This window comes from Lampetra fluviatilis, chromosome 3 (assembly GCF_964198595.1).
Source record: "Lampetra fluviatilis chromosome 3, kcLamFluv1.1, whole genome shotgun sequence".
Lineage (NCBI taxonomy): Eukaryota > Metazoa > Chordata > Hyperoartia > Petromyzontiformes > Petromyzontidae > Lampetra > Lampetra fluviatilis.
In genome coordinates this window covers 10628642-10700730 of record NC_136277.1, presented here as the reverse complement: position 1 = coordinate 10700730, position 72089 = coordinate 10628642, and the positions used below count along the sequence as shown (strand labels likewise).

The window sequence follows — 72089 nt, the reverse complement described above, 5'->3', positions numbered from 1 at the left end:
GATGGCTGTGGAGAACAGGGTAACTGATAAACGAATGTTTATTGTTGTAACTTGCTGATCCGTCCCTCCTGGGCATTTGTGAAAGGCATAGCTAATCGGATTCCTTCAGTGGAAATAAAGAATCTGCATCTAATGTACGGATGAGAGGAGTTATTCTTTGATCATTATAATCACAGTGGGTCACATTTACCTGTAGCATGGCATTCGAGAATGCATGCCTCATCGCAGATCAACTCAAATAATAATCGCAATTATAATAACATAGTTGCGATGAGGTGACTTTATCTGTATCATGTGGTGATGTGTGTGTAGAGTAGCATGAGCAACCATGAGGGGGAGAACAGAGGGAGGTGCGAGCGAGTTGACAGCCGAGGAAGACGTCATGTGACGGGTGCTGTAAGAGGGTACCTTCGGGAACAAAGGTGGGTCCGAGCTAGGAGGAGGAGCCGCCAAAGGGGTACTTAAGGGGGACCCCATGACGAAGGCGGGGTCGTTGTGGGGAGCCGGGGCAAGGATCGGCTGGAAGAAGTCTCTCCCTCCTGGTCGCCGGGCGGTGTTGGCTGAACCCCCGTCCCGGGCAGACGAGTGGGAGAGCCAGGCGGATAGCCGGGTGCAGGGCTCCGAGTATTCAGTCAGGATCGGCTGAGAGAGAGGGTTTCTCTCTCTTCATCTCCGGACGGTGTTGTATGAACCCCCACTCCAGCCAGACGAGTGAGAGAGCCCCAAGGGATAGCCGAGGGTAGGAGAATATAGTGTTCGGGGGTCCAGAGCAAGGACCAAGAATAGAGAGCAACTACCTCTGGTCTGAGATTAGAGTTTTGTGTGCAACAGTGTTAATCAACGGCAACAGCCCTTATAGTAAATCCCGTCTCCATGTGGTCTTACTGCACCACAACTGGTGCCAGAAGTGACCGGGAAAAAAAACTTTGTCGTCATGCAAAAGTCGGCTTCGAAGAGAAAGAACCCACCCGTCGTGCAGTCGGACAACGAAGATGAGACGGAGGAGGTATCCACAACGTCCCCGGAGTCCAGGACCCTGGAGATGCGCCCCACCAAACTTTCTGCAACCGATGCAGAAGATGGAGGCTGCCGCTTGCGGCCACTCACTGTCGCCGGAGGGCTGGCAGCTCCTCACCAGTCAGCTCGGCCAACTGCTGCAGTCAGCCGCGTGCCTCGTCTCCCGGATGTCGGAGGCGGGAGCCCAGCCGTGCGCGGAGGGGTGCTGGTGGTCGTCGGCCGGAGCAGCAGTGGCGAACGAGGGCTCCTCTCTCGCAGGGGCCGGCATCCACCACGTGCTTTCACTGTGGCCAGCCTGGCCACATCGCCAGGGGCTGCCGCAGCGTTCCTGACGCCTTCGGCGGAACCTTGTCTCCCTCCGCCTCCGCATCGTCATCAGGGCCCCAGGCAAATCGCGACGCATCAGCAACTCGGCCGCTACCTTCACCTCACACATCTTGCGGGGATAGGGTTCACGATCACCGGGGCACCGCTAAAGTTCTTCAGCCACACGATGTCTGTTCACCGTCGGCCATCTGGTGGCCAAGGCGGGTACATCAATGGGATGCACTCGCGCATCGGGTTGTGGCGGTCGTGGCAGGCTCCTCCGCGGTCGCTCATTATGTTCAAGGGGTAGAGTCTTTATTTTGGTGGATACGGGTGTGTCGGCCACCATTATATCAGAAATCATTTTCAGCTTGTTGCCACACAGCGTTGGTCAGTTGAGGCCTGTAAAGGGAGCTTGTGTTGCTGCAAACAGAGGTAGTTTGGGCATATTTGGACACATCGTTGCCTCTATTCGAATTAGTGACATTGAATTGGAAGGCCCCGTCTTGGTCTCAAAGACGTTGGCCATGCTATGCCTTTTGGGCACAAAATATTTAGCCAAAATTCCCCTTAAAATCTTAATCGTGTTAGACACAGATGCCAGTGACACAGGCATAGGGGGTCTGCTCTCCCAGGTGGTCGACGGTGCCAAGAGGGTTGTTGCATATGGCAGTCGCATGTTGTCCTTTGCTGAGCAACGCTATTGTGTGACCCGTAGGGAGCTGCTGGCCATTGTGTACTTTATACAACTGTACAGGCCCCATTTGTATGGCAGGCGGTTCAATGTTCAGATGGATCATGCCGCCTTGCAATACTCCCTGCGCATATGTAGTGGGATCCACGGAGACTGGAGACGTTGTCTTTAGAGGCAACACAATTTATTTGTAACTACAAACAGAACTCCCCTTAACTCTCACGATCTAGGGAGGTACAGCCCTCCGGCTATTTGTGCCCTAGGGGAGGCTAACTGACCCGACCTAGCCAAGGTACGGGTCCTGACCACTGGTCCGCGCTCAGCCCCGGCCCTTACAAGGACGTCGGGTCCCGGGGTCCCAGGGTCCTAGCTAGGCTGGTCTTCTGTTCTTCGTCTTCCGAGCACTGCCCCGAGCTGTCCCAGAGGTGCCCCTTTTATACACCTCTCGGGGGCTCACCGCCCTCAGTACTGCCCCCTTTCTGGAACCTTCAAGGGGGTTCTGGAAGAACCCCCCAACCCCTTACCTGGGATCTGGGGGGGGGGGGGAGAACCCGGCCCCTCAACGGTCTGGCTCTCTCTGTCCTTCTCCAGCTCAGGGCGGCACCCCCTATGGGCCTGTGCCCATAGGGGGACGCTACACATAGACCAACCCTCAGGTCAGCTGTCCCGCTGGCTTGAGGTGCTGCAGGAGTATGCATTTGACGTCATTCACAGGAAGGGGGCACAGCATGGGAATGCGGACGCGTTATCTAGATTCCCACAGGAGAGTAGGTGTGCATGCATGACTGGCTCGTGTCGTTGCAGGGCCCGAATTGACCCCGGGCCCCAATTTGTGGCAACAGCTGATGCAGCTCCTCTTCCGGGTGCGTCGCTGCCCGCGGATTTTGGCCTAAGTCTACCTCAGGATGAATGGTCTCGCTTACAGATGGAAGATACCTCTCGAGAAATTGATGCACCTTGAGACCCACAAGACCTTGTTGACCATCAAGCGGGATTATTACTGGCCGGGCATGGAAAGCGACGTGGCGCTAATTATTGTGCATGGCGGAAGCCTCCAGGTGTGCGTGTTCGGCCCCCGCTGCAGTCCATTCAGGTTTCTCATGTAAATGAACTTGTGGCCCTCGACATTTTAGGCCCATTTCCAACTTCCCAACGGGGCCACAAGTATCTTTTGGTTGGAGTCAAATACCTCACACGTTAGCCCATGGCGTGGCCCTTGCAAGATCAGTCGGCCTCGTCTATCACCAATGCCTTTTTGCATGGGCATGTTTTAGATAAGGGTGCCCCTGAGCAGCTTCTAACCGACCAGGGTCGGAATTTTTCTTCCCGAACTGCTCAAGGAGGTCTGTGACCTACTTGGCACGAATAAAATCCGTACCTCGCCCTACACCCTCAAACAGATGGGATGTTGGAGTGGTTAAATCGCACCCTCACATCCATGCTGTGCCACCAAGTGAACGTGTCCCAGTCGGACTGAGACCTGTTTTTTCCGGGCATCCTGGCCGCGTACAGGTTGGCCCCTCACTCCTCAATGGGTTTTTCACCCTTTTATCTGATGTACGGGAGAGAGCCAGAACCCCCAAGGCATGTGCAAATGGGCCTGAGCTCGTCTAAGATGGGATCCGCCATGCCCGCTTCGATGAGGGTCATGCTTGACAGGCTGCGTGAAGCACGGGAAGCTGCCGTGGATAATTCGGCCAACCGACAAGCAGCTAACGAGCGCTTACAAAAACACCAGGGATCCGGGCTTCCATGGAGGAAGGGGGACAAAGCATGGCTACATTGCCCCCAGGTGCCCATTGGGACGTCCCCGAAATTACATCGCCCTTGGCAGGGTCCCATTGAGGTTGTGGAGGTTCGCCGGCCACAGTGCGTGCGCATCCAGTTCGGTCGCCATTGCTGGATCGTGCATCCATCCAGGTTGAAAAGATGTTTTGCCTTATCCCGTAGATTCATCCCCAACTCCGGAACGGCCGGTGCCTGACGCGTCCGACGAACCAGGCCATCCTGGCCGGGACGGGGTGCAGTATAATTTCTGCTTGTCCACCCACAGAACCCCTCCGAGTAGTTCCCGTGGAGTGACCTGCTTCCCCGTCGGTGAGTGAACCCGACATCAGCGGACGCACCGCCCGCCCATGGATGCTGCCCGTGGGAGCGGACCGGCGGCACATACACGGTCCAGAGTAGCTTTTTTCCGTTGAGCACCTTCTTTTGGGCCCGTTGTTGTCGAACGCCAGCCATCGCCGACGTTGTGGTCGGCACCTTGGACTGAGAGATGAAGGCCTTCCTTGCACTTGCCGTTCTGCCTTAACACCCGTGTTGTCCCCCCTGCAGATGGCTGCCTTCACACCTCCATTGATATTGTTATTGTTGATATTGTTATGTTGTTGTTACAATTGTTCTTGTTGATGGTTTTCTGGCTGTTTGCCATCGGCCCCAATGCAGGTTGATTCCAGTATAGTTAGCAGCCGGGACGGCTGAAAATGTTTTATGGTGGGGGGGGGGGGGAGAGGAGTAGTGTGAGCAACCATGAAGGGGAGAACAGAGGTGCGAGCGAGTTGACAGCCGAGGATGACGTCATGTCACGGGTGCTATCACGAGCGCTATAAGGGGGTACCTTCGGGAACAAAGGCGGGTCTGAGCTAGGGGGAGGAGCCGCCAAAGGGGTACTGAAGGGGGACCCCGTGACGAAGGCAGGGTCGTTGTGGGGAGTCAGGGAAAGGATCGGCTGGAAGAAGTCTCTCCCTCCTCATCGCCGGGCGGTGTTGGCTGAACCCCTGTCCCGAGCAGATGAGTGGGAGAGCCAAGGGGACAGTCAAGAACATGGCTCCGAGTATTTAGTAAAGATCGGCTGAGAGGGTTTCTCTCTCCTTGTCGCAGGGCGGTGTTGGATGAACCCCCGCTTCAGCCAGACGAGAGAGTCCCAAGGGATAGCCGAGGATAGGACAATTTAGTGTTTGGGGGTCCAGGGCAAGGACCAAGAATAGAGAGCACCTACCTCTAGTGTGAGTTTAGAGTGTTGTGTGCTACAGTGTTAATACATGGCAACAACCCTTATAGTAAATCCCGTCTCCGCGTGGTCTTACTGCACAACATGTGTATAAGAAAATAAGACTTTAAAAACATTTGTATCTGGGTGACATGGCCTGTAATCTGCCAGCATTCCATTGTTTTAATGGAGAATAGTGGCTTAGTTGATGCTGCCATGGATCATATTGACTGTGTAATTGTGGACATTTTAGGTGAGTTATGAATAACCAGAACATATTAATCTAAACTCTAAAATAGGAAGTGCTAGAGCTTACAGTGACGTCATCTGTGTATGATTTCTCTGTCAAGGTTCCTGTGCGTGTGTTCATCTTTTAATGGTTGAATTATAGCTTTTCGTATTATTTAAGAATTTTCCTGTTCTCAGACCATCCTACATTACCAACGTATGATACATTTCCACTTTGTGCATGTGCCTTTTCAATTGATGCAACTTCCAGAGCCAATTGGTGTAAAACTCGACAGGCCACCTTGTCGTCATGCTGGCCCGCCGTGCAACCGGGGAGTGCCAGCTGCAATTGCCTGTGCGATCATCAGTCCTCTTCATTCAAGCAGCTCAATATCTTGACAGCCATTATGTTTTTAACTATTTAAGATGGAGAACCTTTCTCTTTAATTTCATGATATGTAGCAACAAGGTGGCCACCACCCTGCTCAAGTTGAGGTAAAAGATCAGCTCCAGGATTAGAGCCCACAGCCTCTTATGAAGTAAAGCGAGTCCCACTTGGAGTGCTGACTCCATGAAATAACCTGAGATTGTTTTTGCTCAGCCCACCTTTCTCATGAATCGACCCTTGTCATCTATGGTCCATCCAAAGATGGAATCTTGGGTGCAGCCTATGGTTTCAACCAACCTCGGATTTCATAGACCTTAATATTCGTATTACAATGTTTTTCCACTACAATCCACTTTCTCACGAATTGCAAGGTGATTCAACACACTTTCTCATCGATTTAGTTCTGTTTTATTTAACATAGAGTGATTTATTAACCTTTGATGCATGCATCTCCACACTCGGATGACATCTATATACACAGAAAACCTACTTATGTGGAACTCTTACAGAGAATATTGCAGGTGCTGCACTTTTTGCATTGAGGATCACGGTTTGCAACGTCCATGTAGCTCTTCCCTGGCATGCAAGATGTGCAGAAAGATTGGCCGTCATCGGAAAAGCAGTCATCAAGCCACTTATTTCCTGTAAAATTGACAAGTTCAAGTAATTATGGGGTTAGAAAATAATGTTTGATTAAATATTACATCTCAATACCTTTTATTTCAAACACGTTCTTCAATCTGTATGCATTTCTAATTGATGATATTGTTTATACAAAGCATAATATTAATTACAAAATATGTATTTATAATGCCTTTTAATGTTACGCTATGGTCTGCTGTAATAAATGATGCCACAGAGTATTTAATTTGGGCAAAGAATAAAGGCATGTCAGATATTTGTATCTTTTTACTAGGTAAGGCCCACTGAGATATTTTTCAGAAGCGACCTGACCACAAATTATAGCTTGTTGTACGGAAATGTATAGCAGCCAAAAACTCTCTATGGGCATTAGCACATAGCTGAGTACTGAACAGCTGATTCAATATAACCTCGCCCATTGGTGATGGTGATCAACTTTGGCCTTCCCAGCTATATTTATGCTCTGTTGCAAGCATTGCCGTAATTTAAAGTGTGGTATTCTTTGCAAATACAATCATCAATCGCTTATATTGTCTACATGAAAAACACACACTCTACAAACTAACATTTGACCACATAGGGCAGTGGATGCATTATTAGTCACAATGTGTTACTGCTTTGCTTGGTTACCTGCAGGACAGAGGTAGCAGCAAAACCCCTTCACTGATCTGTATTGTCCTTTATCTTCACATTCATTATGCTCAACCTTAACATGAAATTAAAGTAGAACAAAAGTCAGGACACAGCTACGTGTATGCAACAATGACTCCTCAATAATACAGCTAACGATTCACTCTACTCCAAATCCCCTGCGATTCTACGTATTATTGTGATTCAATATCAATTCAATATATTTTTGTCTTGCCTGTTAAGCCTCGTCTCTACTGTTTAATATACTGTCTGCTTCGCACAGTGTATCGTTTGTACTGTCTGTTGTATGTGTACTGCCTTGCTTGTACTGTCTTGTCTGTACTGTATGCCTACATTTTCCAGTCTCATTTCGTTCTATTACCCTGAAGGAAAATGAATAAAATAATGTATTACTTAAATAATACAATTATTCGACTTGAAAAATAAATTTTAGACGTAAAAATTGAAAAAAGACGAATTATGAATACCTACTCTTGACCATCAAACCCATAATTATTTGGGCTCTATCCAGTTAACATTGATATCGCGAATACGAGCATTGTTTACATTTAGGAATGACATAATTCTCCTCTCCTGATGCCGATGGGAGATGGGTGAGGTTTGGGACTCTGAAACGTGCAGATGCGACTACTGTGCTGGATAGCCAGTCCAGATCGCCCTATATCAATGTTCTTCATTGCAAGGCCCGCCGGCCACTAGCAACCCCTGGTGGCCTTTAGTGCGTCCCCTGTCGTGCGGCCCCCGACATTACACAATTGTGAAAACACCTCCCACCATCGTTCTGTCAAACCCAATGGTTTCAAATATGTGACTGCCCTCACACTGATGATGTCTTATCGTCGAGAACACTGCCCAAGAAACTGGCTGATGGAGGTTCCAGTTAGCTAAGAGAAAGTGGCAGGCCCATTCTCACAGTATTCTAAACTTGAGAAATGAGACTAACCAAAACCTTTACTCAGAAATTGGCAAATCTATTAGATACAAAAGGATAAAAGATTGATTAAGGGTTTCTGGGGACAAACTGTTTACTGATCTCAACTATGCTGATGATGCAGATCCTTTTTACAGAATACCCAGCATCATGGCCCATGTCACTGACAAGTGTTGACCAGGCAAATATTACAATGGGCCTTCATACTTCCTGGATAAAAGCTTAACTTCAGATGATGAACTGTGGCTCTGCATAAAAAGGTTAATGCTGCAGATATGATGTTGATATTGATGTTCACGTTTATTTATTGATGTTGCTAACAATTATATATCATTTTATCATGCATTATGCAACGTGTTAATATTTTATATAGATCTAATTAAATGTAACACAAAATTATTTCTTTTTAAGGTAAGTAAATACAGTAATACCTCTGTTAACGACTCCTCTTGGAACGCAGATCTTTTATAACCAAGTCGGCTGGAGAGGGATGCTTCACCGCCCTATTTTGCAAAAGATTAATAAATATACAGTAGAACCTCGGAGATGGAACGCACCAGAATTCGAACAAATCGGTGTTCAAACAATATTTGCGAACATCTTTTGCCCCGGAAACCCAACGAAATTCGGAGGTTGAACGGGCAATCGCGACTTGAAAGAACCTGTACGGCTGAGACGCGTATGGCCAGCGTGCATGACGCTTTCCCAGACAAAGGTTTTACCGTGTAAGAGGCAGAAACAAACCTCTTTAGATACGTTTTTAGTCAGAAAGAGCTCAAGTGACTCACAGTGGCAGAAAAGAGGCACAAAAGAGAAAGAACCCCAGAAGGGCAGTTCCCCGACGTTATTATGGAAGGGGACTCCCCTTCCAAACAATAACATCACCACCACCTCCTCACTACCTTCCACTCAAGCCATCAACTCTCTTTACTACAGGGAAAGTGAAGTTCAATGTTCATTTATTTCATATATTTATTCATTTATTCCATTTACTTATTATTTCTAGTTTTTATTATGATTTTATGCATGTAATTACTGTAAACTTCGTGTAAAAATGCTTTATAATGAGAGATTTAGTGTGTCGAGAACCAATTAATGTAATTTACATTCATTCTTATGGGGAAAATTAATTCGGTGTTCGAACAAATCGGTGTTCGATGGTTGCAGAGCCCCAAAGGTTAGGATAACATCTTAAGATTATTCATATGTATATTTGAAAGAAAGGTGTAATGCAATTATACACAAGTGACGATATCAATATTTAGTTATTAAATAGTTAAAACATCTGAAACATTAACGGCAAGAAACAGGCTAGCCGAAACTGAAGGAGCAGCCAACGAGAATAAAACACCTCACATCGTGTTTTTTTTTTAGATATTGAGAGCAGCCCAAAATAAGTGTCAACCTCCCATTGTCTGATCGCCACTGAGAAGCAACGGAGAAAAATCACGGGCAGTTGAGAGAGAAAATACCATTTTGGCAGCAGAAGGGATATAGCGACACTTGCCATCGGCTTTATGTCAATGGTGATCGGAGGCTTGGGAAGATGATGGGAGGTAATGTTTGATAACGAAAGAGATTAGGAGCAGCTGAGTACAAATCGTCTGCTCGTAGTGGGTATATACTGTATTACACACTTACCATTGAGATGAACGTAAAAAAGATGATTCCAGAGATCAGCCCCATTGCTGCCACTTGTTTTGGCTGCATCGTTCAAACTTGGTGTCAAAATGGTACTACGGGAGCACAAACCTAACGATGAATAATTAATATCGCTGTTATGTAGCTTTACTTTAGAGATACTTCACTGTCAAATAATGCAAATACGCCTTGTGGCACTTGAACATTTCTACAGAAGAAACCCCAGCTGGATCACCAGTTGCTATGAGTGTAAAACACTTAATTATTAAACAGTTAATGTCTCTCAAAATACATGTAGATTAAGATGAATGTACCGTGCCAGTTTCTAGACTAACGACACCCAGCAATCTAGAAAACACGGCGACCGCAACTCCTTTACAAGTTCCTCATTCCGTGCTTTTCATTGTCGCTTCAGAGGAGTGGTCCAACTGGAAAAACTGCCGGGTGGTGGTCCAGATGTCGTGTGATCACCATTTCATTCTCCATTAAATCGTCATATTTTTGTCAGTAAGATGTATTTGAAGCAGAAATAAACATGCAAAGGAAACACATTGGAGGGGTCAATTAATTAGGGGTCACAAGACATCTGAACCACCAGTAGAGTACTGTATTTGAAGCAAGTACAGTTTCTTTAACAATGTGAGCTGCATACCTTGCAGGTCTTGCATGACTTCCCTTTAAAAAAAAAATCAAACAGTATACATACATAACAAAAAAACTCAACATGTGCATCAATAACACTGTGGTTTTCCATGAAAATACAGTGTCAACAACATAGTTGACGTTTAGGGTAATGAGCCTTCTTCAGAGCGGCCAGATAAATAGAGGGGGTGAAAGCTGGAGACTGACAAGTAATACAATTCTCTTTGATACATTATTTTTTTAACTTGGCATTTGAATACTATACAGGGGAACTCTTATCCACGGCGCTTTTACCCTCGACTCCGACTATTATCAATGCCCCTTTTCCTTTCGTTTATCCGCGATTTATGAGTCAATCTCATCCGCGGTTATCGGCAAACAGATTTTGTAGCAAAACATGCGCCGTGGTCATAGCAAATGCGCGGGCGACACTTAAATCATGAGATTCAGACGCACGCGAATACCCGCACGGAAACCAAGAAAAACACCGACACGAAGACACAAAACAAAGACAATGACACGGAGTCAGAGAGACACGGAGACAAAGATACACTTATAAAGTACTGTATAGCATTATTCCTGTATTGGGTCACTATACATCGTCTTTGTGACAACAAAATGACCAACACTGTTATAGAATAAGAGGGGCAAATATTAAATAGACGCAGTTCATTCCATCACATATTTTGTCTATTTAAGTCAGAATTTGTCACCTGCTTTTATTGGATTTTTAAATCTAGTCTTACTTTTTTACAGAGTTTGTTATATCAGTCATAGAGATTTTATTTCACTATAGATCGTGTTACCTGCCTTATAGGTACTGGACATCTGTGAAAAAGAGCTTCATAGCTCATCGAATTCCTCCAGTATAAATAAATATTCAGATTCTGTTATACCAAGATTTATGTTTAACTCTGCATTGTGATGGTTGCGGAGCCCCAAAGGTTAGGACGACATCTTAAGAGTATTCATATATATTATTATATCCTTGCGTATTCCGGAAAAGTCACGTAGATAGGTCCAAATAAAACAACAAAAAATAACAAAAATCCACGGTATCTCGATCGCAACACAAGCGGTCGTCCTGGGGACTCGATCGCAACACAAGCGGTCGTCCTGGGGACGACCGCTTTTGTTTTGATCGAGACGTCGTTGTTTTTTGTAATTTTTTGTTTTCTTCCGACCTATCTACGTGACTTTATCGAAAGACCCAAGAATATGAATTCCTGCAGTCACGAAAGTTTTAAGTCAAAATCATGCGAAGCGATTCAAAAGAATGACATTTCAAACGCGCCGCATGAACTCAACCGAGTGGGGTTCGATTACAATATCAGTAGCCAATCAGGAAAGAGTTTCGAGAGTCTCCCTCTCAAGCCCGCCACAGCTGGAGGTTCTCGTATTGATAAAATTGTATCGTTTTTTTTTGCAGTGTCAAAAATATTTGATTACCCCCACATTATGTTATACAAATGACCATCTAGCGCAGGGGTCGACAACCTGCGGCTCCGGGCTCGCATGCAGCTCTTTGGCTTCCCTCTTACAGCTCTTTGGCTGCCACCTTGCGGGCAGCTGTCTGTTGACAAAAGGCGAAATCTTAAACGTAACTTAATACGCAGATAATTAATTAGCAATGTATTAAATACGATTGTCTTGGTGACGACAAAATGTACAGTGTTGTTAAAAAATAACTAAGGGAGACAAGCACTAAATAGACGCAGTTTATTCCATCACATATTTAGTTTAAGTCAGAATTTGTCACCTGCTGTTTTTTTGTGTACAAGTAGCTCTGCGTGTGATGTGGCTCTCGAATTATTTTGGTCAAAGACAAAAACATAAAGAATGGCTCTTCTTATTTGAAAAGTTGTTGACCCCTGGTCGAATCCAAGTGGCCTTACTGGGCAAAAAGTACAGCGTAAATCCCTCCCTTTGGAAACGAAAATGCAGATCATAAAGAGGGTAGAGGCGGGAGAGATTACTTTGAAGTGGTGCGTTCATTATGGTTAGTGCAGTCCACCTTAAAGATAATTTTTAAACCAAGCAGACAAAGTAAAGACGACTGTGTTGGTCATGTTATCTTATTGTACCGCCTTCTCTGAAGTCTTGGAACGCATCCCAATGCCTCCTTTGTTATATCTACCTTTGATAACAAAGTTTCTCATAACGAAGTAACGTCATGGAACGCATTTTCTTCATTAACCGAGGTATTACTCTATCTTAATTATTATTTTACGTTTTCTAAGCCGCATTAGTTTCAACAAAGGGCTTCAGAGTACTGTACAGAAAAATATTTCTCTAGTTCATTTACCACATCATAGGGAATAAGTAGTTTTTACTACTCGGCGATCAGGTATAGAAGGTTTTCAGGCAGAGCATTCCAAATTTGAGGGCCGAGGACCAAAAAAAAGCCAAAACTAAAGTTTTTGCCAAAAGCGTGGCTGTGTGAGGAGGTCAAACTAAAATATTGAGGCAGTTCTTGAAAGAGTGCTTTGTGAATTAAGCACAATAATATTAATTTGAAGCTTTCGTGACTGCAGGAATTCATACTCCTTGGTTCTTTCGGTAAAGTCACATAGATAGAAAAATAAATAATAGATCACGATGGCAACACAAGAAATCGTCTTCAGGTGAGAGAGAGAAAAGCAGCTGTGACAAGGCATTATATAGACCTGAGAGGGGGGGGGGGCCGCCTCGGGCAAGAGGGTGGGGCTAGAGATTGTGAGAGATAAGCATGTCAATGTGTAGCGACGTTGTTAAGGCGCTAGTCAGCCTCCTACTACGTCAATAAGTCAACAGGGGGCGGAAAGGAGGCGTAGCAGGTTGAGTGGCAGTTAAACCAAGGTAACCCCCCCTGGGGTAAACTCGTGACCGGAGGTGTGGACCCCAGACCCCCAGGGGGTGGTGGCTGGGGGGGCTAACGGTTCACTCCAGACCCTTCCAGGATCCTTGGACGGTTCGAGAAGGGAGGAGTGACTAAGGGTGGAGTGAGCCCCAACTCGTGTATAAAAGCCGGTCCTCTCAACGGGACCGGCAGTTGTCGTCCACTCGAATAACCGAAGACACTTCAAACCTAGGACCGTGGACCCCTCAATCAAGGCTCTTGTCATAGCCGGGTTCGAGTGGGCCAGTAGTGAGACCCGGAGACCCTGGCAAGGTCGGGTCAGAATATCCTCCCCTCGGTCCCATAGCGGAGGACCCAATAGGGAGCGTAGTCCCGAGTTGAATAGGACACGCTAGCCCGGAGGCTATACCTCCCCCAGGATAGTGGGTGGAAGTCGCCGTACCCCTTCGTGTCAGGGACAACTGTTATTGTGGTTATTACTGAATAAACGTGTTACTGAATAAACGTGTTGCCTCCAAGAACACCTCTCCTGCGAGTTTGTATCCACTACAAATGTATGCGCTTAGTATGTAGAAGCCTCGGTGATGGAGCGAGTGGAGACTGAGTGAGCTTCAAATCAAGATTTAACCACCTCTACAGGGAGGATTTCCACACAACTCAGACAAAACTTCAAGCGAGAAGATGGATACAAATTTATCAATCATTAAAAGGACGTGATCAACCAGGTAAAGTGTTAACTGTTGTGTTAGCCGACTCTCTGAGTTGCATTGCATTTCTAAGTTTGCTAAGCTTGATGTCTCAGCTTTTTTCTCTCTCTCTTAAGACGATTGCTTGTGCAGCAATCGGAACACCTCTCTCTCTTCCGCACATTTCCCTCCCTCGACTCGGCACCCTTCTCTGGATGCTCCACTCGCTCAGTCTCCACCCGCTCAGTCACCGAGGCTTCTACATACTAAGCGCATACATTGACATCCTAATCTCTCACAATCTCTAGCCCCACCCTCTTGCCCGATGCGGCCCCCCCCCCCCTTTCAGGTCTTTAAATAAAACAGGTGTCCCACTGGAGCCCGGCCAGGACCAATTCCATCAGCCGCTGGAACGTTGCAGGGGCTGAGTGGAGACCCACTCTAACAAAGACTCTCAGAGCTCTCTCAACCAACGTTTACACGACCAGGGGTTAAGCAGGATGTACCTCTGCTGGAGCCAATCAGGGCACAGAGATCATTATATACAAGTCTATTTTCATATAAACAAAGCATCAACTTGCGTCAGGTAGCCCAGGACAGACAGACTAGGTACGTAAGAGGTATTTGTTTATGCCATGACAGCCTCTACTCCCCCTCCCTTCACGACATGTCAACATTATGAACCTTACGGCGGGACCCCGGGGTCCCATAAGCCCCCGGCTCTCGCATAAACTGCGTTGCGACGTCATTTTATGTATGTTGAAAGCGAACGATACGGCAATCTATTCCTCTCGACGAACTCTACACGATGCACTCATCAAAGTTTTGTTTATTCTACGCATTCGTCCTCGCTGCGCTTGGACATAACAGAATGATCCGCGCCAGGTGGGTCGCGGGGTTTATGTGCGCGGTGGGACGGAGTCGCCAAAAAAATTAATTCATTACGATTTTACTTCCGTTTATTTGGGACCCCGGGGTCTCGCCATAAGGTTCAATTATATATGGCGTATCACGTCATATCGTTATGCAGCTTGAAATATTACATTAAATATTTACTATAACAAAGTGTTACAGAACCGATGCATATGCATTATATTTTAGTTCAATTTGATTAGTTCACTTTCCTAAGAGCCAACCTGGTTATGACATCATGAGTACGTCTTTTAAGGCAATCAGAACATATAATCCTGAGTATCAAATAAGTAACCCCACTCAAAGATTAGATAAACTATCCCATTTTAGGGTCGTCATTTGATTCAGAAATGGAAGATATGTTGTCCTATTTGTACTGTCTCATTTGTGTTTACAGCCCTTTGTCAATCCACTGCTGGAAGAAGTCCCCCCCCCCCCCCATGTTCGGCATTCAAGAGAAATGACCATTGTTTGGTAAAAGGGATTTCCAGTGTCGGTTCTGATAACACGAGCCTACTGATGTTAGGTTTTAGCTGGGAAATTAACTCGGGTCTCTGGGTTCATAGCACAGTGCAAGAAACTATGTGCCTCTGCTGCCAACCCCCTCCATTTCAATATACATGGACTCTTTTTCGATTTAAAGCTTTCGTGACTGCAGGGATTCATCTTCTTGGTTCTTTCGGTAAAGTCACGTAGAATTGAAATAATAAAATAATACAAATAAAACATAATAAAATAATTCTCACGACGTTTCGGCCACAACGCAAGCAGCCGTCCTCAAGTGAAGACCAGGCCTGTCGGGGGAGACGCTGTCTCCACGACAGACCTGGTCTTCACCTGAGGATGGCTGCTTGCGTTGTGGCCGAAACGTCGTGAGAATTATTTTATTGTTTTATTTTTATTTTATTATTTCCATTCTACGTGACTTTACCGAAAGAACCAAGCAGATACATGAACTCCTCTACTTACGAATAAGTTAGGTTCCAAAGGTATGTTCGTAAGTCGATTTATTCGTAAATCCAAATTTACTGTCGATTCACTAAACACGGGCAATCGCTTTAAAAGTTGAATAATCTCCTGCAGATGCCACTGGTTCTACATGTTATGCGGATGTACACTTGTGAGATATGGGTAATGACACCAAACAACCACCGCCATGTATTGCTCGTTGGTTGAACTTACGACTCTCAGTGCGAACAGGCAACTGGACATTCGGAAAGGTTTGTTCGTATCTCTGAAAGTTTGTAAGTCGAAAGTTTGTAAGTAGAGGAGTCCTTGTAATTATCATGACATAATATATTCTTGCACACGGAATTTGATGCATTATACCATGAGATTTTAATCACTCAATCGTTACATACCTACTGGTACAGCTGCATACAACAAAGCCTGAGTAAAACTGGTCACGCAAAAACAACTCCCTGACATTAAGCATTCCGTCTCTTTATTGGCACTGAGATATTGGAGGCAGATAGATGCCAATTACCAAGCACCAAAAATACCTTGCAATATTGCAAATTTTTCAGTTTTTACGCAGAACTTTTTTTATACCGTTTTTGATCGCTTTTGAATATTTCCATTCACAGTGAAAATGTCATTCTATATTTAACGAAGATGACCATTCATTTTATATGTAGGTAAAATGTACATTTTCAGAGATAACAGGGGTCAACCTTTCAAAGAAGCCATTTTTTGTCTTCGACGAACGGATTTCGAGAGCCGCATCACACGCAGAGCTACTTGAACACATACATAGCAGGTATGCGGCAGATGGCAAACACATCCGACTTAAACAAAGTAGGTGATGGAATAAACAGTGTCCGTTTAGTTTTTCCCCCTCCAGAGTTATTCTTTAACAATATAATTTGACTATATTTTGTTGTTACCAAGACAGTAACATTGCGTCTATGGGAAAGTAGAATCCGATTTACGTGGTTTATAGGGACGCATTGTAATGTAATAGTGGGGACCGCCTGTCCTACACTGTATAGTGTAAAGAACCTAATACAGTGAATTCTAAGTAGAAAATAAGCTGCTGTCTGCAAAGGGGCAGCCAATGAGCCGCATGCTGCTCTAAAGTTGCAGGTTGCCGACACCTGGGCTATACTATCCGCCACCCGACAGAACCAATCTAATCAATGTATCACGTGGGAAAATATGCAAAAAAAATTGCAATTTTATAACGTTTCACTGGACATTACATTCAGCATTATCAGGTGGTAACAGCAGCTCTGCTCAACGCAAGAGCAGAACTTGCTAACACCTGATAATTCTGGACGTAATAACCAGTGAAAGGTCGTTTCCAATTGTCAAACTTTTGCTTGCCTTTCAACATTCCGGGTTGCTGAAAAAAATATTTGGCTTAATTTGCCTACGTGACAACTTGATTTGGTTGGTTGTTGGGTGGCGGATGGTATAGCTACAAATTTGATTATACTTACATGATCTACAGTAACTGAAAAGTAACTAATTATGAGATTACCACGTTTACATTTTAATATGGAAGCTATATTTTCCTTTTTGTGTAGCTTAATTTTCGGCATTACCTTGGTTAGTTTTCGTCTGTATTATTTTTACCAAGAAAATGTAACTTAATTAATAACGCACTTGCTAGAAAGTTCTGGGTTCACAATCGCAAGGTTGTGGGCAAAAATTCCAGTCAAGATCAACTCTTGTCTCATCACCATAATCATCAGCACCATCATCACCTCTACAAGACCGTAAAATCATCATCTTCATTGTCACCATCCTAATTCTCACCTCTCAAATATCAGTAGAATCAGCAGCACTTAATCAGTCTGCACCACTGGGCACAGGCAAAGGCAACATCAGCTTCGGTGTTAAGGAGAGATGGGACTGACTGTAACTTGGAACTTTTGAGTATGGATGTTATATCGTGGATGCTTTAAGAATGGACGGAGCCTGGCCAAAGCAATATGTAATCTTTGACTGGACCTCACCTGAACAATGTGCGACTATTACCACTCCGTGGGAAGTCACTTGTGGATCTTATTTTGCTACGCAAAGCCAGAGTCTTACAAAAGGAACATGCAATTTCCAGCACTGCCTCTGAACCATGAGTGAAGACAAGCAATGCCCATTGGTCAAACGAGGCACGAAATCCGACTACTGTCATGTTGTGAAAAAAACATGCCAAAGAAATCCAGTTGTCAGCTGTTATCTGGAAGTTACATATCAAGACTATATACTCGAGTCTGCCTGTCTTACATGAATTTCAACCTTTGTGAATGAAAAAATTGATTTGAAAATCAGTGACGCGACTTCCAGGCTTTGACATGCCTTTAGTGATATCACTGTGGCATAACTGTCACACCTTTTAATACATCCATGTCGCAATGCACGGTGCATTGTGGGAGCTGGCTCTACTGAATCAATGTAAGTTGGTATACTCTTTGGTTCTTTAGGTAAAGTCACGTAGGTAGAAAAAAATAATAGATCACGACGTTTCGATCGCAACACAAGCAATCGTCATCAGGTGGGACAACCACAGCAAGAAAAAACTGCTAAGTAGGCAAGAGCTCTAACGTGGCACGAGGTTATATAGGTCTCGGCAGTAGGGGGGGGAGAGAGGGGGCGGGGGAAGAGAGGGGGCGGGGGAAGAGAGGGGGCGGGGGGAGAGAGGGGGCGGGGGGAGAGAGGGGGCGGGGCAGAAAGTGGACCCCGCAGCAGCACCCGGGTCACTGGAGTAAAGTGGACCACCGCGGCAGCACTAGATCACGATCGAAACGTTGTCATCTATTATTTTTTCTACCTACGTGACTTTACCGAAAGAACCAAAGAGTAGGGATTCCTGCAGTCATGAAAGCTTCAAATCAAAATTTAAGTTGGTATATGCACGCGCCAGTAAACTTCAAACCCGCAATAGTGGCGCCCGACAATGTCAGGCGTTGAATTCACAGCTTTTTGCACACGGGGGCATGTCATTTAGATCACTGTATCACCGTGGGTCAATGTTATTTTGTCAACAGCATAAAGTAGCAACCAAGCACATGTTTAATTTGTTTTACTGCATCATTAATCACACGATCTGTGTTCAATAGGTCCATCGTGCTCGTGCTTCTTCTTCTGTCATGAATTCCTGCAGACGAGCAGACTTATTGTAGGGGAGCAGCAACTTGTCAAAGGTTCATGTCATAATTGTTTAGCCAATCCAGGGCCTCTGGGGTGAGGTTGTAGATGGCTTCTATAACTCCTCCATTTTGAGGGTCCTTTGTGTTCTCTGGAAAATGTGAGCACCAATGGCGTCCGCTGTGACTCCTGGGGTTTGGGAAGCTGTTGATTTTGCAGTACCAAGAGTGCGGAGCAGGTTCCAGGCCTTGCGGCTGGAATCTGTGAAGTCCAGGCCCTCTGCTGTACCATACCGCTGTTGGCGTCTCGCCTCATTTAATAAGTCAAGCAGAGCTTGATCATTGTTCTGCTCGTACTGCTTTAAAATTGGTACTTTCTTTGGTGCAACACGGAATGTAACACTTCCGGTAACCCCGTGGGATGTGTTGTTATGATGCGGTCTTGTACAGTTCATGGGTAGTGCTGGAATACGGCATACTGTCCATTTGGGCTTCCAGACAGCGGAATAACGGAAACCTGTATGCCAATTGCTGGCTCATTGGAAAGTGCTTAAGCACTCTACGTGTGGCACGCACTGGGAGTCCGTTATTGTCGAAACTCCCAAAGCAGAGGTCTAGAGTGTACGATCGCCGTACTGGCGCTGCGCCATCGTCTGCAGCGGCGGTGGCACCGTCGTTGGTAGCTGTTGCATCATGTATATGCGGTCGTGCGTACGCTGGTGCCTCTTCCAGCTGGAGCGGTGCGTGAATCCACGGCCGCACACATCGCATCGGTGCGGGCGCTCGCCGGTGTGGGTCCGACGGTGCACCTTGAGGTTCGAGTGCAGCGAAAAGGCACGGCCGCACACGTCACAGCCGTAGGGTCGTTCGCCCGTGTGCGTGCGCATGTGGAACACCAGCGCCTCGGAACGCGAGAAGCGCCGGCCACACTGCGCGCATTCGAAGCGCCGTCCCCCGCCCCTGCCGGCTCCGACACCGCCAATGCCAACGCCACCACCAACGCCGATAATTGCACCGCCGGGCTCACGGCTGCGTCGTCTAGTGGCTGCGGTGATGACGGCGGCGCGCCAGCTGGCGGGGAGCCGTGGGCTTGCGGTGGTGCTAGTTGCGGCACAATCGGTGTTAACCCGGTCTTCGCCCATCACCTGATGCTGCTGTTCCTGCTGCTGTTGTCGCCATTGCCGGTCTAATTGGTTGGGATGAGGCACAAGCGATTCTGCTGGTGTGTGTCTGTCATCCTTGACATAGCCTGGGGGGGTTTTGTCCAAAAGTTTACCTAGAGGAGAAGGTGACAGGGCCAGTGTTAATTATCCTGACTTTAAAGCCGTAAACTGAAAAGCACGAGCATAGACATGTTTATATGTTTACGCTACTCACAAGACATAGAACCATCGCTGAAAATAAATTACACCGATCATGATACAGTGATACCTGAAATATATACAAGTTACCTGTTTGGATTATAGGTTTTTATATTCTGCGTAGGAGGTTGTCATGCACATTCTGCCTTTTTATGGGCCACAGGAGAGTAAAGACAGGTTGAGTGCACGTAGAAACGATTCATTGATTTTCCTCCACCCATGTTGAGGACTCGGTCAGCATTAATTTGTTGAACCACTGTACTGCAGGTCAAATTTCTTCCCTCTTTGCTTCTTTCCTCACACTGCTCGATTTTGAAATTCCATCCCACCATCTCTATTACCAAGTTCTTCTAGCCTTGCTCAATTCAAGAACCATATTAACTCTAATCTTTTATACCTTCAATAGTGCTGTTTGTTGCTGGTCGTTTGTCATTTTGGACCTGTGATTATCAAACATGGTTTTAAAATAAACTCACAGAGACACACAGGCTCTGTTACGATGTGGCCACTGGCCCATTTGTACAAAGGTTATGAAAACATGTTGGCCCTGATATGGTTGTGGCTTTGCTGGATCGAGCGCAATCTTGAATTATATTTATAGATAAATCTGGCCCTTGCCTGCAAGCTGGGATCCCCTGTTTGCTGCTGTCCCTGCTGCCACTGAGTGGTGGGCCTCCGTCTCCTCCCAGCGCAGGCGGCCGCTCCCCTCACCTCCCAGTACTTCCCTCGACTCCTCCCCTGAGACGCGGGCAGAGACAACAACTGAGACAACGGCACCCGCTGTCCCCGAACTCCCACTCCCGACCTTTGACATCAACATCCCCGTTCACCACCAAGAATGTAAAGTTAAATAAAGTAAAGGGGCAGCCCTCCAAACTACTTGACCACTGCCAGCAGACAGCTCCTCCAGAAGGGATATTGACCTACTTTTCCACAATGGCCAAATGTCTTATGCTTTCGCCCACCATACACAACCTGCTGATCGACTGTTGTGTAACCATTTACACCACTGCATAGCTTTGGGTTGAAACTGATGAGCTCTGATTGCAAGTCAAGTGCAGAACACTACACAAGGGCAGAATGCACCAAGAATGCATGTTTGCTCAAACATACAGGGTGGTTCCCCTTTGGTGCTTGTTTGACCCAAATTTCTCTTCAAATGGTGAGAAGATATCTCGATGGACTCACATGTATATATGTATAAAAGCAGTTGTCAATATGCTGCAGCATGAGGACCTTTATCACAGGTAAGCTGGTGCCTTAGAGATCAGAGTATTGAGTTGGCACTGTCAAGATCCTGGATTCCAATTTGGGTTTCGGCCACCCATGATTAATCAGCCACACATTATCACACACACTTTAGTCACTTCTGTCAATGCATGAGGACATACAAGCGTGGTGACATTAGGAACAAAAGTTTTTCCAGGTTGAAAATAGTTTGTTCCAGAACCAAATTAGTGTGGCTAAGATGCTTATAGTGACAATCAATATTGTTTTTGGTTTATTTAAAAGTGTTAGGCCTTGGGCCGCATAAACTTAAGTTACGGGCTGGGTCGTAGGTTCCTCATCCCTTACTCAAATGAAGACTTAAGATAAACACCGAAACTCTGCACGCATGCTTGTTAACAAACACATATATAAAACAGTACCTTCAAACGTCTCCAGTTTGATGTTGTGAGCCACGCCATTGGGGCTGTTCCCGTCAACAGCTATGGTTGGGGTCTGCCGAGGTTCCTCTGCCAAAAATCACGACAGTGAAAACACACTTAGCCCATCGGGAATCCAGAGACCGATCAAAAAAAGAAAAGTTGATTCCTGGATTCTCATGAGTGGATGGCCTCAGCCTGGTCACCAATGAGAAAAAAACATCCCAGAACATTGGTTTACGAGGTGGCTCAGAGGTCAGAGTGCCAAGCTGGCATTGCTGACATCCTGGGTTCGAATTCAATTCTCAGACTGCTGTGATTAAACTGAGTTCTCGTGTTTAGTTAGTTGATGGTTCCAGCTGGGTTACCAATAACTGCACAATACACCCACAAAATTCAAATTTTTTTTTCATATTATTTGACTAAATTCTGGCTTTGAGAATTGAAATATCCTTTTGTGTATCATGCGATGAACGTTACTCTCTGCAGCAGGGCACGTGAGTGTTGAACACTAATACGTTGGCCAGAGGTCACTTGAAGGGATGATAGAGGTAGCTCTGTGATTTCCGCTTCTGTGGGCCATTCTCTAACAAGGGTTGTACTTCTCTGTGAGAATAAGGGAGAAATGTTCATAAAATGCCACGGAGTCAGACATACTCAGACGACCTAACGTTTTAATCCATGCTGGGATGGTGATGGTGAATTCAGTTTTGTATATGTGTCAAACTATTGGATTATTCCACAAGCATTTTGTTTCTTAACCTACAATTACCTTCCAAATTACACTATGTACAAATAGGAATGTACGAGTAGGATGATTACTAAATTATCACTGCGAAGTCTGCTACATGTGGTATTGCCCGTCTGGTCAAAATGTAAGAAAATGTACAAATATTCTGTTGCGCCATACCGGACAGGTGATTGTAGTAGTGTTCACCATAGTCTTCCATTTGTGTTGGCGAGCGGTGTTCAGCGTTGGCAAACACTGTGGTGGCATCTAAAGCAATAACACAAAATCCATTTGAACATTAGACGCGCAATGGATTCTGAAAACAGATTCTTATGCTCATGGGGTAAAGCGTGGGTTGTACTCCCACTTCTTCAAAGACATCCATTTGCCCAGCGGGTAACATAGACCAAACACCCCCAAGCAGGAATCTCTAGGAGTTCACTCTGGTGAAGGCCTGTCCACCAGCAATGGTCTGAGCAATCGCAGGCCAGCACCTTGAGTCCTTCACCTTATGCTCATGATATATCTATCCATCTGTGTGTAATAATTGACCATTTTAGATCCAGATATATTTATACAGTACTGTACCACGATACTGTACATTCTACTAATTTATACCAGTATGATACACACACTGAAAGTTGTGACTCTGAACTGTGACAACTGAGGGGTATCCAGGAAACAAAACCCACAAAATCTTGTTTTTCAGAAAATAGTTTTTTGTTGAGTTGGTAAATAAACTGGATGAACAAAAAATTTAAATTCATTCTCCAGCCATCTGTGGAAGGATTACACAATGAAAAGTGGATTGTAATGTGCTCCAACGAAGATAGGATGGGTTATATTTAATACATTTTCAAGAGGGTCACATGACACTTGATGGTATGTATCTGACACTCGTCAGATATTTACCACTCACCTCACACTCACTACTTATTTCTCGCCAATTCATACAATATAGTGGGAAACCTATTATGTATTTTCCCAGTGTCATTGACAAATGTGTTGAGTTTTTGGATATGAAAGAGGATAAATAATACACCAAGTAACGTTAACTAATGTACTAATTAAACTAAATAAGCATTTGTGATTCAACTGCTCGCCCACCTACTCCAATGGCACACACCTATGAATTTCATGATTTTAAAATCAGGTGTATGGGGGAATCATTGCAAATGGTAGAGTGGAAGAGAAGTGCTGGGGCCAATAAGCCAAATTTATCAGCCCAAAAGTCAAATCTTTTAATCATTTTTCATAAACTCCATATCATGACCTTTCATATGACACCTCATTCTGTGAAATTTGTGGAGTGGCCTTGGAGTTCTTAGAAAAAGATACATACAGATTATCCACTTAATTTCGAGGATATTGCTCACAGTGCACCAACCCGTATTCGATAATGGCCAATTGATTCAAATATTACAGGTCTGCCTCTGAGATCCCTTCAGGTGACCTCTTATCCACATTTTCCCACATTAACTGTTACAGTGAGAAAACTTGATGGAATGGCAGTATAACTAATACATTGGCATGTTTTTAAAGCAAAAGCCAACATTTTTTATTATTTGGTATAAACATTGGTGACGAGGCTCAGACCCATCAGCATGTGAAACTTGAGAATCCAGTTTTTCATTGCGTATGACTAAAATAAAAATTCGACACCAGGATCTCTGCAATGCCGGCTTGATTTTCAATGCTCAAAAGAGTGTTGGGTGATGCTCATCTGAAACGCACCTTGATCTAAAGTTTAGTCCGAATTAGGTAATCTTCATGAGAGTTAAAATGCCACTGCGTTCCAGACAGAAACAAGACAAAATCTAACGCCTGGTCTGTGTGGACACTGTTGGTGCTTACTCACCATAGCCCGAGTACTCATCCTTCACGCTTGCCGTGCCCTCCTCCTCATCGGCCACCCTGTTATCAGATGCGAGTCCCTCCGGGTCTGGCGGGGAGTCCCCAGAAAAGACCCGTCCATCTCCATTCCCACTGCCATCACCGCAGCCACCGCCACCATCACCACCACTACCACCTCCCAGCCTCCGCATGGACAGCAGCAGCTCCCGGCTCAAACCGCTGAGCAACGCGAGCAGCACTTCCACCAGCCCTCCCAGCGTCACGTCACCAGGGGAGGAGGCGGCCGCGTCGTCGTCCCAGCGTGGTGTCCCGGAGTCGTCGTGGGGCTCGGTGCCCTGCAGGGCCTTCACCACCTGCCGCAGCACGGCGTAGAAGCCGAAGGGCAGGCGGTCGCGCGCCGCGGCCAGGAGCTCGGCACGCACGAGGCCATCCCTGACACAGGCGCGCAGGACCCCGTAGTCCCGGATTCCCAGCTCGGAGTCCATGGCCCGGGCCACCTCTGCGTTCACGCCCTGCGTCTCCAGCCACGCCGGGAAGTCCCCGCTCGGCTCCAGGATGGAGGCGATGGCTGGGACGGATGCCACCGCGCACGCCATTCCTCACTGTGAGAACAGTATCAAATGGTTAATTTTAGGTGATGGGTGGTGGATGTTTTGAAATTTTCTCTCAAATGTGTTTGGGTTGTACCACGTGTACTTTGGCATATCTGATATTTCGCTCCACATTTTGGGAGCCTCTGCAGGAACTACATTTATCTGCTCAGCTCCCAGTGCTTGGAGCAAAACGTCGGACATTACGCTAAACAACATGCAATACAATTCGAAAATAACTGAGCTCTAGAGCTCAAATTTAACGAAACATTGTCAGACTTTGCTCTCTATTAACTTGACAGCTGATAGTTTGTTTGCCGACCTTTATATATCCACTGCTGGTTGAAGGCCTCCCTATGCCTTCGGTCTAGAGGATGGTTAACCATATTGTCACGATGGTCATTGCAACTCAGGACTGGGTCAGGTATGAATCACTGATGTTAGCCGTGGCCTGGAATCAAACTCAGGTTGTCAGGTTCATAATGCAGTGTGCTAAACCGCTGTGCCACAATTCAAACCCAAGTACACAAAGTATACTAATTCATATTTGGGATATTTCGCCCATTTCATATTTTAATGTGTTGTGTGTATTCGATGTTTCGTGTGGTAAGCAAGGGTTACAGCAATACAACAGAACACACCTCAAATATTGCTAATATTTCACTATAACCTGTATGAACACCTACATGCACAGCCCTTTTGTCAATTCATTGCTGGATGAAAACCTCCCCACTCAATGCAGGTCGTGCGGGTGATTTGACCATACTTCACCACCCTGGTTATTGCGGATTGAAGACTGGCAGCATAGTACAATGCAATGACGTGTTGGTGCACTGAACTCTGCAGTGTCGTCTATAGTACAATCTATAGCACAGTACAGTCTGTAGTAAAATATATAACACAGTGTACGCCAGTGTAATCTCAAGCACACGTGTAGTCAACAGTGTAATATACATCACAGAGGAGTCTATAGTGTAATCAATAGCACGGTATAGTCCATTGCACTCTGCAACGGAGTGTGGTCTGTCGTATAATCTATATCCCAGTGTAAAATGCACATTAACAACATGGTGAGGGATGCCCAAATATTATATATTTTAAAAAAACGCGGCGTAGGCAACAAGCTAACCGAGTGTATGTCGCGACCAGGCCTCTCTCTTCGGCTGTCAAAAGTCTTCCAGCCGCTCAACGAGGCGACGAGGAGACGGTGGTGGTGGTGAAGACGGACGAGTGAGGTAGGTGTAGGAGAGTGGAGAGGGGGGGAGGACGACGAGGAGGTGGACGAGACGAAGAGGGGAGAGCAGCAGCGAGGTGGAGACGGAGGGTCCGTCCGCGCTGTGTTGGCCCCCGTGCGAGTGACCCCCAAACCACCCCCCTCACCCTCTAAGGGACCGCGGCGATGTGACGCATCGTGGGCAGGCGGAGTTATTGTTGATTTGTTTTAAGTGGAGGGAATCCGATGAGCTAAAAAGTGCTTTTCCACACCGCCGCACACACGTGGTCAGAACGTGACGACGACAAACAATACAAAGCACGCAATGGGAGTGCTAAGTATGGGAAAGTTAAACGTAAAATGCATAGACAGTAGTTATACAACAGTTTCATTTACTGTATTTGATATAGCCCTGTGAGCCATTCGGCTCTTGAATCGGGTGCAACCGCAACAAACAAAACACAAAAACATGAACAAGAAAACATATTAAACTGACTGCGCAAACAGAAAATCCAGGAAAAAACAGCTAAAATCTTCCAGAAAAAGCGCTGTACACCAACGCTGTGTGCAAAAATCCCAGTGGGATGCAAGTCAAACAACAACAACCACTAGATTAAAGCCATCAGTCTAACTCCGTACTACAACAAACAGGCATGGCCAATCCAAAAAACTTTTCGAAATCACCAAAATAAAGCCATAAAAGCAATGTAACAGTGATCATAGGAACTGTGACCGAAATTTCACAATAAACGACATAAACAACATGTACCACCAAACCCTGTAGCCATAGCTGGCTGCATGAGTCACTCCACAACAGCAGAAGCATCACTAGGAGTATCAAAAATTTGCAATGCACCTTTAAAGATCAGCACACTAAAGCAAAACACAAGATCATACTTTGCACCGGTCATCCAGAGCGAAACATTTGATTTTAGGCCACTGAATAGCACTGGCAGCTAGGGGTGTACAACTCCTCTAGAGCAGTTTTGAGTAAAGATCTCACAGGTAGTGATTCAAGTTGCAGTTTATTGGCAATAGCATTCCAGACCCTGGGGACATCAATAGCAAAGGCCCTTCCTCCAGTATTTGTACGGCAATAAGGAATGTGAAGGAATGTGGTCAATGAGAGAAGACCTTAGGTCACATTTGTTCTTCGAAACAGAGAGGAGGTCCAGCAGGTAGTCTGCAGATTTTTTTGTAAGCACAACGTGAATAAATACGATCTGGTGCACAAGCCGTCGAACATTAAAAGATGTTAAGTTTGACCCAATGTAGAGATCACAGTGGTGAGTCCTATATGGGCAGTTCAATGCAAATCTTGAAGCCGAGTGATAAATTGAGTCAAACTTCTTCAGTACAGTGCTTGGGGCTGATTTGGATACGATATCACAGTAATCAAGTCGAATCTTAATTTTGGAGCTTTCGTGACTGCAGGAATTATTCTTTGTTTCTTTCGGTTAAGTCACGTCTAAAGATAAAATAATAAATTAAAATAATAGCATATTACTACGACGTTTCGATTGCAACACAAGCAATCATCATCAGGCATAAAAGAAATAGCAACAAAAATCTAACTAGAAAACTATAGACAGACATACAAGCAGACAGACATCACAACGGCACACAGAGAGAGGACACATATCGGCACAAAGAGAGGGGTCGTTTCTGTGACGGTCCCTTAAATATAGAGAGGGGGGGCGGGGACGGAGAGAGGGAGGGGGCAGAGAAAATTAGCATATCAATGAGTACGTTGCCGTACACTCATTGATATGCTAATTTTCTCTGCCCCCTCCCTCTCTCCGTCCCCGCCCCCCCTCTCTATATTTAAGGGACCGTCACAGAAACGACCCCTCTCTTTGTGCCGATATGTGTCCTCTCTCTGTGTGCCGTTGTGATGTCTGTCTGCTTGTATGTCTGTCTATAGTTTTCTAGTTAGATTTTTGTTGCTATTTCTTTTATGCCTGATGATGATTGCTTGTGTTGCAATCGAAACGTCGTAGTAATATGCTATTATTTTAATTTATTATTTTATCTTTAGACGTGACTTAACCGAAAGAAACAAAGAATAATCAAGTCGAGGCAGTATGGTGGCTTTCATCAATTCCAAACGGAAGTGCTTGTGTCGATACAGAAAACCAATTTTTATTTTAGTCTTTTTACCAATATAATCAATGTGATCCTCAAATTTCAATTTTGAATCCAAGATGACCCCAAGATACCTATAGATCTTGACTTGCTCTATTTGATAATTATTTAAGGAATTTCTAAATACGTGACTTTACCGAAAGAACCAATGAGTACTTATTATGGCTGATATAAATCTCCACATCACGATAAGCAACTTCGTTGAGCTGTCATTTGTGATAAGGGACCGTCCATAAATGACGTCACGCGATTTTTGACGATTTTTGACCCCCCCCCTCGTCACACGGCATCACAAATATGACGTCACAAAGCTCTGCCCACCCCCCCCAAAACCATATTTCCATTTTGAAAATTAAACATGCTTCAAATCGCTTTTAAATATTGTCATTGTAGTAAGTATTTAATGTGGCGCTGCACTCTGATGTTGTAGTGGAGTGTTGATATAACAATTCTATATTTATTTAAAGTTGCGCATTTTGATGTGACGTCACATTTCTCAATCCCCCCCCCCTCGTCACACATCGTCACAAATGTCTGACCCCCCCCCCCACGCGTGACCACGACGGAGGAACGCGTGCACGTGTTTCTCGCTGCACTGGCGTCACATCGCCGCGGTCCCTTGGGGGGTGAGGGGGTGAGGGGTCACTCGCACGGGGGCCAACACAGCGCGGACGGACCCTCCGTCTCCACCTCGCTGCTGCTCTCTCCTCTTCGTCTCGTCCACCTCCTCGTCCTCTTCCCCACCTCCACTCTCCTACACCTACCTCACTCGTCCGTCTTCACCACCACCACCGTCTCCTCGTCGCCTCGTTGAGCGGCTGGAAGACTTTTGACAGCCGAGGAGAGAGGCCTGGTCGCGACATACACTCGGTTAGTCTGTTGCCAACGCCGCGGGTTTTTAAAAAGATATATAATATCTGGGCATCCCTCACCACGTTGTTAATGTGCATGTTACACTGGGATATAGATTATACGACAGACCACACTCCGTTGCAGATTGCAATGGACTATACCCTGCTATTGATTACACTGTAGACTACACTGTTCTGTACATTATACTGTAACCTAGTGTTCAAGATTACACTGTAGACTCCACTGTGCTGTATATTACACTTGACGACACGTGCACAACTCATAGACAACGCACTATCAGAGGACAATGCATACATTATCAGTGTGTTTTTTGTTTGCATTCTTACCGCAGGTATTGTGGTTAATGTAAACATGATTCCTTGTATAAAGGTTTCAGTTTTGTTGCCAGAAAAAAAGGGAAAACACCTATTATTATATTTTGGTACTGGAAAAGGAGGCCTCGTGATGTAGATGCTTACCCCGAGCTCTCATTACCCTGATAGTGCGGTGTCTATGAGTTGTGCACCTTTTGGCGTCATCTGGTCGAACACCGTATGAGACTAGGCTCTAAGGAAAGCTGTCTGTGGTGTGGACCAATCAATTTCAAGGACAGTGCATACATTATCAGAGTTGTGTTTTGTTTGCATTCTGACCGCAGGTATTGTGGTTAATGTAAACATGATTCATTGTGAAAAGGTTTCAGTTTTGTTGCCATAAAAAGGGGGGGAAAAAACGTATTTTACTTCGTGCACAAGTACTTGAGTTTGTGGCACAGCGGTTTAGCACACTGCATTATGAACCTGACAACTTGAGTTTGATTTTAGGCCACGGCTAACATCAATGATTTATATCGGACCCAGTCCTGGGTACCACCCCCGTAACCGAGCCGCAATGACCAGCGTGACAATATGGTTAACCATCCTCTTGATCGAAGGCATTGGGAGGCCTTCAACCAGCAGTGGATAGATAAAGGTCGGCAAACAAACTATCAGCTGTCAAGTTAATAGAGAACAAAGTCTGACAATGTTTCGTTCAATTTGAGCTCTAGAGCTCAGTTATTTTCGAATTGTATTGCATGTTGTTTAGCGTAATGCCCGACGTTTTGCTCCAAGCACTGGGAGCTGAGCAGGTTTTGTTGCCAGATAGAAGGGTAAAAAACCAATTGTCAGGTAAATGTAGTTCCTGCAGAAGCTCCCAAAATGTGTAGCGAAATATAAGATATGCCAAAGTACACGTGGTACAACCCAAACATATTTGAGAGAACATTTCAAAACATCCACAACCCATCACCTAAAATTAACCATTTGATACTGTTCTCACAGAGTGAGGAATGGCGTGCGCGGTGGCATCCGTCCCAGCCATCGCCTCCATCCTGGAGCCGAGCGGGGACTTCCCGGCGTGGCTGGAGACGCAGGGCGTGAACGCGGAGGTGGCCCGGGCCATGGACTCCGAGCTGGGAATCCGGGACTACGGGGTCCTGCGCGCCTGTGTCAGGGATGGCCTCGTGCGTGCCGAGCTCCTGGCTGCGGCGCGCGACCGCCTGCCCTTCGGCTTCTACGCCGTGCTGCGGCAGGTGGTGAAGGCCCTGCAGGACACTGAGCCCCACGACGACGCCGGGACACCACGCTGGGACGACGATGCGGCCGCCTCCTCCCCTGGTGACATGACGCTGGGAGGGCTGGTGGAAGTGCTGCTCTCGTTGCTCAGCGGTTTGAGCCGGGAGCTGCTGCTGTCCATGCGGAGGCTGGGAGGTGGTAGTGGTGGTGATGGTGGCGGTGGCTGCGGTGATGGCAGTGGGAATGGAGGAGATGGTCGGGTTTTTTCTGGGGACTCCCTACCAGACCCGGAGGGACTCGCATCTGATTCAAGGGTGGCCGATGAGGAGGAGGGCACAGCAAGCGTGAAGCATGAGTACTCGTGCTATGGTGAGTGAGCACAAACAGTGTCCACACAGACCAGGCTATAGAATTTGTCTTGTTTCTGTCTGGAACGCAGTGGCATGTTAACTCTCATGAAGATTACGTAATGTGGAAAAATGATTAAAAGATTTCACCTTTGAGCTGATAAATTTGGCTTATTGGCCACAGCACTTCTTTTCCACTCTACCATTTGCAATGATTCCCCATACACCTGATTTATGAATCATAACATTCATAGCTGTTCTAGATTTGAAGTTTTTGTGACTGCAAGGATTCATACTCTTTGTTTTTTTTAGTAAAGTCACGTAGGTAAAAGATGGCTGTGACGAGGAATTATATAGTCGCGAGGGAGGGGCCATGGTGAGTGTGTGGGCGGGCTGTGGACTGGGAGGTAACGTTGTGAATCACGGGAGGGGGCGCTGGGAGGCAACACATGGAGTTCAAACTGAAGCTTTGTGATGCAGATGGCGGAAGTAGATAAGAAAGCTAAGATTAAGCACCCTTTTGTTATGCTGCTGGGGGGGTAAATTAAAAATGCACAGGCTAAAAAACAACGTGTGGCAATGGTGATGGTAGTGTGTGAAGCTGGGGGTAACAGACTGGGAATATGGATATGATTATGAAAATAAATATAAACTGGCTGTCTAGAAAGGCTTGCGCCTTTCTAATTTTCCAGATACACAAACATAGACATAACTTCAACCGAGATGATGGATTCAAATTGAGCAATCATTGGAAGGATGTAATTAACCAAGTTAAACTTTAGCTGCCGTGCTGTTTACTACTATACAGCCAGTTTATATTTATTTTCATAATATCCATATTCCCAGTTTGTTACCCCCAGCTTCCCACACTACCATCACCATTGCCACACGTTGTTTTTTAGCCTGCGCATTTCTAATTTACCCTCCTCGACAGCATAACAAAAGGCTGCTTAATCTTAGCTTTCTTATAAACTTCCGCCATCTGCATCACAAAGCTTCAGTTTGAACTCCATGCGTTGCCTCACAGCGCCCCCCCCCCCCCCCCGTAATTCACAACGTTACCTCCCAGTCCACAGCCCGCCCACACACTCACCATGGCCCCTCCCTCCATCCCCCAAGATGATGTAATTCTTCGTCACAGCCATCTCTTAGACACACTTAAGCGGTTGTGCTTTCGCTACGTTGTCCCCACCTGAAGAAGGATGCTTGTGTTGTGCCCGAAACGTCGTGATTTCCCACTATATTGTATAAATTGCCAAGGAATAAGTAGTGAGTGTTAGGTTAGTGGTAAATATCTGACAAGTGTCAGGTAAGTACCATCAAGTGTCAAGTCAACCCTTTTGAAAATGTATTAAATATTACCCATCCTATCTTCGTTGGAGCACCTTACAATCCACTTTTCATTGTGTAATACTTCCACAGATGGCCGGAGAATGAATTAAAACACTTTTGTTCATCCAGTTTATTTACCAACTTAACAAAAACCTATTTTCTGAAAAACAAGATTTTGTGGATTTTGTTTCCTGGGAAACCTCTCAGTTGTCACAGTTCAGAGTCACAACTTTCAGTGCGTGTATCATACTGGTATAAATTAGTAGAATGTACAGTATAGTAGTACAGTACTGCATAAATATATCTGTGTCTAAAATGGTCAGTTATTACACACAGATGGATAGATATATCATGAGCATAAGGTGAAGGACTCAGGATGCTAGCCTGCAATTGACCAGACCACTGCTAGTGGACAGGCCTTCACCAGAGTGAACTCCTAGAGATTCCTGCTTAGGGGTGTTTGGTCTGTTACCCGCTGGGCAAATGGACGTCTTGCAAGAAGTGGGAGTACTACCCACACTTTACCCCATGAGCATAAGAATCCGTTATAAGAATCCATTGCGTGTCCAATGTTCAAAATTGATTTTGTGTTATTGCTTTAGATGCCACCACAGTGTTTGCCAACGCTGAACACCGCTCGCCAACACAAATGGAAGACTACGATGAACACTACTACAATCACCTGTCCGGTATGGCGCAACAGAATAGTTTAACATTTTCTAACATTTTTACCAGACGGGCAATACCACATGTAGCAGACTTCGCAGTGATAATTTAGTAATCATCCTAATCGTACATTCCTATTTGTACGTAGTGTCATTTTGAAGATAATTGTAGGTTAAGAAAAAAAATGCTCGTGGAATAAGCCAATGGTTTCACACATATACAAAACTGAATTCGCCATCACCATCCCAGCATGGATTAAAAAGTTAGGTCGTCTGAGTATGTCTGACTCCGTGGCATTTTATGAACATTTCTCCCTTATTCTCACAGAGAAGTGCAACCTTTTTTAGAGAATGGCCCACAGAAGCAGAAATCACAGAGCTACCTCCATCATCCCTTCAAGTGACCTCTGGCCAACGTATTAGTGGGCAGCACTCACGTGCCCTGCTGCAGAGAGTAACGTTCATCGCATGACACACAAAAGGATACTTAAATTCTCAAAGCCGGAATTTAGGGGCTCTGGGTAGAGGTAGTACCTTTGTTTTCTGGTAACTGCACTCAATTTTTGAGTGGACGGAAACACTGGTCCTCATCCATCTCCTAAATCTCTCTGGCTCCTAGTGCCACACCCTGGTAAACCGCTTCAGCTGGCGGGCTAAACGACGTGAGGGGGTGATGTCAACACTGCATCACTGGGCGAATGAACTCCCACGACGGAGTCACCGGCCAGGGCGGAAGGGTCTCGTTAGGACCCAACAGCCAAGTGTTCGGGACTAAGGCGCGCCACTTCGTTACTGTGGACTGCGGCTGTGGCCTACCAGCTATGGTTTGAAATAGCAGGGAAGGTGGATCTCTTCAGCCTTGGAAGGCCGTCTACCTAGGAGAAGGAAACTCTGATGTAAAACCTACGGCGCGAGGACCTCGCTGTCACCTTCCCAGCTTGCTAGGCCATGGCAGACAAACCCCGGGTCTAGAGGGTGGGGTCAGTTCTGCGCACACTGCACTCCACTTGAAAGCTCCTTTGCGCAGGCAAGAAGGAAATCTTCATGTCTACTCCCCCCCCCGGTCTCATGATGAAGAAACAAATTGAATGTTGTGGGTGTATTGTGCAGTTATTGGTAATCAGGCTTAAACCATCAACTAACTAAACACGAGAATCCAGTTTAATCACAGCAGTCTGAGAATTGAATTCGAACCCAGGATCTCAGCAATGCCAGCTTGGCACTCTGACCTCTGAGCCACCCAGCCACCTCTTAAACCAATGTTCTGGGATGTTTTTTTTCTCATTGGTGACCAGGCTGAGATCATCCACTCATGAGAATCCAGGAATCAACTTTTCTTTTTTTGATCGGTCTCTGGATTCCCCATGGGCTAAGTGTGTTTTCACTGTCATGATTTTTGGCAGAGGAACCGCGACAGACCTCAACCACAGCTGTTGACGGGAACAGCCCCAATGACATGGCTCACAACATCAAACTAGAGATGTTTGAAGGTACTGTTTTATAAATGTGTTTGTTGACAAGCATGCGTGCAGAGTTTCGGTGTTTATTTTAAGTCTTCATTTGGCTAAGAGATGAGGAACCTACGACCCAGCCTGCAGCTTAAGTTTATATAAGGCCTAAAACTTTTAAATAACCCAAAATCAATATTGTCATCATAAGCATCTTAGCGACACTAATTTGGTTCTGGAACAAACTATTTTCAACCTTGAAAAACTGTTGTTCCTAATGTCACCACGATTGTACGTCCTCATGCATTTACAGAAGTGACTAAAGTGTGTGTGATAATGTGTGGCTGATTAATCATGGGCGGCCGAAATCCAAATTGAAATGCAGGATCTTGACAGTGCCAACTCAATACTCTGATCTCTAAGGCACCAGGTTACCTGTGATAAAGGCCTTCATGCTACAGTGTATTGACACATCATCTCGGTTGAAGTTATGTCTATGTTTGTATATCTTGAAAATTAGAAAGGCTTAAGCTAAACTTGCACACTCGAAAACAACGTGTGGTAATGGTGATGGTAGTGTGTAAAGCTGGGAAAATGGATATTTGAATAAATATAAACTGGTTGTCTAGAAGTAAACTGCACGGCAGCTAAAGTTTAGCTTGGTTAATTACATCCTTCCAATGATTGCTCAATCTGAATCCATCATCTCGGTTGAAGTTATGTCTATGTTTGTATATCTGGATGGCTTCATGGACAAATCAAGCTAAACTTTAGCTGCCGTGCAGTTTACTGCTAGACAGCCAGTTTATATGTATTCTTATATCCATTTTCCCAGCTTTAAACACTACCATCACCATTACGACACATTGTTTTCGAGCGTGCAAGTTTAGCTTAAGCTTTTCTAATTTCCCAGATATACAAACATAGACATAACTTCACCCGAGATGATGATTCAAATTGAGCAATCAGTGGAAGGATGTAATTAACCAGGTGTCTTGACAACTGCTTTTATACATATACATGTGAGTCCATCGAGATATCTTCTCACTATTTGAATAGAAATCTGGGTCAAACTAGCACCACAGTGGAACCACCCTGTATGTTCTAGCAAACATGCATTCTTGGTGCATTCTGCCCTTGTGTAGTGTTTCGCACTTGACTTTCAATCAGAGCTCATCAGTTTCAACCCAAAGCTACGCAGTGGTGTAAATGGTTATACAACAGTCTATCAGCAGGTTGTGTATGGTGGGCTAAAGCATAACACATTTGGCAATTGTGGAAGAGTAGGTCAATATCCCCTCTGGAGTAGCTGTCTGCTGGCAGTGGGCACGTAGTTGGGAGGGCTGCCCCTTTACCTTATTTAACTTTACATTCTTGGTGGTGAAGGGGGATGTTGATGTCAAAGGTCAGGAGTGGGAGTTCGGGGACAGCGGTTTCTGTTGTCTCAGTTGTTGCCTCTGCCCGCGTCTCAGGGGAGGAGTCGAGGGCAGTACTGGGAGGAGAGGGGAGCGGCCGCTTACGCTGGGAGGAGACGGAGGCCCACCACTCAGTGGCAGCAGGGACAGCAGCAAACAGCGGATCCCAGCTTGCAGGCAAGGGCCAGATTGATGTATAAATATAATTCAAGATTGGGCTTGATCCAGAAAAGCCACAACCATATCAGGGCCAACATGTTTTCATAACCTTTGTACAAATGGGCCTGTGACCTCATCGTAACATAGTCTGTGTGTATTTACACTATGAGGCCTCCTTTACCAGTGGCAAAATATAGTAATAGGTTTTTACCCTTTCAACTGGTACAAAAACTGACACCTTTATATAAGGCATCATGTTTGCAATAACCACAACACAAGCAGTCAAAATGCAAACAAAAAGAAACAACTCTGATAATGATAATGATATGCACTGTCCTTGAAGTTGATTGGTCCACACCCGAGACAGCTTTTCTTAGAGCCTAGTCTCCATTGGTGTTGGACCAGATGACGCCAAAAGGCGTACAACTAAAAAACAGCGCACTATCAGAGTATTGAGAGCTCGGGGTAAGCATTTACACTGAGACCTCCCAAAGCCATTTTTCTCCCTGTAACAGTGATTGTGGGAAAATGTGGAAAAGAGGTCACCTGAAGGAATCTCAGAGGCAGGCTTGTAATATTTGAATCAATTGGCCATTATCGAATACGGGTTGGTGCACTGCTCTGAGACAGTTCGGAAAGGATATTTTTGTTTCAGTGTGATGCCGATAGCACAATTAGAATAGAATTGGAGAACACACAGCCACATTTTATTTCTATTCATGCTATACAAAATAACTTTGTCCATGATTCAGTGAGCAGTATTCTGGAAATTAAGTGGATAATCTGTATGTATGTATCTTTTTCTAAGAACTCCTAGGCCACTCCACCGATTTCACAGAATGAGATGTCATATGAAATGTCATGATTGGAGTTAATGAAAAATGATTGAAATAGTTGACCTTTGAGCTGATAAATTTGGCTTATTGGCCCCAGCACTTCTTTTCGACTCTACCATTTGCAATGATTCCCCCATACACCTGATTTTAAAATCATAAAATTAATAGCTTTCTGCCATTGGGACAGGTGGGCGAGCAGTTGAATCACAAATGCTTAGTTGAATTAGTACATTAGTTCACGTTACTTGGTGTATTATTTCACCTCCTTCATATCCAAAAATTCAACATTTGTCAATGACACTGGAAAAATACATAATAGGTTTCCCACTATATTGTATGAATTGGCGAGAAGTAAGTAGTGAGTGTGAGGTGAGTGGTAAATATCTGACGAGTGTCAGGTAAGTACCATCAAGTGTCATGTCACCCTCTTGAAAATGTATTAAATATAACCCATCCTAAATTTCGATGTAAAGCTTTCGTGACTGCAGGGATTCATCTTATTGGTTCTTTCAGTAAAGTCACATAGAAGCGAAGATAACCCATCCTATCTTTATTGGAACACCTTACAATCCACTTTTCATCGTGTAATCCTTCCACAGATGGCCGGAGAATGAATTACGAATTTTTGTTCATCCAGTTCATTTACCAACTCAACTGAAAAATGTTTTCTGAAAAACAAGATTTTGTGGGTTTTGTTTTCTGGAAACCCCTCAGTTGTCAGTTCAGAGTCACAACTTTCAGTGTGTGTATCATACTGGTATAAATTAGTAGAATGTACAGTATAGTGGTACAGTACTGCATAAATATATCTGTGTCTAAAATGGTCAGTTATTACACACAGATGGATAGATATATCATGAGCATAAGGTGAAGGACTCAGGATGCTGGCCTGCAATTGACCAGACCACTGCTAGTGGACAGGCCTTCACCAGAGTGAACTCCTAGAGATTCCTGCTTGGGGTGTTTGGTCTATGTTACCACGCTGGGCAAATGGACGTCTTGGAAGAAGTGGGAGTACAACCCACACTTTACCCCATGAGCATAATAATCCGTTATAAGAATCCATTGCATGTCTAATGTTCAAATGGATTATGTGTTATTGCTTTAGATGCCACCACAGTGTTTTCCAACGCTGAACACCGCTCGCCAACACAAATGGAAGACTACGGTGAACACTACTACAATCACCTGTCCGGTATGGCGCAACAGAATATTTTTACATTTTCTAACATTTTAACCATACGGGCAATACCACAAGTAGCAGACTTCGCAGTGATAATTTAGTAATCATCCTAATCGTACATTCCTATTTGTACGTAGTGTCATTTTGAAGATAATTGTAGGTTAAGAAAAAAAATGCTCATGGAATAAGCCAATGGTTTCACACATATACAAAACTGAATTCACCATCACCATCCCAGCATGGATTAAAAAGTTAGGTCGTCTGAGTATGTCTGACTCCGTGGTATTTTATTAACATTTCTCCCTTATTCTCACAGAGAAGTACAACCCTTGTTAGAGAATGGCCCACAGAAGCGGAAATCACAGAGCTACCTCTATCATCCCTTCAAGTGACCTCTGGCCAACGTATTAGTGGGCAGCACTCACGTGCCCTGCCGCAGAGAGTAACGTTCATCGCATGACACACAAAAGGATATTTTTATTCTCAAAGCTGGAATTTATTCAAATAATATGAAGAAACAAATTGAATGTTGTGGGTGTATTGTGCAGTTGTTGGTAACCAGGCTGAAACCATCAACTAACTATACACAAGAACCCCGTTTAATCACAGCAGTCTGAGACTTGAATTTGAACCCAGGATCTCAGCAATGCCAGCTTGGCACTCTGACCTCTGAGCCAACCAGCCACCTCTTAAACCAATGTTCTGGGATTTATTCTTTGGTTCTTTCGGTTAAGTCACGTCTAAAGATAAAATAATAAATTAAAATAATAGCGACGTTTCGATTGCAACACAAGCAATCATCATCAGGCATAAGAGAAATAGCAACAAAAATCTAACTAGAAAACTATAGACAGACATACAAGCAGACAGACATCACAAGGACACACAGAGAGAGGACACATATCGGCACAGAGAGAGGGGTCGTTTCTGTGACGGTCCCTTAAATATAGGGAGGGGGGGGCGGGGACGGAGAGAGGGAGGGGGCAGATAAAATTAGCATATCAATGAGTGGACGGCAACGTGTTGCTGCTGCGCAAGTAAGATGACGACGTGGCACGGCACGCAAGCTTGAAAATTAGGAGAAAGACACACTAAAATTAAATAACCAAAAGAACCAAAGAATAATTCCTGCAGTCACGAAAGCTCCAAAAATTAAGATTGAACCACTTCTACGGGGAAGTTTTAAGCTTATCTTTTTTCTCTCTCTGGCTATTTGTTCTCTCTGCCTGTGTCCTCTCTTTGGAATTTTCACACTTAAATTCTAACTTAGCAATCTTTGAAATACGTAATCAACCAGGCTATGCGTTAATTGTGTGTTGACCGACTCTCTGTGTTGCATTACATCACATTTCGATATTTTGCGAGGTTATTTAATTTTAGTGTGTCTTTCTCCTAATTTTCAAGCTTGCGTGCCGTGCCACGTCGTCATCTTACTTGCGCAGCAGCAACACGTTGCCGTCCACTCATTGATATGCTAATTTTCTCTGCCCCCTCCCTCTCTCCGTCCCCGCCCCCCCCTCCCTATATTTAAGGGACCGTCACAGAAACGACCCCTCTCTCTGTGCCGATATGTGTCCTCTCTCTGTGTGTCCTTGTGATGTCTGTCTGCTTGTATGTCTGTCTATAGTTTTCTAGTTAGATTTTTGTTGCTATTTCTCTTATGCCTGATGATGATTGCTTGTGTTGCAATCGAAACGTCGCTATTATTTTAATTTATTATTTTATCTTTAGACGTGACTTAACCGAAAGAACCAAAGAATAATTCCTGCAGTCACGAAAGCTCCAAAAATTAAGATTGTTCTGGGATTTGTTTTTCTCATTGGTGACCATGCTGGGCTAAAGCAGTGAACTATTTGTCTTTTGTCAACGTGACACTTTTTTACTGATTGGCCGTGTCGGGTGGTGGAGAGTTACGACACATTTATGAATAACGCGATCTAAACCCAAAAACTTTGATTATGAATAATATTGGTCGCGAAAGCCTACGTGTTAAACAGGCTGAGGTCATCCACTCATGAAAATCCAGGAATCAACTTTTTATTTTTTGATCAGTCTCTGGATTCCCCATGGGCTATGTGTGTTTTCACTGTCGTGATTTTTGGCAGAGGAACCTCGGCAGAACCCAACCACAGCTGTTGACGGGAACAGCCCCAATGGCGTGGCTCACAACATCAAACTGGAGACGGTTGAAGGTACTATTTTATAAAGGTGTTTGTTGACAAGCATGCGTGCAGAGTTTCGGTGTTTATCTTACGTCTTCATTTGGGTAAGGGATGAGGAACCTACGACCCAGCCCGCACCTTAAGTTTATGCGGCCCAAGGCCATATAAGGCCTAAAACATTTAAATGACCCAAAAACAATATTGTCACCATCAGCATCTTAGCCACACTAATTTCGTTCTGGAGCAAACTATTTTCAACCTGGAAAAACTTTTGTTCCTTATGTCACCACCCTTTATGTCCTGACAGAAGTGACTAAAGTGTGTGTGATAATGTGTGGCTGATTAATCATGGGTGGCTGAAATCCAAATTGGAATGCAGGATCTTGACAGTGCCAACTCAATACTCTGGTCTCTAAGGCACCAGGTTAACTGTGATAAAGGCCCTCATGCTACAGCGTATTGACAACTGCTTTTATACATATACATGTGAGTCCATCGAGATATCTTCTCACCATTTGAAGAGAAATCTGGATCAAATTAGCACCAAAGTGGAATTACCCTGTATGTTCTAGCAAACATGCATTATTGGTGCATTTTGCCCTTGTGTAGTATTTTGCACTTGACTTGAAATCAGAGCTCATCAGTTTCAACCCAAAGCTATGCAGTCATGTAGATGGTTACACAACAGTCGATCAGCAGGTTGTGTATGGTGGGCTAAAGGATAACACATTTGTCCATTGTGGAAGAGTAGGTCAATATACCCTCTGGAGGAGCTGTCTGCTGGCAGTGGCCAAGTAGTTGGGAGGGCTGCCCCTTTAGCTTTAACTTTACATTCTTGGTGGTGAAGGGGGATGTTAATGTCAAAGGTCAGGAGTGGGAGTTCGGGGACAGCGGGTGCCGTTGTCTCAGTTGTTGCCTCTGCCCGCGTCTCAGGGGAGGAGTCGAGGGCAGTACTGGGAGGAGAGGGGAGCGGCCGCCTACGCTGGGAGGACACGGAGGCCCACCACTCAGTGGCAGCAGGGACAGCAGCAAACAGCGGATCCCAGCTTGCAGGCAAGGGCCAGATTGATGTATAAATATAATTCAAGATTGGGCGTGATCCAGCAAAGCCACAACCATATCAGGGCCAACATGTTTTCATAACTTTTGTAAAAATGGGCCTGTGACCTCATCGTAACAGAGCCTGTGTGTCTCTGTGAGTTTATTTTAAAACCATGGTTGATAATCACAGGTCCAAAATGCCAAACGACCAGCAACAAACAGCACTATTGATAAAAGGGTAAAAAACCAATTATCATAGTTTGCTACTGGCAAATGAGGTTCCAATGGTGTAAATGCTTCCCCGAGCTCTCATACTCTGATGGTGCATTGTCATTGAGTTGTGCGACTTTTGGCATCATCTGGTCCAACACCATGTGAGACTAGGCTCTAAAGAAAGCTGTCTCTGGTGTGGACCAATCAATTTCAAGGACAGTGCATACATGATCAGAGTTATGTTTTTTGTTTGCATTCTGACTGCAGGTATTGTGGTCTATGCAAACATGACTCGTAAAAAAGGTGTCAGTTTTGTTGCCAGATAAAAGGGTAAAAAACCAATTATCATAGTTTGCTACTGGCAAATGAGGTTCCAATGGTGAGCACTATTGACAAAAGCCGCTGCAAGCATGACCGAAGTTCGAATGATGGTTTATGCTCCTTGACAAGATCCGCAAGGTATTGTAGTTAATTTGTGGCAAGCACTTTGTGTGTAATGAGTGCGACCTCAGAATGTATTCGTTCAGCAACCGGATGCCAATGCAGCTCGGGGAGCACTGAATGGACATGGTCGGATCTTGAAGTTTAAATTAAACGGTTGTCATCAACTATGAATGTAAATATGTTACAATGCAGTATGGCCAACTAAAACCAATGTTTTAGTTGTGACAATATTTTTTTATTTTTGGACATTGATTATAAATTTAAATAAAGAAGCGGAATCACTTTTAATTTGAACTCTAGTAGCGACCAGCAGCATCCCGCCTTGTGATGCTACGCCATACAACGGCTTATTCCTCCTCGCGCGACGTAGTTCTGTTCGCCCAATCGCATGAAATCCAATTCGCATCCGCGTTATAAAAAATGTGTTCCCTAATACATTTATCGCATTAAATCCAATTCACGTCATGAAAACACACGTTATAGGATAACAGACTGTAGTTTAATAACTGATGACCCTGAGGAGACCCTCATCCACCAGTAGATTGGTAAAAGGGCTGTTTATACATAGGGCTTAAACCTCTGCCCCTCAAACCCACATTGCCTGTCTCATCAGCAGTTACGCCAACGATTCCATATTAGTAATATGTCTTAGTAAGAAAAGTGCAATACTTGATCTCATAATTCTAGTATCCAAAAATTATAATGATTGCAATGAATGTTGATGGGACAGCCAATGGAAGTTAAGGGGTGATGTTTATGCACATAAATAAAGCGTTTTTCACTGAGAATCCGAGATTGATGAAAGTGTGGTTGACACATTGATAGGAATTAACTTCTCCCAAGAATACATTTTCAGAGGGATGGTCATTCTTATAGTAACACCAAGTCCTATCCATGATGGTACAAACTGAAACGCTTAAAAAGCGGCAAAGCCATGTAGCTACACAATTCCCTGGATCGTTTATACGTGCACTCAACCTGTCTTCACTCTCCTGTGGCCCATAAAAAGGCAGAATGTGCATGACAACCTCCTACACAGAATATAAAAACCTATCATCCAAACAAGTAACTTGTATATATTTCAGGTATCACCATATCATGATCGGTGTAATTTATTTTCAGAGATGGTTCTGTGTCTTGTGAGTAGCGTAAAAATATAAACATATCCATGCTCGTGCTTCTCGGTTTAGGGCTCAAAAGTCAGGAAAATTAACACTGGCCCTGTCACCTTCTCCTCTAGGTAAACTGTTGGACAAAACCCCCCCAGGCTATGTCAAGGATGACAGACACACACCAGCAGAATCGCTTGTGCCTCATCCCAACCAATTCGACCGCCAATGGCGGCAACAGCAGCAGGAACCGCAGCATCAGGTGATGGGCGAAAACCGGGTTAACACCGATTGTGCCGCAACTAGCACCACCGCAAGCCCACGGCTCCCCGCCAGCTGGCGTGCAGCCGTCATCACCGCAGCCGCTAGACGACGCAGCCGGGAGCCCGGTGACGGAATTATCGGCGTTGGTGGTGGCGTTGGCATCGGCGGTGTCGGAGCCGGCAGGGGCGGGGAACGGCGCTTCGAATGCGCGCAGTGTGGCCGGCGCTTATCCCGTTACGAGGCGCTGGTGTTCCACATGCGCACGCACACGGGCGAACAACCCTTCAGCTGTGACGTGTGCGGCCGTGCCTTTTCGCTGCACTCGAACCTCAAGGTGCACCGGCGGACCCACACGGGCGAGCGCCCGCACCGATGCGACGTGTGCGGCCGTGGATTTGCCTACCGCTCCAGCTGGAAGAGGCACCAGCGTACGCACGACCACATATAAATCATGCAACAGCTACCAACGACGGTGCCACTGCCGTTGCAGACGATGGCGCAGCGCCAGCATGGCGATCGTACACTCTAGACCTCCGCTTCGCGAATTTCGACAATAACGGACTCCCAGTGCGTGCCACACGGACAGTATGCCGTATTTCCAATGAGCCAGCAATCGGCATACATGTTTCTGTTATACATTCCGTGTTGCACCAAAGAAAGTAAACATTTTAAAGCAATACGAGCAGAACAATGACCCTGTCATTGATCAAGCTCTGCTTGACTTATTAAATGAGGCTAGACGCCAAGAGCGGTGTGGTACAGCAGAGGGCCTCAACTTCACTGATTCCAGCCGCAAGGCCTGGAACCTGCTCCGCACTCTTGGTACTGCAAAATCAGCAGCCTCCCAAACCCCAGGAGTCACAGCAGACACCATTGGTGCTCACATTCTCCAGAGAACACAATGGACCCTCAAAATGGAGGAGGTATAGAAGCCATCCACAACCTCACCCCAGAGGCCCTGGATTGGATAAAGAATTATGACATGAACCTTTGACAACTTGCTGCTCCCCTACAATGTCTGCTCGTCTGCAGGAATTCATGTCAGAAGAAGAAGCACAAGCACAATTGACCTATTGAACACAGATCATGTGATTAATGATGCAGTAAAACAAATTAAACTTGTGCTTGGTTGCTAGTTTATGCTGTTGACAAAATAACATCGACCCACGGTGATACAGTGATCTAAATGACATGCCCCCGTGTGCAAAAAGCTGTGAATTCAACGCCTGACATTTTGTCTGGCGCCGCTATTGCTGGTTTGAAGTTTACTGAAGCGTGCATATACCAACTTACATTGGTTCAGTAGAGCCAGCTTCCACAATGCACTTATTCAAAGGTGTGGCAGTTATGCCACAGTGATATCACTAGAGGCATGTCAAAGCCTGGAAGTCGCGTCACTGATTTTCAATTCAATTTTTTCATTCACAAAGGTTGAAAGTCACGTAAGAAAGAGAGACTAGAGTATATAGTCTAGATATGTAACTTCCAGATAACAGCTGACAACTGGATTTCTTTGGCATGTTTTTTTCACAACAAGACAGTAGTCGGATTTCGTGGCTCGTTTGACCGATGGGCATTGCTTGTCTTCACTCGTGGTTCAGAGGCAGTGCTGGAAATTGCATGTTCCTTTTGTAAGACTCTGGCTTTGCGTAGCAAAATAAGATCCACAGGTGACTTCCCACAGAGTGATAAAAGTCGCGCATTGTTCAAGTGAGGTCCAGTCAAAAATTTACACATTACGTTGGCCAGGCTCCGTCCATTTTTAAAGCATCCACGATATAACATCCATACTGAAATTTCCAAGTTACAGTCAGTCCCATCTCTCCTTAACACCGAAGCTGATGTTGCCTTCGCCTGTGCCCAGTTTTGCAGACTGATTAACTGCTGCTGATTCTACTGATATTTGAGAGGTGAGAATAATGATGGTGACAATGAAGATGGTGATTTTACGGTCTTGGAGAGAGGTGATGATGGTGTTGATGATTATGGTGATGAGACGAGTTGATCTTGACTGGAATTTTTGCCCACAACCTTGCGATTGTGAATCCAGAACTTTCTAGCAAGTGCGTTATTAAGTTACATTTTCTTGGTAAATAAAAAATACAGACGAAAACTAACCAAGGTAACACCGAAAATTAAGCTACACAAAAAGGAAAATGTATCTTCCATATAAAACGTAAACATGGTAATCTCATAATTAGTTACTTTTGAGTTACTGTAGATCATGTAAGTATAATAAAATTTGTAGCTATACCATCCGCCATCCAACAGCCAACCAAATCAAGTTGTCGCAAATTAAGCCAAATATTGTTTTCAGCAACCCGGAATGTTGAAAAGCAAGCAAAAGTTTGACAATTGTGTAATGCCGGTTCATCCCGTCATTCGGGTAATCAGGGGAGTAAGCCTAGTGAAACTCCGGTATATCCCGTCATTAGGGTAGTTAAGGGAGCGAGCCTACTACGGAGTGCCAGAAGGAGGGCATAGCCAAAGGGCGGGGAAAGGCCCCGCTAGGGGGATAATAGGGCAGCGTGGATACGGTAAAGGGTTGTCATTGTGGGTAACACTCGGTGGGTCGGGTTGGGCTCTTCAATAGCCTTGTGTGTAAGGGGGTTACATAGTGTTATACAGTGTTACATAGGGGTAGTTACGTTTACACCAATTACAGAACCCGTCCCGTAAGGGAAGTGTTAATAAAAGACTCGCCTCAACTCACGTAGTGTGTATGTCTTTATTGAAGCACTACAAGTGGTGTCAGGAGTTACAATAGTTGGTGAGGGCGTAGGCTACCAATGTTAAGGAGGAAGCAATTTACAAGGTCGGACGAGGACAACCATGATGACGGTACTCCACCACCAGCGACCCGGGCTGCTCAAGACCCGGAAATGGAGCAGCACGCTGATACGCCGGCGACGCGGGGAGACGACCGACCTCCCATGGGAGACCTGGCCGCCGTCACTGCTTTGGCCGCCCTAATGCAGAGGGAGGACGACGAGGGGACACCCGTGCAGCGTCCCGGAACCTCAACCGCAGCCACTTCCCGTGCGTGGGAAACCGGAAGGACGCAAGCCGCGCAAGCGGCCGCCATTTGGAACAGCAGGCGGGAAACGGCTTCCGCCAATTTGCAAGACCCGCCGACGGCACTGAACACAGATATTGCACTCAAGAAGAGGCTGCCCTTCGTCAAAGAATTCACAGCTACTGGCGGCGATTTGGAAGCTTTTCGACGCCGTTTTACCGCCGCTTATAAGTTAGCTAATTGGACTGAGGAGGAGGCGCTACGTGTGCTACCGGCGGCGTTGGACGACGACGGTCTGGCGGCCTTCGACGCTATTCCTGGCACAAGCCCTTGCCCAGATGGCGCTCATCTATGCTCCTCAGTCCCACAAGTGCCACAAGTTCGCCACGCGCAGGCGAGGAGAGGCTGAGACGCCACTTGCCTTCCGCAGCACGCTTCTGGCACTGGCGAAGTCAGCCTACCCCGGAATGGACCAGGTCGGCAGGGACTCGCTGGTCCTAGAGAAGATGCTCCAGCTCGCCCAAGAACTACAGGTCCTGCTACCTGCGACCGACGATGACGTCCTCTCCTCGCTCAGGATCACGTGGTGCCTGGAGGCACACTTCAGCTCTGACTTGGCTGCTGGAATCCTAGCTGTCGGGGAAGACAGAACATCTCAAGGAGCCTAGACATCCTTCTCTGGGGGTAGGGGAAGGAGGGCCGACGATCATGGACGTCGTAGGGATCCTTCTCTTCGCCAGAGCGATGGGCCGGTGGTGTGCTTTAAATGCGGCCTGCCGGGACACGTCTCCATCGGCTGCCGCGCTCCACGACCAAGACCTCCTACGACGCCGCAGTTCTACAACCGGCCCTCCTCTCATTGGGACCCACAGGCAAGTCGTGGTGCACCCCACACACAGCCAAATCACCCACCTCATGCATGGGGGTCGCGGATCGTCGGGCCGTGTCGGGATGCGTCTCGTGTGGGCCGCGCTGTTACGGGTGCAGGGTGGCCACGGCGTCCCGCGCAATTACACGCCTTGAGTCGCCGCGTTATTGCCGCGGCAGCTGGGTCGTCCGCTGTCGTAGGAACAATTGAGGGGATTGAGGTACGCCTACTTGTGGACACAGGTGCATCTCGCGCCATTTCGCCTGTTAATATTCCGTGTTTCACCGCGAACGGTAAGTCATTAGGGATCATTGGTCAGTTAATGGCTACAGTGTGCGTCGGTGACATCAGCTGGATGGGTCCTGTGCTTGTTTCCACCTCCATCGCAGTAACTTGCCTGTTGGGGACGGATTTTTTAGCCAAATGCCGCTGAAGATCCTTATTGATCAAGGCTGCATAGAATTACCTTCGGCTCGCCGGATGGCATTTTTAACATCGCCAACCGTATTCCGCACGGCAAATACATCTGTTCCGACAATAGCCAGCCGTACCGTTAAAATCCCCCCCGGCGCACAAATGTTAATTCCCCTGCGATTAAAGAAACAACTTGACAGCAAAAATTCAAAGAAAGGGATGTTGTTGGTTCCTTCCAACAATGCGGCTCGGGGCAAAACCTTATTGTTTGCGCAGACCTTGGTGGCAAATAATCAAGACCCATTTATCCAGGTTTTAAATACCAGTTTGGTCGCATCAATCATACAAGAGGGTTCTGTTTTAGCTCATGCGTCGACCGCGTCTTGTGATTTTGAAATTGGCGGGAACGGAGCCATCGCAGCAGCTGCTGGGCAGACTGAGCAACATGATGTGGCACCTGAACAGAGGCTTGAATTGCGTGCGCTTCTGGAAGAGTTCGACGATGTTTTCAGTAAATTTAAATTTGACATTGGCTGCACACCTCTGTTACACCATCATATCGAGACAGGAGAATTCCGCACCAATTCGGCAAAATCTCTACAGATTAAGCCCTAGAAAGGAGGACTATGTGCGCTGTGCGGTTGACAAAATGTTGGCCGTCCAAATTATCTCCCCGTCAAACACCTCGTGGGGGCCCCCCATCGTGCTTGTTAAAAAGCAAGATGGGAGTCTATGCTTTTGTGTCGATTTCGGGTACGTTCTGGATAAAGGAGCCCCAGAACGCCTCACAGACCAGGGAAACATTTTATCTTCTAAATTACTCAAGAAATTGTGCTGCCTGTTGGGCACAAAAAAAGTCCGTACCTCACCTTATCACCCTTAGACCGATGGCATGGTGGAATGCTTACACAGGATGCTAACATCCATGCTGTGCCACCAGGTCACTGAAGATCAGTCTGAGACCTGCACATTCCTAGTGTCCTCGCTGCGTACAGATTGGCCTCGCACGCATGCACCAGCTTCTCGACATTTTTTCTCATGTATGGGAGGGAGTATGATCCACCCATCGAGGTTCAATTGAACCCTGACCTGGGAAAGAGTAAACTCGCCGACCCCATGCGCCTTACCCTCAAGCGCTTGTCAGAGGCTCAGGAGGCCTCTCGGGGAAATTCAGGCCGGAGGAAAGCCGCAAATGAACGCCTGGTTGCTCTCCGTGAATCTGGGACTAAATGGGAGCCGGGTGATAAGGCATGGCTACACTGCCCCGAGTTCCGGTGGGTACATCCCCAAAATTGTACAAGCCTTGGCAGGGTCCCGTAACAATCATTGAGGTAGCAAGCCCGCAGAGTGTACACATTCAGATCGGTCGCAGGCGCTGGTTCGGGCATGCGTCGCGACTCAAACCTTTTTATCCGCCCCACGGTGTCGCGTCATCTCCACTAACAGACGGCTGTATCTTCTTGGTTCTTTCGGTAAAGTCACGTAGAAGGGAAGTAATAAAATAATAAAAATAAAACATAATAAAACAATTCTCACGACGTTTCGGCCACAACGCAAGCAGCCATCCTCAGGCGAAGAATGAAACACCCCAAGCTTGGAGCGTATATTTAAGCTGGGTTAGAGGGGGGGGAGGTGGGAAGAAGAGCGCCTAAACAAAATAATTTGCATATCAAGAGGAATTCAGCATATGGAAAATGCGTAGGAGGTGGGCGGGGGGGGTTCCAAATCAATACTATGCCCGTGCATTATGCAGGATTAGCAGCATCAAAGGGGGGGGGGAAGGGGGGGAGCATTAACAAAGGAAAGGAATGTTAATAGTATGTAGCTGTAGTTACTAAACAACCACGTAAAAAACTACAGTATAAACTGCATGACAAACTAAAGTATAAACTACATAGCATCATCAGTAAACTTACTATACTCTACAATAAGCTGAGTTACTAACAGTAAGTAATACATGAAAAATTCTACGTTGTAAAAAATTATATAATATGCTTCCATCTAAACTTTATTCTCTTACATCACACGCGTCTATACCGTACTATATACTTCCATAGGCAAAACCAACATTAAATTACATACTGTATTGCTATAAACCACCCTATACCTTATACATTTTTAATATAACACTATGTATTATTCTACCCACCCTAATGTGTATCAAAATGGTTTATTACGTCCTTCCAGTGATTGCTAAGCCAGAATCCATCTTCTCGGTTAAAATTGTCTCTGTGTTTGTAAATGTGGATCGCCTCATGTACGAATCTCTCATGATAGCCAGATGGCTTGCAGAGAACCTCTGTCTTGGAGAAGTCAATGTCATGTGAGCCCACTGAGTTGTAACAGTGATCTGCCACGGCTGAGGTGTTTGTCCTACAGTGTTTCAGGTCAGCTTTATGTTCACGGATGCGGTCCGAGACATGTCGTTTGGTTTCCCCAATGTAACTGCTACCACAGAGGCAACTTAGTTTGTAGACACCAGGGTACTGTATGTCTGGAACCACATCTTTTACAGACGGTACCAGATCACGGATTTTATGTACTGTGTTGAATCGGACCTGGATCTTGTGTTTAATCAGGATTTTGGAGATCTTTTTTGTGACCCCAGCAATGTAGGGTAAGGTGATGGTCTTGAAAGGCTCCTCAACAGGATCTTTCTTGGTGGTTGGAGTGATGGCTTTGCGGATTGTGTAGTCGGAGTAACCATTAGCCTTAAGAGCTTGGCGTACGTGTTTGAGTTCACTGGAAATGTGTTCATGGTCGGAGATGCATTGGGCTCTATGATATAGAGTCTTGATGAGAGAATTCTTCTGGGATGGATGGTGGTGGGAATCCGGTTTTAGATAAGCATCCGTGTGGGTGGCTTTCCTGTAGACAGAGTGGCTCATTGAACCATCAGGTCTCCTTTTGATTAGGACATCCAAAAAGGGTAGCTTGCCATCATTTTCGACTTCCATGGTGAATCTGATGGCTGGGTGTATGGAATTGATATGGTCGAGAAATTGGTCTAGAGCAGGCCGGCCATGTGGCCAGATGACAAAAGTGTCGTCTACGTACCTCTTCCATAAGGTCGGGCGTAGAGTCGCAGTCTGGATGGCGTCCGTCTCAAATTTCTCCATGAAGATGTTGGCTACAACCGGAGATAAGGGGGAGCCCATTGGGGTGCCCTCAATTTGCTTGTAGAAGGTTCCATTCCAGGTGAAGTATGTATTGGTTAAGCAGTGTCTCACCAGGGGGGGTACCCCAGCATTCAGTCCTTGATGAACCAAGTCTTCAATGATTGCGATGGTGTCAGGCACAGGCACCTTGGTGAACAAAGAAACCACATCAAAACTGACAAGCAGGTCGTCTGGGGACAGGGCAATCCCCTTGATTGTTGATACCAGGTCAGTAGAGTTTAGTACTGCAGAGGTGGTTTTTCCAGTGAAAGGCCGTAGGATTTCGGACAAAAAACGAGCCAGTTTGTAAGTCGGGGAGTTGATAGTAGAGTAGTAAAGCTGACCTGAAACACTGTAGGACAAACACCTCAGCCGTGGCAGATCACTGTTACAACTCAGTGGGCTCACATGACATTGACTTCTCCAAGACAGAGGTTCTCTGCAAGCCATCTGGCTATCATGAGAGATTCGTACATGAGGCGATCCACATTTACAAACACAGAGACAATTTTAACCGAGAAGATGGATTCTGGCTTAGCAATCACTGGAAGGACGTAATAAACCATTTTGATACACATTAGGGTGGGTAGAATAATACATAGTGTTATATTAAAAATGTATAAGGTATAGGGTGGTTTATAGCAATACAGTATGTAATTTAATGTTGGTTTTGCCTATGGAAGTATATAGTATGGTATAGACGCGTGTGATGTAAGAGAATAAAGTTTAGATGGAAGCATATTATATAATTTTTTACAACGTAGAATTTTTCATGTATTACTTACTGTTAGTAACTCAGCTTATTGTAGAGTATAGTAAGTTTACTGATGATGCTATGTAGTTTATACTTTAGTTTGTCATGCAGTTTATACTGTAGTTTTTTACGTGGTTGTTTAGTAACTACAGCTACATACTATTAACATTCCTTTCCTTTGTTAATGCTCCCCCCCTTCCCCCCCCCCCTTTGATGCTGCTAATCCTGCATAATGCACGGGCATAGTATTGATTTGGAACCCCCCCCGCCCACCTCCTACGCATTTTCCATATGCTGAATTCCTCTTGATATGCAAATTATTTTGTTTAGGCGCTCTTCTTCCCACCTCCCCCCCCTCTAACCCAGCTTAAATATACGCTCCAAGCTTGGGGTGTTTCATTCTTCGCCTGAGGATGGCTGCTTGCGTTGTGGCCGAAACGTCGTGAGAATTGTTTTATTATGTTTTATTTTTATTATTTTATTACTTCCCTTCTACGTGACTTTACCGAAAGAACCAAGAAGATGAATCCCTGCAGTCACGAAAGCTTTAAATCGAAATTTAGACGGCTGTATGTCAGGTGCACCCGGCGAGCTGGGCCATGAACTAGGGGACGTTGTCCCTCAGGCGTCTGCGGACTCTCTGCCCACAGGATCCCAGTGCTTAAGGACCCCGGAGCGACCGGCTCCTCCTGCAAGAGGCGGATTGCCTCCGATGTCTCCTTATCCTTGCTGTCCTCCAGAGAAGACCAACCCATCAGGACCACTTCTACCTGTCCCTGGAGGACCAGCGACAAGGACACGCTCGAAAACCAGCCGTTTAAAGTGACTCTCATGTTCCCTGGAGCGACAAGTCCTACTACCACCGGATTACGTTCTGTACTTCTTGTTGTCATTGTAGGCTGGTTACAGCCAGGGTCGGCTGTCTTTTGTAAAGGGGGGGGGGGGGGGGTAGTGTGATGCCAGTTCATCCCGTCATTCGGGTAATTAAGGGAGCTTCTTTGAAAGGTTGACCCCTGTTATCTCTGAAAATTGACATTTTACCTACATTTCAAATGGTCATCGTCGTTAAATGGAGAATGGGTGCGACATCTGCCCCTTCCACTCCCTCCTCCACTCCCTCCTCCACCGCATTGCTCAGCTCCCGCCGGGCCCCCACCAATCGGGTAATCGCTTCTCCCGTGCTAGCGCCCTCTAGCGGAGAGTCATGACTAAAGCGCTGGCTCACCGCCGCACGGGGTTACTCCACGCACGCCCACGTACACCACATTGTACCATTGACCGTCGTGTGAAAGATACTAAGAGGAAGCAACGAAATATGTCAATGGGCGAGTAGTGTAGGAAACTTGCAGCGGAGCAAAGAATCCATTCCCTGTGGAGAACACAATGCCAGTGAGTGGAACGCGGTCTGAAAGTCACGTTTACGGTGACTTTCAGACCTTAATACAATGTACAAAGTAATATATAGTATCGTAATTGCATAGTCAATATACAGCAGTGTGATATACATTAGGGTGGGTAGAATAATACACAGTGTAATATTACAATGTATAAGGTTTAGGGTGGTTTATAGCAATACAGTATATAATTTAATGTTGGGTTTGTCTATAGCAGTATATAGTACGGTGTAGACTCGTGTGATGTAAGAGAATAAAGTTTAGATGGAAGCATATATATTTTTTACGACGTAGAATTGTAATGTATTACTTACTGTTAGTAACTCAGCTTATTGTAGAGTATATTTAGTATACTGATGATACTATGTAGTTTATACTTTAGTTGTTTACGTGGTGGTTTTAGTTACTGCAGCTACATACTATTAACACTCCTTCCCTTTATTAATGCTACCCCTATCCCCTCCTTTTGATGCTGCTAATCCTGCATAATGCACGGGCATAAGTAGTACTAATCACATACCTGCATTTCCCATATCCCTTCCCTTTGATGCTGCTAATCCTGCATAATGCACGGGCATAAGTAGTACTAATCACATACCTGCATTTCCCATAAATATGCTAAATTCCTCTTGATATGCATATTATTTTGTCAAGGCACCCTTTTTCCCCCCTTCCAACCCAGATTATATATATGCTCCAAGCACGTGTGCTGTTCCATTCAGACGCTGTCGCCTCGACAGACCTGGTTTTCACCTGAGGACGGCTGCTTGCGTTGTGGCCGAAACGTCGTGAGAATTGTTTTATTATGTTTTATTTTTATTATTTTATTACTTCCCTTCTACGTGACTTTACCGAAAGAACCAAGAAGATAATAACATCTTATATGTATATAGCACCATTATCCAAGGCGCTTTACAAGGGTTATGAGTGGTACAATGAGGCTATAGCAAAAGGTGATATGGTTAATAATAAATACAATTCAGGAAATGTGGTGACGCTGCGTTGGCAGTAGCACACAAGCACAATTAACACACAACAAAAAAACCTCCAACACATTACTCTTAAAAGGAACAATACCTTGACTTAAAGCTTTCGTGACTACAGGAATTCATATTCTTTGGGTCTTTTGGTAAAGTCGCTCAAAAAAAGTAACACAAAAATACGACGTTTCGATGACAATCGCTTGTGTTGTGATCGAAACGTATTTTTTTGTTATTTTCTTTGAACCATCTACAGTGGTACCTTGGTATACGTCGTTAATTCGTTCCAGAAGGTAGGACTTATACCGAAAATGACGTATACCAAACGAATTTTTCCCATAAGAAATAAAGGGAAAGGAAATAATCCGTTCCAGAGTATAAGAAATGATATTTTATATGGCATATAATACATTAATGGGGTTATATAAAATAATTTAGACACTATGTATTACTAAAATGCATACGTAAATTAAAATAAATAAATTGAAATAAATTTAAATAAAAATACAATTTTACGTAATTTTACCTTACTGAGAGGAGTTGAATGAATTCGCAAAAAAATTCACGTTCAAATGATAAAAAAACACGTGAAAATTCACGGAGAGTTATAGCAAGGGTTGTTCACTGAATGAGATCTACTGTACAGGCAGACTGAGGAGCGGCGCTTTGTTTCAGTCGTGAACGGGGTATACGTGGGTATGCGGTGACTCATCCCGACCCAGACAAGTTCGAGCAAGCACGTCGTATCCCAATAAATGTTTTCCTCATCAAAACACGACGTATACCAAATTCGACGTATTCCAAAGCGGTTGTACAGTGAGGGAAAAAAGTATTTGATCCCCTGCTGATTTTGTACGTTTGCCCACTGACAAAGAAATGATCAGTCTATAATTTTAATGGTAGGTTTATTTGAACAGTGAGAGACAGAATAACAACAAAAAAATCCATAAAAACGCATGTCAAAAATGTTATAAATTGATTTGCATTTTAATGAGGGAAATAAGTATTTGTCCCCCTCTCAATCAGAAAGATTTCTGGCTCCCAGGTGTCTTTTATACAGGTAACGAGCTGAGATTAGGAGCACACTCTTAAAGGGACTGTACGTCACTTTACCGAAAGACCCAAAGAATAGGAACAATAACTATTGAGGCGACGTTTCGTGCCAATGGCACCTCTTTATAGCACTACCTCTTGTACGGTCCTCATAAGCACAATCCTTTCACTGATTGGCTACGGTATAATCCAACAGCAGTACTCAAGGCGAGCCTACGGGCGGGACATCTTGGTAAGGGTATTTTAACAGAATTTCGCAACCAACAATATTCATATTAAAGGGTTTTCTGGGTTAGATTGCGTAAATATGAATGTGTCGTTCACCCACCACCTCCCAGTGTGTTCCAGTGTGTTGGAGAGTAAACCAAATTGGGTTTACAACACACCGGTGTGCTGAAGTAGTAATAGGCACTTTTTTTTTAAGTGACAAAATTTACGAATTGGTTGTGTGGGATGGTGGTGGGTTAACACATTTATATTTACGCGATCTAACCCAAGAAATAAACATAAATTGGTAATGGGACTCCTTACGGGGTGGGGGAGGTTATTGACATTATTTTCTTGCTATACATTTTCTCACGGTAAGCCACTTTGTTGAGCTATCATGTGGCCATGTCGCTTAAAAAATAATCATTTAAATTATGTATTTACCTTTCATATACTTTGCACTCCTATCGTATTATTGTATCGTTTGTTGTCGTAACGTGCCCCCCAACTTGGCATCTGTGAGGGGGGAAAAGAGCTTTATAGCTCATCGGATTCCTTAAATAAAAATAATTGATTCCGCTGGTACGGGTACCGTTTAAGGATGCCATCTGTGAAGGATGTCATTCCTGACATGCAATATCCTGGAGTCTACAAACTAAGTTGCACCTGTAGTGATTGTTACATTGGGGAAACGAAACGACATGTCTCGGACCGTGTTCGCGAACACAAGGCAGATCTGAAACACGGCAGAACTAATACATCCGCAGTGGCTGACCATTGCTATAATGCTGTGGGCTCTCATGAAATTATTTTTCCGAGACCAAGGTGCTCTGCAAACCTTCGGGCTACTATCAAAGGTTTCTTCATGAAGCCATCCAGATATATAAACATAGACATAACTTCAACCGAGAAGATGGATACAAATTGAGCAATCATTGGAAGGATGTTATTAACCAGGTAAAACCTCCCACAACCAGCCCCGCCCATTCCCCCCCCCCACCGATATGTTGTCGTTGCTCGCCCTTTAATCCCTTCTAGCTGCTCTTCACTCAGTAGCGCTCCACTCCCCCTACCCCCCTCTCTATCTCTCCTCCCTGGCTCCCCCCCCTCTCTTACCTATATAGCCTCTTGTTACAGCAGCCCTTTTGCCCACTTTACAAATTGTTTCTTGCTGTGGTTGTCCCACATGATGACGGACGCTTGTGTTGCGCCCGGAACGTCGTGGTTTATTTTGTTTTATTTTATACCCACGTGACTTTACCGAAAGAACCAAACAGTATGGGTACCTATTCTTGGGTTTTTTCGGTAAAGTCACGTAGGTAAAAAAATAATAAAAGTAAAATAAATAAATAAATCACGACGTTTCGGAGGCAACACAAGCCTCCGTCTTCAGGTGGAACCGTCACAGCACGCTCGCTGTATCAAGTAAATTTTTTACCTACGTGAATTTACCGAAAAAACCCAAGAATATGAATCCTTGCAGTCACGAAAGCTTCAAATCTAGAAATATGGGTACCCTGGATTCACGTGTCATGCAGCCCCCCCCCCCGTGCACACCCCGCCCCCCCGTGCACACCCCGCTCCCCTGTCCCCACCCCGCCCCCCGTTGAACTTACCCTGACCAACATGGCCTCCCTGTGCACACCCACCCCCCTGTCCCCACCCCGCCCCCCCTGCTCGCCCCGCCCCCCGTTGAACTCACCCTGACCAAGATGGCCGCCCCTTTACTCCGTTCTCTTCCCTCCCCACCGCCCCACGGCATCATCAGCCACGGCCAAAGCGCGGATCTCGCCTCCTGCCGTGGTTGTGTGTGTGTGGAGAGAGAGACATTATCATTATTATTGTTGTTGTTGTACGGTGAGGGGAAGAGAGAGAGAGTGGGAGGGAGTGGGTTCGTGGTCGCGCTATTTTGAACGCCGCTCGTTAAAAGTTCCCAACTTAATTCCCTAATTACCTCGCCCGAGGTAATTAGAGCCGAGCCGGGGCGGTCGGTAAGGACGGTGAGGGCGACGAGGACGACGTTTCGGGCCAGGCGAGCGGGGCCGGGACAAGGGAGGACGGTGAGGACGACGAGGACGACGTCGTCTCGGGGCCGGTCGCTTCACTTCCAAGACCCCGCGGCGACGCCGCCTCAGCCTCAGCCGCCCAACTCGGGGGACGAATCTCGCCCGTGCGTCGCCAGTAATCACAATTATTACGATACAATGCAGATAACGTAGCTCTCTACACACACAACTGACAGCACTACCACGCAACCACAACAACAGCAGCACCCACCCGACCGCCACACAACATCGTAGTCACACTCCGGCCTAACGCCACCACGAGTCAATATCACGCCACTCGCACGGATTTCAGACGCGTCGCCAGCGACAAATACGATAGTGAACAAAGCTATTTCACCCCTCACCGACATCAAAACTACCACAACACCCATCCAACTTCCAGTCAACCGTAGCTCTGTGTGGGTGCACATTCTCTTATGCTGGCATCGTAGTCTGTAACTACCCCCAAGTCATTCGTGCTGTTGACTCCCTGACCCTGTTCAAGCCCAAGCTCAAGAGCAGTGTTCACTAATATTAAGGGGTGGGTGGCACTTTCTCTCCTACAAGACATCATCAGTGTGTGAGGGCCGCCACACCGCCTACAAGGGTTCTAGATTTGAAGCTTTCGTGACTGCAAGGATTCATACTCTTAGGTTTTTTCGGTAAAGTCACGTAGGTAAAAATAAAAAGAAATAATAAAAATAATAGACATAATCATCGAAATAAAATAATTATTTTACCGAAAAAATCGAAGAGTACGCCTACAAGGGATTGTCTTCTTTATATAAAGTGTAAACATGCCCACTCTTTCTCTATAGCGTCTTGAGATGTGTAGAGTAAATGTAAATTCACATTTTATTGTACTTTATGTAGGTGTGTTTTCCATGCACATTTTTTTATGATTCCACATTGGCAGAGATGCACGTTTATGGGTTGTATATAGTTGTATGGATCCCTATGACTGACTGCCTTGTTCTCACTACAATATAAATATTCCAACTGTTTTTGGGCAATGCCTTTAAATACGTTAAAATTGTCATTGCATCTGAGTGGAACTCTATATACATCACTGAGGCCCTATATAATATTGTGTATCCATGACTGTCGACAAAATAATCATTCCAAACATTTCTAACAGTGTATTCAAATGGGGTCGCATGTAGATGCTACATAAATTAGATATACCAAAACATTGCGATAACATGGCCCAGCAAGTTGCGTGTTCACCTCTTGTTGTAAGGGGTTAGCAGTTAAAATCCATCGGGCCGCCATGTTAATACTGTGGGTGAATTAACCGTAAAATACCTGCTGCCTGCTGCGCACCAGACATTAAAGATCCCATGACATCACCCAAAAAGAATAGGCCCATAGTGCACCACGTCATGGTCAAAATTTGAACATTTAACTACAAAAGAGCTCGATTTGAATTCCACGTATATATAAACGTCTTTTGCACCATACGTAGCCAACCATGCTAATCGCCTTCTCTTGTAAAACAAAGCGCCTTTGGGATATCCTCGCAAAATACTAATGCTGGAAATACCAAATGTATTAATGCTTGGATTTGATCAATCCACATTGTAATTGTAAATTGTATCGTTCTTGCGCAGTGATGGCGTGCGTTGCGGTGGAGCTGCCGGATCCCCGGTCTGACTTCGCAGCGTGGTTGGGCGCACACGGAGTCAAGGCGCCCTGCTTTGCCGAAGCCGTGGAGCGAGAGTTCGGCATTGGGGACTATGATGACCTCATGGCATGTGCCGAGGACGAGCAGGTAACCCAGGGAGGAAGGCAATGCTGTGGTTATATCACAGGTGGCTTAAACCTGGATTGAAAAAGCCATGGCCTCGGCAATTAGTTGATCCTTTGTGTATTCAGTGGAGTGAACTAGTGGTGCAGTAGTGGTTAGAACATTGCTATGAACCTCTTAAGTTCAATTCCTGGCCATGACGAACTCTATAGCAGGGCATGTGAAAAGCGAATCAACAACTAATCTGGATTAGAGGCAATTGAAGAGACCTCAGAAGCAGATTTTTGATCTCTTTGTTAGAGTTGTCTGTGATTGGATATGATTAGTCAGGCCTAGCTTATTCTCTTAATTTCATATACATAAACAGTCCCTTGCCAATCTTGATGGCCTCCCTACGCCGTTTGGGTGCTAGGAGCTGTTTCACCATATTACACCACCCAGGATATGAGAATATATGTGCACGTTAGAGACATCATATTGGCTGTTTAGAAAAGTAAGTGGGCTTGCAAGGGACACGATGATGACCGGTGTTCTTCACTAACTATGGAGTGGTGACCAAAGAAGAGAACAGGCCTGACAGTATGTTCATCGTGGATATGGAGCGATTGAATCAGCTCGTGTTATGTTGCTGGGTGGGATTTTGCATCGCTGGATAATGGAAGATGGCATAATATACTTAGTACCTTAATTTCAGCTGATTTAGTCCAGGTCAACAAATATTTACATACCCAGCACACCACCTAATTTATTCTTAAATCTATGCCTTCTCCAGTTTACCTAGTCTTGCCTAGTGGGCACGGGCCCTCACCACAACGCTCACCCTGTTCACCGGCCCTGTTTTGTTTTTTTAAACAGTTGCTGAGCAACGCATCCAGCGGCTGGCAAAACAAACCATTGCAGTTGTAATCAATGAGTTAACGTGTTTCTTGAATTGAGAAAGGTTATTAAAAAAAGTTCATTCCTAGGTTTAGTAGTGCGAGGGTAGAAGCAGGAAGAGAAGTGTTTAGACATGTAGTATAGGGGTTAAATGCTGGATGAGATAATACGGTCTGGTAGATGGCATCATCAACATGGAAGAATCAATTGCACGAAAACATTGACCATGGTAGCAGCGTCAGAAGTGTGATAAGAACGCGAGTGACCACCAGTGAGTGAGTGACTGGGGTGAATGGGTGAGTGCTGGATCTTAAATAAACCTGACGGCTTTACGCTGAATTCTGTCAAATACAGTGAGCTAGGAAATAGGTGCTCCACTCCAGATGTGGTACCGCATTAACTCCCTAGCCTGGTATGCAGGAGGTCGTGGGTTCCATCCTGACCATGACGCCTGTATATTTGGCATTTGCGGTGTCCCTCTCCCCATGGTCGCCTGGATTTTTCTCTGGTCGTCCGGTTTTTCCCTCTACATTTATAATCAACATGCATTTAAATATTTGGTTTCTATAAATTTCCACGTGATAAGCCACTTCGTTGAGCTATAATTTGTGGCCAGGTCGCTTCTAAAAAGAGCTATATAACTCAATGGGCCTCACCTGGTAAGATAAAAAATAAAAATAGGTATGACAGCAGTCACACCGACCTGAACCCTAACCCCAACCTCCCCATCCCGCAGGTCACGCTGGAGCTGTTTGCGATGGCTCGGTGCCGGCTGCCCTTTGCACTCTATGCTGCACTGCGCCGCGTCATCAAGGCATGCGTGCCCGCTCTCCCGCAGGCCCGCGCCGAGCAAGAGGCCGGCGTGGGCCTGAGGGGGCTGCTTGCCATCATCGTGGCCACGCTCAGCAGCCTGAGCCAGGAGCTACTGCAGTCGGCACACAAGTTCAGTGCCCTGGACCCCACGCTAGGCCAACAGTGGAGCACTGGCGACGGATACAATGGAGACGCGGCCAGCCCAGGTGAGGGGAGGCACTCAATGTGGGGGGATTGGGTGCTGGAATAATGGGTGTGTGAGACTGGGATAAGAGCTAAGGTCCTCCATGTGTGTTGGCGTTGTGCCCTGACATTGTCTGCACTTGAAAGAGAGACCCATCCCCAGGACTTTAAACATGTATCCCAGAGTGGCTGGCTAATGGATTTGATGCAGGAATTATACACCTCTTGAACCTAGACTTCATAGATGGTTCTGCTGCTGTTGCCCCTCCAATTTTCATTATATATTGCTTGCTGCTGTCAAAGCTTCTGGTACTGTTCATGTTGTTGCTGCTGATTTTCCTGTTGCCACTGCTGCTTTCTATTTGTGCTTCTGTTGACGACACTTCTGCTGCTGTTGATGTTCATACTGTTGCCATTTCCGTCTCCATGTAGATAGTGATGGGGGTGTGAGGCTGGACGGTTTTGTGTCGCCCATACCTTACGAGGACAACGCCGTGAGGATCAAGACTGAGGACTGCAAAGGTGTGAGCCCACGGCCCACGATCGATTCTGGAGTTTAGCTCTGCAGCATCTAATACCTCAATTACATCACAACTCAGAGAAACAAGTGCCTGAACCAGGCTGGGATAGAACCAGAGTTCTATCCGTTCCCGCTGCGGCAGTCCACTTTATCAGTGGCCAAAAGATGTGCTCGGCATTTCTCATGTTGAAGCATGCTGGCATCGGCTGATCCTAAAACCAACTGGCTCATCCAAATTAAAACAAGGACGAAAGAAATATCATGCATATGCGTGGACTCTTTAATGGCTTTCCAACATCTGTTGGTCCTTGGAAGTACTTGGCAATAATAACTATAATAACTGTAATGATGAATCTGTGTGGACCTTTGAGTGTTATACATCATATGCACAGTGGAGTTTCTCTGGCTACTCCAGTGTCCTCCCTCATAAAAGCTCTGCTTAAATGCAAATGGGAGAGAAATATATTATTAAGACCCATTTAGGCTTTCCTGGATAAATAAAATACGTCATTAATCCTTTGCAACGAAGGTTGAAATAGTTGATGCGATAGTTATGTCTGTCTGTTCATAACTAGAGGCACTATAATTCTCATAATAGGGGTTGAATACAAGCAAAACTATAGTATAAAGTTCTGTTGATGTCAGTGACTTGCTGTATTGAAAATGACCAAGTTAAATGCTGTCTTTATCGCTCAGATGAAGCTGTGGAGGAGGAGGTGGTGGAGGAGGAGGAACTCCATGGGGAAGGGACATTTGCACCCGTGTGGGACCCAGCAGAATTTGGCGCCGTCATCAATGATGACTACACAGGTGATCCTGGAAGCAAGTGCTGCTTGTTAAGATGTTATGTCAATTGTTAGTCGGTGCGAGAAGCTCACGAACCTAGAAATGCGTTGCCTGCCAATATGTGTGCCGCTTGCTAAACAGTGGTGTTTTTGCAAATGTGTATACAGGAGATACTTAAATATCACGGGTTTATCGTTCGCAGTTTCGACCTATCGTGAGCAACCTCTTTGTATACCAATTTAGCTATTGCGGGGGTTAGTTGTGGCTTTTCACGTATATACTGTACCCGGAGGTACTTTGTCATTGGCTGATACCATGGTGTGAGTCGGACGAGGGACGCGACAAGTCAGTAGCACTTCAACCGTTGCCATACAAGCATCTTGCAGACAAGACTCGACTGAGGAGAGGCCCGGGACCAATTCAGATAATTGTCAATGGTGTTAGACAAGAGCGGGAATCGAACTCTGGTTGCTGGGTTCGTAGTGCAGTGCGCTAACCATAGCAGCACCACTCCCCACTCGCACACAAACACACCCGTTAAGTACAGTATCCAGTATTTATACCCCTATTTATTGTCTGTTAATATTTTTTGTACAGAGATTTTACGTATTTAAATTTAGTTTTTAATTTATTTGGCATACAGTACAATACTTATTTCATTTGAAATGTTGTCTATTTTTGGTTGCTGTGTACCTAACCTCCATTATTTAGGTGAGGCTTCGGTATTGAATATCGCAGTTGGCTTTCACGTACCTTCCAAGAACGCAACCCCCTCGATATTCAAGGGTCTCTTGTATAAATGTCTATCCTGCAACATGCATGAAAACATATGGCTCGCAGGCTGTATCTGCAACACAACTTAATATGCAATGGCCACCCGACCACATGAGGCTTGCCACTTTGAAACAATCCGCAAAGATCTTGGCCATTCCAATCAGACACGAGAGGGGCACATTTTTGACCTGGCAACCTTAAATGTAAATTTTAGTACACTCGGTCACATCTCTCACTGCACGAGCCTCTTGCAGTCACAGAAGTAACGAAGGTGTCTTAATACGTGTCTAGCAAAAGGTATTTTAAAGTTCGATTCAGCCCTCGATAAGGAAAAGGTATCTCTAACCATGGTTTAAATAAATAACTATGGCATACTATAATCGGTTTACGGGCTTCTCTCCCACACTCTGTGCGTCTCTCCCTAAACCCTGTAGTACGCGGGGATGAGGGCGTGGACACGATGTGCATCACCAAGGAGGATGGCCACGGCAGTGCTGACGATGCTGAAGGAGATGAAGCCTTGCTACTGAGGCCTCCTCCGCCCCTCTCAAGGTCTCCACTGCCCATGACTACACTGCCTGGGCCGTCGTCCTCTCTGCCACCGCTTCCACAGCCGCCCCTGACGCGGCCGCCCCTGTCAGGCCCGGAGGCCATGCATCAGCAGTACATGTACGTGATACAGCTCATGAAGAGCTCAGCTGCGGGAGGCGGACTGGACAGTGGCAGTGGTAGTGGTAGCGGAAGCAGTGGTGGCAGCATTCGGCCGTTCGCTCCGTCGGTCAAAGAGGCCTTCGCCAGCCGGTGGTCAGCTCCCGATGGCGGAGCAGCAGCAGGCGGAGGAGGAGAGGTGACGAGAGGGGGTGGCCACCTCCCACCAGAGAAGCTGACGTCACCACTGTTGCTGCCACCGCCACTCGGAGCGCCGGGCATTGTGATCCGCAAGCCCTTCGTGTGCCAGCTGTGCGGCGAGGGCTTCACGCACTCGAGTGGGCTGTCACGCCACAAGCGCATCCACACCGAGAAGCTTTACAAGTGCCACGAGTGTGGAAAGGAGTTCCTGCTGGCATACACGCTCAAGAGGCATCGGCGTGTGCACATGTGACAGTGGTAGATGGGGGTGAGGGGGGAATGGGATGGGGTGGCATTGGGTTAGATGTGAAAAGCCTTGATTATGATGGACTGTGTTTTAATTTTGCTGTAGGCATAGGAGGGAATGTGAGAGGAGAGACGAAAGTTGAGTGAAAGGATCTTACTGCGCAAAGAAGTAGTAGGTGGTGCTTAGCTCCACTGGTGGCATCTATACAGTGGTAAAAATTCTACATTCCTATGGATGGTGCATTTTGCTCCATAGGATGACCGCTGTTCTGGTCCCAGTTAGTAGTACTTGTTTTATTAGCCCTGGAGAGATGATGAGTTGAGTTGGCCCCCAATGGGTGATATGAACTCACAAAAAGAGTATTGTGAATTGAGCGGTGTAACTACAGTATCACCCAGTGGGGGTTTAGGGTTAAGACGGACAGTGAATCTAACGGTGCCCCCAAAAATAAACACAACCTTTGCTTGACACTAAGGTTGTGGATTGATTCCAAACCATACCATAATGTGGTGTAAGTCGATTTGAGATGCTGAGGCATTTAAGCACCCTATTAATACAAATGATTATTGATGCAAATCCTAATCCTTACCATAGCCTTTAACCTAACCTATTCCTGCATTCTAACTTCCACCCAAACCCTGGCCTTATGCCCAAAAGAATGACCGAGACCCTCTTTACTTTAACCACTTTGCATTGGTGCTCTATTTTAGGAATTGGTGCTCTGTGTAAAACTCAGAGCCAGTAGTGAAACTGCATTACTATGGTGAGAGTTTTAACTCTGGCATCAAACCTTTACTCTTATCCTGACTCAGACCCTTATCCTAACCTTTTACCTAGTATCCCAGTTATATCTTTGACCCTAACTCCAACCGTAACCCTAGCCCATCAGCTGTGCGCGATGTCAGTCATCTCGTCTTACGTGCCACAAGGATGCGATGGTAGCTGGCGTTGGTGCACACCTTTATTTGACTGTTCGGCAAATACAGGTTTTAGTTTAGTGTAATGCTCCCTGAATCTAGCGCAAACATTGAAAGTCTTGGTGCTGATGGTGACGATGTGCAAGGGATGTGATGCCCACCCGCTTATCACAGGTGGTGATGCCTTCATGGGCAGTGCAGTAAATAGTTTTCTGACCTAGTGAGGTACTGCCTGTATTAAGGCAGTACAGCAAGCAGTTTTTCACAGGCTTCCTTTACGATCGAGTCTTTAGAGTTTTCCTTTCACGCGCATTGGAGGTTTTCTCCTGGCATTCTGTTAAGACTAAAACTACATTTTATTGTTAGGAGACTGGATTGCCAGATTAGTATGTTTTTATACGCACTAGCGAATAGCAGCACAGCTCACACGCCCGTGTAATACGTTCAGCGATACGTTCATAGACTCATGCGTGTAAGATTATTTTTGAGAGGGTCCAGAGCATACAGAACAAATTAAATATACGGTCCAGACAAAACATTTAAAAAAGTTAAATAATAATAAATCTTGACCACGAATTGTGACAATTAATGAAATTATGATGAGAGTTAATCATTACTTGCCTAATAGGTTAGCTCTTGATGATTTGTAAGCAGATTACCCAGGTTACAGATCAACCATGCTCATTCTCACCCTTTATGTGTGCGCTGTGTTTAATTATTAACTGCTGCTCACTAGCCAAGGGTCCGTGGCTAAGTCCCTACGTGAATACAAGCATGTTGACAAGTGAACCGATTACTTTTTTATTTGTTTATGCAGGTAAGAAACATCAAGCTGTTTGACAAGAATGACCAAGACAATACCTTGTAGAAATTAAGGAATTTAGAGCATATAAATCATAACATTGTAGACTACTGAGTAACAAACACAATCTAGGATAACATGCAAGTAATGCACCACTCAAGGAACACTGGCAGATAACACAGAAATAAAACACCGAATCGTGTGCGGTTCGCTAACAGCGTGTGCAAGAAAATGGATCAATGTTAAATCTAAGAAGGAATGTTATAAGGCCAGGGAAGGGGAGGGATGTAAACCGAAACCGTGAAGCGAGTTAATTCCAAAAGTAAGTAATGATTTTTCACTGCAGCTAGATCTCAATCTGGGTATATTAAGGAGAGATAGAGAGGCGCTTCTAAGACAACGTGATGAGGACTGTGGTGAGAGGCGGTCACGGATTGTAATTAGCCTGAGTTTTTTGGAGTATTTTGAGGATGAATGATGCCCAATATCGCTGCCTCTGAGCATCAAGGGAAGTTGCGTTTTAAGTAACAGGTCGCAGTGGTGTGTTGTGTACGGGGCATCAAACGCAAAATGAAGAACTGAATGGTTTAGGGGGACCAAGAGTCTCTGAGGCAAGTTTGTAGATGGCATCACAGTAGTCAAAATTTTGGAGAATGGTAGCTTTGACAGTGTCCAATCTGAGATGGAGGAGAATACAATAGTTGTATCTGCAGAGGAAACCAATTTGTATTTGTCTTATTTTGTTTTCCCCCCGCACCTCCAATTAGCACGGTTAGCTACGTGTGGTGCAAGATACAAATATCTTCTATAAGAACCTGGAAAGAGATTTTGGGATCTAGGATAAGGCCTAGATTTTTTAAATTGTCAACGATTTCAATTTTCAGAGAGTTCATAGCCACGACTTGAAGTGGAGAAGGGGGGCAGGCTTGTGTTGATCCGAAACCAATATTAATATTGTTTCATTTGCATTGAGGACAAGTCTAATGGCAGGGAATAAAAATCCTTTTTAAGATTGGAGTAAAGACCGTTCAGAGATTTGTTCAAGACCATGAGAGCTGTCATCATCAAATTGGTGTTTTTATTTCTGAGTGGATTAGAGATTTTAACTAGGTTGTTAACAGTGAGAACAATATCGGACCGAATAGTGTTCAAAAATAGATATAAATCTCTTCCTCACCCTTATTCTGTATAAATAAGCCATGAATACATTTATTGCCTAATTGACATCCGTTTTGCATGCTGTGCGTTTGGCCTTTTTACCCAGACCACACCAGATAATCTAGGGTTGACTGTAACCGGCTTGGGCATTATAACTTGATTTTTTTGCAATTTTCCAAAATTTACAGCCAACACTGTTCACGTTTCAAATACTTCACCTCACCTGAAATGTATTTACTCTTGAGCAGTAATGTTCAGGAATTCATGGGGATAGAAAGCTACCTTTGGTCAGAATTGTTACAATACAGGCAGTTTCATATCCTATTGGTCACTGAGCCACTAAGAATGATTATTTATGAGCCAAACAAAACGAAAACCGGGCGAGGCTATCAATATGTCGTATAGAAGGCAGGACAGAAAGTAGATCGCCCACCATACTATAAATGTAAATTGAATTTTATGTTCTCGTGTGTGTGGCTCTTCTTCTTGTACTCTGCTCTTCGCCAACAGACGATTGCATGGTGATCCCTTTATAGATACCCCACTGATTTCTTTTGACCATCTTAAGTTCTTCTCAACAGGTGATTGCATATTATGAAAGCGATGGCTCAATATCATACACAGGCAAGTGTAAAGCATGTAATTAAATGATTTGAGATTGGTGGGAGACTTAAGATTTGAAATCAATGTTTGTTTGCTCTATTTTCCTATTGTTTTAGTGTAATATGTAGATATGCACACACAATTGTACATGTGAAATGGATCACCCTCTACTTGTTAAGGAATTGCCCAAAAAGGCCAAGCAGGGTATTTCTTGAAAAGGAGAAGTGAGCCTCGGGCTTTCCTGGACAAATATATTCAAAGAATATCTTTACGCAAATAATTAATTGGGCAGTCCTCTTGTCAGTTGGTGTTTCTTAGCCAATGGTGGAAATTCCACATTTCGATGCTGGGTGTGAGTCCTTTTTATTCTTTCCATTGATTTCACACAAGTGGAACTCGTATTATTAACCTCATGGCGACAGTGGGAATGGATACGGTGAAACTCACGATATTCTTATCGTAAGTTGAGTGCTCTGCCACTTAACCACCTGGCCAGATTGATGATTATGATAATTATAATAGTGTTAATGTATCAGGAATCAAACTGTTAGCTGGTCCAGTGGTGAAAACGTAATGTTAATGGGCAGCACGGCTCGTAGGTTTATGACCGAATTAGAGAAAGTTCCCATATTAGAGGTAAGAACACTTGTCAAATAAGCAAACCTTGGTGAATCTAAGAACGATTCTTTTTCTACAGCGTTTCAAGATGCGGTCACATTTAGACGCCATGTAAATACACTTTTGGGGTTTTTTTCATTCAACGGTGAACTTAATTTAAGGATGGGTGTGTTGATATTAAAGCACAGTTGCCTTGCAATACAAATGACCTCATCTTGCCAGTCCCAAAACGGGTAAAACGATTCCACAGAGCGCATTGCTTGGTGCAAGTATCGGGCTCAACAGATCCTCTTCCCATACGGATTTTCTCCCGGTTTTAAGTCTTCTCTTTTCCTGCGCATGCATGTTGTGCTGTCATTGAGAATTATCTTCATACGTGTGTGCTTTATCCAGGTACGCCTGTTTCCCTCAACATGCAATACATTAGTAATTAACTAATACAATATTATTTGCCCAAACATTTGAAACTGAACCCGAGCTAAAAAAATGAGCCTTGAAGTTGTGTTGAGGATTTCCTATACATAGATTAATGTTAATCTCTGTATTAAAGTGGCAGTAATTATAATACCAGAACATGCTTAGGTACGTTCGTTCTCCCCCCCCCCACCTCTATCCACCCAGCAGTATACGTGGATACATCGTGGTTAGTTGATCGGCAGGTAGTGTGCGGTGGGGTAAAGTATGGGTACTGCCTTCTTCCCAGACGATTGGCCAATGTGGCCGAGTAGGTCAAGTACCTCGTGGAAGGGCTTTCTGGGGCTCCCTCTGGTGGAAGCCCTTTCACCAGCAGAATGTATGTTGAACTTCTTGCCCACCCATCGTATGTAGCCAACTGTGCTGATAAGAGGAACGGGGAAAGGTTTAACAACAGCGCAGTGATGTTGAGCAAGCCATTTCAGGGCTACACGTTTTACTTGCTCAGTGCTTATGCAAAACAAAACACAATGTTCACATTGGATTGCATTCATAATTAAAAAAAAAATAGATCGCGTAAATATAAACGTGCCGTTAACCCACCACCAGACAATAGTAAGATTTGTCACGTAAATAAAACGTGGCAATGAGTTGCTGTATTCACCACACCGGTGTGTTGGAGAGTAAACCCACAACATTTACCATTTGAGTAGAACGTTTCACTGGTGATTTACAACTGGCTTCATGCCGATGAAACCAGTGTCTTCCTGTTCAAACGTGTGGAACAGAACTCGTATCTATTGGCAATCAGACAGTGTTGTGCATTTCACAATCACATGGCAGGAGCGAGTCTTTCACGGGACACTCATTGTAAAGTTACCAAAACGTGCTACTTGCTTTATTGATCCCAAAGGGATGAAGCTGGTTGTAATCACCAGTGAAACTTCGTGGAATTACTCTAACACACTGGTGTACTGAAGTAGTAACGAATTGGCACGTTTTGTTTACGTGACAAACCTTACAAATTGTCTGTCGGGAGGTGGTGGGTGAACGACACATGTATGCGATCTAACCCCAAAAAAACTTGTGTAATATGGGTCAGGAAAGCGACCCATATTGCTTTCCAAAGCCTATTTGCGTGGGTAGCCGTAGCTGGCTAGCTGTGCTCAGCATTCATGTTAGTGTTATATTGGCCACTGACCACTGAATGTAGTAGAAATTGGCATTTTTTTGCTGTGAAACTGTCCATACGGCACTCCCGATTTATTGTATAGTACATTTAAAGTCTTAAAACTGCTGCGTTATGCTCCCGAATGAAAGACAAAATCAAATAAGAATTGGACACATTGCATGGATTCAGAGCCGGCCCAGCCACTAAGCGACCCTTGCAATTGCAAAGGGCCCCGTGGCCAGCAGAGGGCCCCCTAGAGTCACTGCTAGCTAGTGGGTGAAAAAAATCATACATCAAAGGGGCCTCCAACCAAATTTTGCTTAGGGCCCCCAAAGGTCTAGGGCCGGTTCTGCATGGATTCCAAAAAGCTTCTCAACATACTCGCGTCAGATGCGCAAAGTAGCGACACGTTCATAGGCCACGATGAAAAAAACGTCTCGGATAGCGAGCTTTACCAGGATGGGCATGGTGACTCTTTAATCACTTTAACCGGTTTTCTGTAAGTGAAGTCCAAAATAGCAACAAAACTTAAACGTTTCCTTCATATTGGATCATCTGAGAGTTATCGTCCCCCACCCTGTGACAGACAGACGGATAGAGATGGACAAGCATACAGGGATAAGGAAGTAACACTCAACCTTAGTTGGCAAGTGTAAAAAATGCCACTGTCTTCCTGTTCAAACGTGTGGAACAGAGCTCGTATCTGTGGGCTCGAAGCGAGTGTTGTGCATTTCACATCATATGGCAGAGGCCAGTCTTTCCACAGGACACCCACTGTTAAGTTATCGCAACGTGCTACTTTATTGATACCAATGGGGTGATGGGTTGAGCCGAATCCACACCTGATGTTCAGTATGATTTGTGGAGTCATCTAATACAGGTAGGAACAACAGTTCCACACTGCCCACCAGGGATTATTTGTCTGTCGTGCATAGCCCCTCCCAAACATGTACGCTCCCGGATTGGTTGAAGTATGTCACGTGACCGCGAACTTTCTGTCGTGCACGAATGCGCTGTCCAACCAAGTTCCTACCTGCCCACTCCGAAGGAACGTGTTATTTAAACAAAGAGCATGAGAGTTCCTTTGCAAAAATAATAGATGAGCAGTGCTCATATTTCCACTGGGTTCTAATCATGTAGTGGATATTGTATGTAGTTATGGCAGGACCCGCAGTTTATTTCTCATGTAGCAGCCACCCATGACCACCTTGTGCCAAGTAGTGGAAATTCCATATTCCCCATGGAAAGTGCTTGTCTAGTTGATGACAACAACTGTTGATTCCCTGGTATTGAAGGCCCAATCCTTTATTTTTAAACATCAACAAGCACTCGGCATCCCAGCAGTACATTGTGAAAATTACACATTCCTATGATGGTGGAGTGTATGAATCGTCACAGCAATATTTGATTTATCTGCATGAAATGGCACAGACATTTGAGGTGGTGCTTATTTTACCCACCCCAGGGGAAGAGTTGTAATTGAGGTTGGGTTGACACTTTGGAAATGGGAAATCGTCAACCTTTAGATTGGGAGTGTTGCTGGCAGTATCGACTGAACAATCGACATTACAATGCATTCACGCGACTGCATTTTTTGGAAGTTGTACTGTTTAGCTCTCCAATGTCTTTTTGGTTTGTACCTTGTGTTATCCGACGTTTCATTTTATGTGCTGGGAGCTTCTTTGGGAACTGAATTGAAGGTATTCAGTTCCTCAATTGAATAAGCTCCCATCATGCAGATATAAATGCCAGATATGCCCAACAGCATGTGGTGCAACCTGATAACACATTGGAGAAGATTTCATTCATAGTCATTTGTTCCATAGTTGAAGGTCCAAATAAGTAAAATTTTGTTTGAAAACATGTTTGCTTCACAGTGTTTCCAGGCCATTACTTATTGACTTCATAATTTCAAATCCACTGCACCAGTGTTGCCTGTGTTAATGTTTTCCTTTGTTGCTGAGTTGCGACACGTAAAATTACTCATTTTGTTTGACCCTACATATATCCTTCATCGTAAAACTCGTATCTGTCATTCAGATGTCCAGCATGGCTGCCCCATAGAGGACAGGATCTGTCCAATCACATTAAATCTTAAATTGCAAAGAATAAAATTCACGTGTGATGAAGCCGTGTCCTAATAGAGGCATACGTAACAAAGTACTCAAGACTTCATCAAAAACACCACCTTAAAAGGGAGATGGTAACCTTCACGCGGCCCACCTATTAAGTTTCTCATCGCACTAATACCATCACTTCGGCATTTTTTGAAATCGTTCGTATTTTTAAAATATAATTAGATCGTTTATATATTCGAGTTCAAGTATGTAAATCCTGTCAGAAAAACGGTCCTATTAAGGGCCAAAAGATCATCCCAAGAAGATTGGGACGTGCATTACTAGTGCATCAACTTAACGCGGAAGGCCTCTCACGTGCAAAGTGTGATGTTTTCGCCAAGTGTTTATATCAAGAAAACATCAACGTTGCGCTCTAGAAAACCAAT

At 45.2% G+C, this 72089-nt stretch overlaps 3 protein-coding genes across 4 annotated transcripts; 2 read left to right on the top strand and 1 right to left on the bottom strand.

Moving 5' to 3' along the window:
* Window positions 1–15945: 15945 nt before the first annotated feature.
* On the bottom strand, window positions 15946–26191 carry LOC144952338 (uncharacterized). Its single transcript, XM_078882714.1, has 6 exons — window positions 25965–26191; window positions 24514–24847; window positions 22572–22658; window positions 21665–21751; window positions 20634–20753; window positions 15946–19930 (listed from the first exon to the last, which is right to left on the bottom strand). The coding sequence occupies exons 2-6, from the start codon at window positions 24839–24841 to the stop codon at window positions 19269–19271; spliced, it is 1284 nt and encodes a 427-aa protein (XP_078738840.1). The 5' UTR covers window positions 24842–24847; window positions 25965–26191; the 3' UTR covers window positions 15946–19268.
* A 2638-nt stretch (window positions 26192–28829) lies between these two features.
* Window positions 28830–45919, top strand: LOC144952196 (uncharacterized). 2 transcript variants are annotated; one of them, XM_078882603.1, is made up of 9 exons: window positions 28830–29063; window positions 30368–30970; window positions 32883–32969; window positions 34349–34435; window positions 35866–35985; window positions 37912–37998; window positions 40092–40178; window positions 41082–41201; window positions 43087–45919. In XM_078882603.1, exons 2-9 carry the CDS (start codon window positions 30376–30378, stop codon window positions 43665–43667), a joined length of 1764 nt encoding a protein of 587 aa, XP_078738729.1. In that variant the 5' UTR covers window positions 28830–29063; window positions 30368–30375; the 3' UTR covers window positions 43668–45919. The 2 variants fall into 2 exon arrangements, with proteins under 2 accessions (XP_078738729.1, XP_078738737.1); XM_078882611.1 differs by lacking the exon at window positions 34349–34435.
* Window positions 45920–46943: 1024 nt separating this feature from the next.
* On the top strand, window positions 46944–67441 carry LOC144948323 (uncharacterized). The gene is made up of 9 exons (XM_078877761.1): window positions 46944–47107; window positions 48513–48791; window positions 52080–52305; window positions 57036–57123; window positions 58719–58879; window positions 60468–60750; window positions 61160–61249; window positions 61944–62057; window positions 63242–67441. Exons 1-9 carry the CDS (start codon window positions 46944–46946, stop codon window positions 63907–63909), a joined length of 2073 nt encoding a protein of 690 aa, XP_078733887.1. The 3' UTR covers window positions 63910–67441.
* Window positions 67442–72089: the final 4648 nt, after the last annotated feature.

Bases quoted from the DNA above. Each gene is read 5' to 3' on its own strand.
- LOC144952338 (XM_078882714.1), bottom strand. From the start codon at position 24,841: ATGGCGTGCGCGGTGGCATCCGTCCCAGCCATCGCCTCCATCCTGGAG. The intron at 22,659-24,513 runs GTGACGTGACGC...TTATTGCTTTAG, and splicing joins CGCGGCCGCCTCCTCCCCTG to ATGCCACCACAGTGTTTGCC. The intron at 21,752-22,571 runs GTATGGCGCAAC...GATTTTTGGCAG, and splicing joins CTACTACAATCACCTGTCCG to AGGAACCTCGGCAGACCCCA.
- LOC144952196 (XM_078882603.1), top strand. From the start codon at position 30,376: ATGGCGTGCGCGGTGGCATCCGTCCCAGCCATCGCCTCCATCCTGGAG. The intron at 30,971-32,882 runs GTGAGTGAGCAC...TTATTGCTTTAG, and splicing joins GCATGAGTACTCGTGCTATG to ATGCCACCACAGTGTTTGCC. The intron at 37,999-40,091 runs GTATGGCGCAAC...GATTTTTGGCAG, and splicing joins CTACTACAATCACCTGTCCG to AGGAACCTCGGCAGAACCCA.
- LOC144948323 (XM_078877761.1), top strand. From the start codon at position 46,944: ATGGACGTCGTAGGGATCCTTCTCTTCGCCAGAGCGATGGGCCGGTGG. The intron at 58,880-60,467 runs GTAACCCAGGGA...CCCATCCCGCAG, and splicing joins CATGTGCCGAGGACGAGCAG to GTCACGCTGGAGCTGTTTGC. The intron at 61,250-61,943 runs GTGTGAGCCCAC...TTTATCGCTCAG, and splicing joins CAAGACTGAGGACTGCAAAG to ATGAAGCTGTGGAGGAGGAG.